Source organism: Arvicanthis niloticus, chromosome 9, assembly GCF_011762505.2.
Source record: "Arvicanthis niloticus isolate mArvNil1 chromosome 9, mArvNil1.pat.X, whole genome shotgun sequence".
Classification (NCBI taxonomy): domain Eukaryota; kingdom Metazoa; phylum Chordata; class Mammalia; order Rodentia; family Muridae; genus Arvicanthis; species Arvicanthis niloticus.
This window is the reverse complement of record NC_047666.1, coordinates 58381314-58451368: the sequence shown is the minus strand read 5'-3', so window position 1 is coordinate 58451368 and position 70055 is coordinate 58381314. Positions and strand designations below refer to the sequence as shown.

Below are 70055 nucleotides of genomic sequence, written 5' to 3'. Positions count from 1 at the left end.
TTTCTTTTTAAAGACAAAATTATGTAGCCCAGGCTGCGTAAATGTACTATGCAACTGAGGCTGGCCTCTTAGGTGCTAGTATTATGGGTACGGCACTGAACATGATTACAAAGTGATTTGGTCTTTTTGAAAAGTGATGCTAGAAACTGAACGTATCCTCAAGCACACTAGGCGGGTACACTTGCCTCCAAGGTATATTCCCAGCCTCTGGAACAAAGTCTTCCCCCCAAACTTTAGTTAAAAAATTTAAAGCAGGCTGGACAGTGGTGGCACACGCCTTTAATCCCAGCACTTGGGAGGCAGAGGCAGGTGGATTTCTGAGTTCGAGGCCAGCCTGGTCTACAGAGTGAGTTCCAGGACAGCCAGGGCTACACAGAGAAACTCTGTCTCAACCACCCTCCCCCCCCAAAAAAAAAAAATCAAAGCATATACTGGATCTATTTTCAGAAAAGCCGTTTCTCATACGAATGGAGGGTGTGGTCACCGTCCACCTGAGCTGAGCGTGTTCTCTTCTCAAATTTACATTCCCCTGAGTATGTCATGGCTTAGACTTGGCTTAAACTCTTGGCACCAATGTCCTGACAGGAATGCTGATGCCAAAAGTAGGGAACGCTTCAGGAATTTGTGTGTTGTCCTTGTGCGGGGGGCCGTGCTAATCTCTGTCGTGTTCCAGTTGTAGTGTGTGTGCTGTTGAAGTGAGCACTAGAACAAAGCCTTAGAAGGTGCTATGGCTGGGCATGGTGACACGCAACATGGTGACACGCAATTGGAAGGCTGTGGCAGGTGGATCTCAGAGACTCCAAGCTAGCCTAGTCTAAATAGTGAGTTCCCGGCTGGCCAGATCCACAAAGTGAGGCCCTGTTTCAAAAAACAGAGAGAGGTGGGGAGTAGGGGGAGGGGAGGGGAGAGGAAAAGGAAAAAGAAAAGATGGGGCCAGATAGATGGCTCAGCAGTTCGAACACTGGGTACCATTACCAACATCCACATGGTGCTCACAATGACCCATAACTCCAGTTCCAAGGGCTCTGACACCCTCTCTGACCCCTTCAGGTATCAGACACACATGGTGCATAGTATGTACAACCAGGCAAAACACTTATGCATAACATTTTTTTAAAAGATGGCTATGAAGGTCAGTGTTTTTGGTTAAATTGTTTATCTCCCAAAGAGAACCAGGTACAGAATTAATGTCTTAACATAATTCTATGGGGTAAAAAGGAATAAAAGAGAAAATATAAACTGGTTGTGCTAAAGCGCTGGGCTCATGTTTTCTTTGGATTCCTCTATTTCCAATTTTAAATTGCTTATATTTATTTTGCTTTTCCAAGACTGGGCCTTGCTATGTACCCAGTGCTCACTTCAGATTCACTGTGTAGCCCAAGCTGGACATGCCTGCCTCTGCCCGCTGAGTGCTGGAATACAGGTGTGTGCCACTGTGCCTGGTGCCAAGTGAATTTCAGTGAGGTAGTTCTGTGTTTGATAAACGCTCCAGGTGGACTTGGCTGGTCAGAAGTCCCGCCTTGGTACACGCAGTGGTAGAGTTCATGTGCAAAGCTTGGTCTCTAGCACTGCCAGAAGAGGACAGGAGAGAAAGCAGGCTGGGCCTTCCTCTTTTGTTCTTTCTGATGCTATGTTCCAACAGTGGACTGAGGATGAACCTTCCTATATGAGGTTGGTTGTTTTCCTGAGTTTCTTCTGTCTCTTGATTCACACGGTGCCGGTTCTCTTTCCTTCCCTTCGTAGCGCTCTCCCACCTTTGGCTTACTGTTCGACATTGATGGGGTGCTGGTTCGAGGCCACAGAGTGATCCCAGCTGCTCTGGAAGCATTCAGCAAGCTGGTAAACTCCCAGGGGCAGCTTCGGGTACCTGTGGTTTTTGTCACAAATGCTGGGAACATCTTGCAGCATAACAAAGCCCAGGAGCTGTCAGCGCTGCTGGGGTGCAAGGTAAGTGGCAGCCAGAGGCATGGAAACCCAAAATCAGATTCCTGTCGGAACCTCCACTCCAGCCCTACATCTCTCTCGGTTAGGTTAAGGCACAGTTGGGGCAGTGAGAGTCTGAGACTAAGTCCTTAGAGTTCTAGCCTAGACTTGTGATGACATCAATAGTCTTCATACACATATGTACACACGTGGTTGAGTGAGCACAGAAACCTGGCTTGTGGGGCTGAGTGTGGAGTTCAGGTGATAGAATTTGTGCCTAGCATGTGTGAAGCTGTGAGTTGGGTCCCAGCATGGCATTACTAGCTATAGTGGTGTACACTCATCATGGTCCTTGTTCAACTAGGCTGGGCTACCGGACATCCTATTCGGGGGAGGTGGGAAGGGGACAGGATTCTGCCCTTATATTTTAGTGTTTGTTTTTGAGACAAGGACTCATGTATCTGTAGTAGGTGGCAATGTCTCTGGATGTCTGGCCTCACTTTACTAATTGTGGGATCACAGCTGTGCAGCACCACACCTGCTTTACGTGCTGGGGATTAAACCCAGGGCTTCATGCGCTAAGTGACCACTCTGCCAGCTGAGCTGCAAAGATCACTTGTATTCAGCCACCACAGTGCAGATGGAGCTGTGCAATAACAGCTCTTATTAACAGTAGTGATAGGAAGAGTGGCAGCCTGAGAGGCTGAAGCAGCAGGGTTATGACTTACAGGTGGCTTGGGCTGAATAGTGAGACTTTGGGTCAAGAAAATAACAAAAATCCCAACAACGCACAAGGCTCACAGATGTACTTCTCTTAGGGTAATATCCTCTGAGAGCATCTTCTCCCCTTTTAGTTACTTACTGCATCCAAGATGGACACCTGCTCGGTAGTTTTGAGCAGGGGTTCTTTGTAACCAAGAGTCAATAAAGGCTGGTTGATGGAGGTTGAATTCAGGATAGAGGCTGAATCCAGTACACTGAAGCCCTTTCCATAAAGGGCCCTGAAAGCATTCTGAGGAATCTGGTGTGGTTATGCACACTTCTCTTTACACAGAAGATACCAAGGAAAGAGGATAACCCAAGTTTGGGTCCAGCCCAAGCTGTGTAGTGAGATCTTCATCTCAAAATAATAATAAAGACTACACTGTTGGAGTTAGTGTAGATGTTGAAAAGCTAAATCTTGCCGGGCGGTGGTGGCGCCTTTAATCCCAGCACTTGGGAGGTAGAGGCAGGCGGATTTCTGAGTTTGAGGCCAGCCTGATCTACAGAGTGAGTGGCAGACAGCCAGGACACAGAGAAACCCTGTCTCCGGAAAACAAAAACAAAAACAAACAAACAAAAAAGGCTAAATCTTGGGAGCTGGGGAGAAGACAGAGTGGGTAAAGTGCTTGAGTGTGATCTCTAGCACCCACTTGAAAAGCCAGGCTTGGTGGCACATCTGTAATCCCAGGGTTGGAGCAGGTTGGAGACATTGTATCTCTGAGGCTTGATGGCCAGTCAGTATAGCCTGTCAGCTAGTCTGGCAGAGCAGGGAACTCCAGGTTGAGTGAGAGACTCAAAAAAATAAGGTGGAGAGTAACTGAGAAAGACAGCCAGTGTTGACCTTAGGTTCTCCACACATGCATCTTCTCACATACATGTGCACACACATGCATACAACACAAACTAGATCTTGGGCTGGGGTATTCGTCACTGATAGAATACTTGCTTTTAATTTGTAAGGCCCTGGTTCAGTGCCCAGCACTGCAGAGGTAAGGGTAAGCTCAAGTTTTAAATAGAAGTGAAAGCACAATGTCAAGGTCCAAGACAGATAGATTATGACAGACCAGTGCTTCTAAGTACACTATCACTGTCTCAGACACACCAGAAGGCATCAGATCCCATTACAGATGTCTATGAGCCACCATGCCGTTGCTGGGAGTTAAACTCAGGACCTCTGGAAAAGCAGTCAGTGCTCTTAACCACTGAGCTATCTCTGCAGTCCCAGACCATGCTTGTAAAGTCTGTGGTTTCCAACAGGGGTATTAAGAAATCTCAGACAGGCCAGGCGGTGGTGGCGCACACCTTTAATCCCAGCACTTGGGAGGCAGAGGCAGGTGGATTTCTGAGTTCGAGGACAGCCTGGTCTACAAAGTGAGTTCCAGGACAGCCAGGGCTACACAGAGAAACCCTGTCTCGAAAAACAAACAAACAAAAAAAAAAAAAAAAAGAAAGAAAGAAATCTCAGATGGATCTGCTAAGCCCAGCAGGATCTTACATCTGATAATACTTCTTTTATTTTATATGTTGAGAATTAAATTTGGCAGTCCCCTACACACAGCTGAAGGGTTGAACCCATAGTCTCTTACACGCTAGGCTAGTTAGTACTGTCATTCCCAGACCTAGGTAAGTTCTTGTTGCTATGTGGCTAAGTCTTAGCAAGTGGCAGGTTTTTTACAGTGTTTTATTTTTAGACCCCTCCCATCCCCCCCCCCCCCCCCCGTGACAGACCCCAGTGGCTGTCTCCCTGTTATTTTTTCTCAACCCTATCTTCCCCTGCTTTCCTGCTCCTTGGTTATCTCTATAGGTGGATCCAGACCAAGTCATTCTTTCTCACAGCCCCATGAAACTCTTCCTGCAGTACCACAACAAGCAGATGCTAGTGTCTGGGCAGGGGCCCCTGGTGGAAAATGCCAGAGCGTATCCTTTTTGTTTTGCTGTTCTGGATGGAGAGGAGGCTGAAGGCTTGGGGTGCCAGAGTTGTGTGGTGGGATGATGGGAAACAAGGATAAATGCTTTGTGTGGTCGGTCCTTGAGACTGCTGGTGACAGACCACATACCATATCAGAGTCATCTGTAAAGCTTAATGTACAGAGTCCTTTGTTTTAATCTTGAGGAATCTTGATCTGTTGTGTCACCAGTAAAAACTCAATAATCTCTAAGCCAACGATTCTTAGCCTGTGGATTGTGACTCCTCTGGGGGTCACCTCTGGGGATACAATGTCTCCAACCCCCATTTCACGGGAGTTACATATCAGATAACATTAAATTTTACATTATGATTTATAATAGCAAAATTATAGTTATGAAGTTGCAACAATAATTTTATGGTTGGGGTCACCACAACATGTGGAACTGTATTAAAGGGTTGTAAGCTATCCTCCTCGGGCAGCTTGTTCATGTGCTCTGGATACTTTCTGGGCACCATGCTAGGCTGTACTCCAAGGCAGGTTGGAACCCAGGTGAGAGCATGGGGAATGTGACTTACTCAGGGAGTTGCACTCGGGAGGGAGAAACACACCCGCACACAGCAGAGGAGTGGTAAGAGAGTGCGTGTTCTCTAAAGGAACAGCTAGGGTAAACACACATTATAAATGGGATTTAGTCACTTTTCGTACACAGTAGGAGCTGGGTAGCAAGGTCTGGGAATGAGCCTCAGTTGGGGAGTATTTGTGTATCGTGCACGAGGCCTTGGTTTGAATCCCAGGTACCACAAAGAAGAAAAGATGGCATAGGGCCAGGGCAGTGGTTCATCAGGTAAAAGCACTTGAGTTACTTAACCACCTGAGTTAGATCCCTAGGTTCCTCACAGTGGGAGGACAGAACAGACTTCCGAAGTTGTTCCACCATGTCCCTTCCCCAGCTAAACACATGTGTTTTAAAATTTGAAAAGATGGGCTGAGGGATTGAGATTGGCTCCAGGTTGGAGTATGGAAGTGCAGAGGGGACACTTCTGGAGCAGGAGCAGCCTTTAGCTTTAGGGGATTGGGTGGTGCCCTGGGAGGTGGTAAAGACTTCTGGGAAGACAAGGTGTCTCAGAATGATAGGAATTGTGATTAGTGGACAGAAAGGTAGGCTGGGATGGACAGTCTCATCCTAACCTCCAAGCAGTGGAGAACTGGTGCAGGCTTTACTGCTGCTGGGCGGATCTGTAGAATGAGCATTTGGGGAACACTGGTGTTGAATGTCATCTGAGACTAGTTAGGATGGGGTGGAGTTAGTGACAGGAAGATGGAGGCAGCTCTTAGAGGAGAGCAGGCTGGAGCTGACATGGTCTTCTGCATGACCATCCCTTCCTTGCTGAATGGGGTTTGACTGTCAGTGTTTACTGCTTAGTTTCCTCTAAGTATTCGTGACTGTTGTGTGACTTTTCCTGGGGAGATGTGAACAACGTCTATGCAGCCCAGATAGGGAAACAAGGACAGACCATGGGCTTAAGGAGCCAGGCAGTTAGTTGGGATGAAAGGCAACCACTTCACCAAAAGGCATACCTCAGAAAATCTGAGGTGGCATGGATGACTGGTGAAAGCTGCACCCCCCACCCGGGAGCTCCCGGCACAGCTTGCAGGCAGCTTGGCTAATGGGGGTGTCTCTTCCCCCAGAGTCTTGTATAACCATATGAGGGAGGTACTTTAAGCAGTGCGGGAGGGAGGTGTGGATCTGGTAACTTTCAGAAGTTCCTACCTCCCTCCAGGAGTTCGGAATGTTTCAATCCAGAGGGAGTAGCTATTCCCCAGTTACTTGATTTTGCCTAGCTCCTCCCACCCAGTACTTAGGGTCGTATTACTCAGGAGCACCAGTTTGAATGGCTCTGAGCATGGCATAAGCTCCTTGAGTACACAGTGGGGTTTGGTCTCTTGTTCTTTGGGTCTTGCTGGTGTAGATAGAATCTAGTTTCTGGAATATGCCCTGGTGGGCAGCAAGAGACTGCGCTGGTGTTGCATGTGTCTGTTCTGTCTGTGCAGTCACGGCCTGCACTTGGTGCCTGTGGGATTTATGATAGCTGCCTGCCTGCCATGGTCTGGACTGGGTTTGGTTCTGCCCTCTTGTCACCTGATGTATCTATAAAAGCATCTTCCCAGAACTGTGTAGCTTTGCTTCCCTGATCCTGCTACAGACTAGGCTTCCAGAATGTGGTGACAGTTGATGAACTACGAATCGCCTTCCCAGAGCTGGACATGGTGGACCTTCAGCGGAGGCCGAAGTCCATGGTAATAAGGACGGTGGGTTACTTCACTCTTCACAATAGTCTTGGGCTCTTTTTGTGGTTGTCTTCCTGTTTCTTCTCAGTGTTGGTTCCCTCTGTTGATCTTGCCACCCTTCTGCAAGGAGCTGCATATTGTTTTATGGTGCTTCTGCACTGGTCTTCTTGCAGAGGTGTATCTGGCTGAGGATCAAGTTCCCTAGATAGATAAGAATGTCTGAGAGAAGCAGTGGGCTTCACACTCTGGCCTTCTGCTTTGTTGGAATTACCTAGTAACTCTGCTCAGAGTCTTGGCATTTGCTTCAGTTAACAGTGCAGTTTGGTGGCTTCCCCAGGTTTTCCTGGGGAACCATTAACCTCTGTAAGTTACTCACTCCGGCTCCTTATCCTGAAGCATGGCCGGGCTGCCTTATGAGGAAACTGGTGACTCTGCCTTTCCACTGCCCTGATGTTTAGCCCAGAGTTGAAAAGAGTGGCTTCATTCCTTTTGCAGTTCTGGTGGCCAAACCTAGGGTTGTACAGGCTTGGGAAGTCTCTGCCAACTGAGCTACACCTCAGCCCACGATTTCTTATTTCTTGGGATCATCAGTTCCAGGCTACTCTTTGATCTATTGGAATATGACTGCCTGTCCCCTAACGTGCCTCTTGGCCCATTCCACATAAGATTTTTTATACATTTAATAGCTTATGTTAACAATTTAGGATTTGATGAAATACATTTTTAGAAAGATAAGCTTACTTCATTAATTTAATGGAAAATAGGTCATAAGTTCTCCTACCAGTATTCTCTAGCCATAGAGCAGATCCTGTCCTTTGAGAGCTCTCTCTTGAGTCACTAAAATTCTGAGAAGAACCAGAATATAGAGTGAGAACACATCTCAGAATAGCTCCAAGACTGAGCCTGGCACAGGAGAGGTGACTCATGCACGTCAGCCAAGACTCGGTGGTTCAAGGTAGAGTGAGGTGGTTCAAGGCTGGTGACAAGAAAACCTAGAACTGGCATAAAAATGAGAGTCCTTGTGCCCGGAGAACTCCTCTCCCACAGGCTGCCTCCTCCTTTAGCTCCCTGATTCTAGAGGCCCTTGCTTGACAGGACTTTGTTTTCCGTCCTGACTGGAGAAGCACAGCTGACCACCATCCCTCTTGGCCAACTTCCCACATGGCATTCCTCAGCCTGTATTGAGTCCAGTCTGGACCTTGGTTTTCTTTCCCTGTGCATCTTCTTCCTAAGTTGTGTCTTCTTGGCTTGAGCTGGTCTTTGGGGGTGGTCTCTGTCTGACCTGTGGGGGGACCTGTCTTTCCTGCTACTTAACCATGGAGACTAAATGCTCCAGGAGTGGAAAGTGACTAGCATTGATGGGCCTCTTCTTTGTCTTTTGGCAGCACCTGAGGAATGACTTCCCTGTCATTGAAGGTAAAAGAGGCCCTGTGCCTGGGTAGGTGTGGGTTCTTTGTTTTCTCTCTCTCCTTTCAGACTCTTATGCAGATGGTGTATATCAGTGCACATCAGGACCTGGGTCACCTGAGGGCCCTGGCTGTCCACTTGGTACTCTGAGACATGCATTGGGGGTTTCTCCTTCTCTACAGTGTTTAACTTACTTGAAGAATGATAGTAACTCACAAGAGGTCATAGGTATGGACAGTCTAGTATCACTTAGGTCTCCCTTGGACAATAAAGACATTGTAACTTCTTGTTGCCATTCTGAAGTAAAATAACTTTCCTATAACTCATATCGGAAAGTAATCAGTGGCCAGTGGTAGTGGTGCATATTTGTAGCCTCCCACTTTTGGGGCTGAGGTGAAAGGATTTGAGTTCAAGGCTATCTGGGCTTCACAGTGACTCTTATCTCAAAACCAAAAAAGTAGTTTAGTGCAGTATTATGCCCTCGCTGTACCAGGGAGTGAAAGGAAAATGTCTTGGTGACACATTGGTGTTATAATTATCTGAGAAGTAAAATGAGTGTTCTAAACAAAGTGACCAGGAATGTTCCAGCAATGGATAAGGCTGTTAGAGCTTTAATACAGATATGTGGGCAGAATTGCCACTGGGAAAATTGATTTCTAAAATGGTGAACAATTCTTGGTCATTTTTTTGGTTTTGTTTGTTTTGGAGATGGGATTTCTCCGTGTAGCCCTGGCTGTCCTAGAACTTGCTCTGTAGACTAGGCTGGCCTTGAACTCACAGATTTGCTTGCCTCTGCCTCCCGAGTGCTAGATTAAAGTTGTGTGCCACCACTGCCCAGCTAATTCATGGTAAATTTTTAAGAAATATTAGGAGTTTCTTGGTTGATTGTATGATCACTTAAACATTGTTCAAACTGCACAAACATATTTTGAACGGCTGGAGAGATGGCTTAGCAGTTAACAACAGTTGATACTTCTGCAGACCTAGAATTGAGTCCCAGCACCCACATGGCAGCTCACAACCATCTGTAAATTCAATTCCTGATAAGTCAGGTACCTTCTTTAGGTGTCCACAAACTTGCATCAAGTATGCACATACACACATGCTGGAAAACACTCATACACATAAAATAATATAAATAAGTAATTACAATGCTTTGTGGTTAGATAGAAGATGGAGTTGCTCCAACAGTTATGGATGAATATTGGGGCGGGACCTTGGGTACCGCTAGGATAGGATAGTTTTTGCCTGTGTAGAGTTATCTGCTAGCTGGGCAGTGATGGCACACGCCTTAAATCCTAGCACTTGGGAGGCAGAGGCAGGCGGGTTTCTAAGTTCGAAGCCAGCCTGGTCTACAGAGTGAGTTCCAGGACAGCCAGAGATACACAAAGAAACCCTGTCTCGAAAATCAAAACAAAACAAAAAGAGTTCTCTGCTGAGTGTTCAATTGTGACAATCAAAATAAGTCCTCTTATCTTTTAATTTTAACTTTATTTTTTAAATATTTGTTTTTGATAACAGGGCCTCTATATAGCCTTGGCTGACCTAGAACTCACTGTAGACCAGGCCACCCTCAAATTCACAGAGAGCCACCTCCTTCTGTCACCTGAGTACTGGGATTAAAGAGTGCCCAGTTCACACTTTTATTTTTTACTTTTATTTAGGCACATATATGTGTTCGTGTACATGCCACATGTGTTCAGGGACCTGTGGAGGCCAAAAGAGGGCATTGGATCCTTGGTGTTGGAGTTACAGGTGGTTGTGACCCATTGGACATGGGTGCTGGGCGTTGAACTCAGTCCTCCACAGGAACAGCCATTGTTTTCGACTACGGAGTTCTCTCTCTATCCCCTTACTTTGCTTTGTTTTGGTACAGAAGCCTCACTCTGTAGCCAGGACTGGCCTTTATCTTTTTTTTGGGAAAAAGATCTCATGTAGTAATCCTGGCTTCTGATCTGTGGCTAGATGAGTAGCCAAGGTGACTGAGCTGGTTAGCATCCCATCTCCACCTCCCAGTGCTATTACGTAGGTGTGCGCTGTCATGCCAGACCTTAGTTTTATTTATTTCGTATTGCTAGGGTTGGGATTTAGGGCCTTGTTCTTGCTAGGCAAGCACTTGATTACTGAGCCATACTTCCAGGGCCCATGGTTGTTTTTCTTTCAAATATAGTTGAGGCAGCTGAAGCTTAGCAGTAACTACCACAGTTCCACAGGAGACTTGGCTGTTAGGATCTGAGCTTAGGGACTCCTTATTCGGAGTTCTCATGCATGGCTCAGAGATGGGACTGAGGGAGGCCAGCCCCTGTAGAGTACAGTGGAGTGAGGTATGGTGGGTAGGGCCCCATCCACAGAAGCAGCAGCAGGAGATCTGCTGCTTCTGTGAGACAGCAGGGGATACAAAGGACACCCTTTGGGTGTTCCTTGCTGGGCCCTGGGCTCTGTTCACCCAGGGCACACTGGGACATGGCCAGGGATGCTCAGATGTGCACCTTAGTAACGACCTACAGCTCTGGGTAGGTATTGCTAACTGGCCTCTGTAGTCTCTGAGGGACCTTCAACCCACTACCACAAAGGGCAGGGCAAGTACCCTGCTCCCTCATCTCTGTGCCTTTGATTTTTAGGGGTCATCCTTCTTGGGGAGCCAGTCCGCTGGGAGACAAACCTGCAGCTGATTATGGATGTCCTTCTTAGCAATGGAAACCCTGGAACTGGCCTGGCAACAGCTCCGTATCCCCACCTCCCTGTCCTGGCTAGCAACATGGATCTCTTGTGGATGGCCGAAGCCAAGATGCCCAGGTAAGGACATGATATCCCTGACTTTTACTCATGAGCCTTGGAAATGCCACCATAACCTGGCCTCTAAGTGTAAAAGCTTTCAAGAGTTACTTCATGATAATTATTAAACTAAAACTACAGATTGCTGAGCATGAAGATGTGGTGAATGATTTTTAATATGTGCCCCATTCCTAATGACCTCAACATACCATCAAATGGGCAATTTTAAGGGAGACCAGTGGGTATACATTCAAGGTTCTTCTAGTGCTGGTCCTGTCACTTCTGTGTTTGCTTTCATATGTGCACCCTAGGGATGGGAAAGCTGGGATCATAAACCAGGACTATTCCCATGCTGTAGAGCCAAGAGCTGAGGCCAGCTGTGTGGCACCTGTGTCGTGGCCTTTTCTGGACTGATCAGTACCTCTTTTGTGGCCCTCAGGGTGCCTGGCCGTGAAGCTAGCTGATGACATAATATAGTATCTTCTCACTCTGCCACAGACTTCCAGAGGCTGTGCGTAGTCAGCACAGGGTGGTCTAGACCCAAGACTCGGCCTCAAAGAGGCGGGGCTTCCTTCCTGTGACTCTCCCTCTCTCCCTCCTTTTCTTTCTCTTTCTGTGATCTAGGATAGCACGGTACCATATAGCCCATGTTGACCTCAGCTCCTTACCTTCCTGCCTCTATTCCCCCATGGTTCCTGTCACATTTAAGGTGTATGTGTAGCCTGAGGTTAGATGTTTTCTCTGAGTTAGTGCCTCAGTTTGGGTTTTATTCCTATGAAGAGACACCATGACTAAAGCAATTCTTACAAAGGAAAACATTTAATTGGGGCTGGCTTACAGTTTCAGAGGTTTAGCCCATTATCATCATGGTGGGAAGCATGGCCGTGTCCAGGCAGACATGGTGGTGGAGAAGGAGCTGAGAGTTCTACATCTTGACTGGCAGGCAGCAGAAAGGGACTGTGTTCTACACTGGATGGAGCTTGAACATAGGACTTCACAGTGACACTTCTTCCAACAAGGCAACACCTCCTAATAGTGCCTCTCCCCATGGGCCAAACAAACACTACCTATTCAAGCCACCACAGTTATTATATATTGATCAAGATGGGGTCAGGCACGAGTTAGACATGCAGCTGTGAGTTGAGAAGCACCGGGCAAAACAAAAAAACAGTCCATGGATCAGATTTGAGGTAGGTTTTTTTTGTTTTGTTTTGTTTTTGTTTTTATTTTATTCAAAGAAGCCATATTTGAAATCTTTTTTTCACAAAATTATTTTTGTATTGTTTTGAGACAGTCTCACTCTGTAGCTTTGATTTGTCTGTGACTCACAGTGTAGTCCAGGCTAGCCTTAAAATCATAAGTATCCTCTACCAGCCTTCTGAGTGCTGGGATTACAGGCATGTGTCACCATATCCGGCTTCATTTACTCCATCATCTCAAAGTTAGCTGGTTGTTGTACACAGTGGTAATTCTGGTAAGAGAAGACAGAGGCAGCAGAACCACGTTTGACACCAACGTGGGCTTCACGTGTAGTTCCAGGCCAGCCTGGGATACAGCAAAATCCTGCTTCACAAAATAAAAACAAAGAAACAAAATGAAAATGGAATTCTTTTGTTGTTGTTGTTGTAATGTTGTATTGTTTGAGATAGGGTCTCACTGTTTAGCCTGATTGGTGTAGACTTTGTCCAGTCAGCAAATCTGATTCTTGGAGACCTGGGATCTGAGGACCTGAAAGAACGGGTGGACTACAGTCTGGTGCTGTGGACAACCTTACTGCAGTTTCAGTAAGGACATCCTTACGTGTATACACGGATGCAACAAAGAAGGTTGTTTGAGTTCAGACAAACATGTAAATAAACACCAGGAAGCACATACTAAATATTAACAGAGCAGCTCTTTTTTCCAGATCTTTCTCAGGACAGGCCAGTTTAAACACAATTGCCTGGCGTGTACTATAGACTGTATCTGGGAAAGCAAGAAAGCAAGGCAGGAGGCCATGACCAGATTCAGAGCTCTGTTCCGACATTCCAGCAAGAATAGGCATGTCTTATGAAGTGAATGTAGATGTTTGTCATAGGAGGCATGGAGTCACATCCAGGAACAAAATGCACCTCTTTTTTTTCTTGGAGCCTCTCTCACAGTTCCCTAAGATATTGTTCACCGTGGGTCAGTCTTTTGACTGATTTCTGACAGTCTCCTGTAAAGACAGCTGGACTTGAACTCAAAGAGGTCTGCTTGCTTCTTGACCTCCCAAATGCTGAGTGAGATCAAAGGCATGCATCACCACACCCAGCCAGAAAATGGAATTTGTATGTCGACGAGTGACATTGAATATAACGTGCCAAGCACAGTGTCGTTAGGGATGGGTTAGCAGTGAGGACGGAATGCAGAAGCACTTTACACAAGATGGTGAACTGGCTTTCTTAGTAAAAGAGGTTAGTGTGCAGTTCTTTATTGACGACACGTGTGTCTTTCTGCAGCACACTCCTCAGGCCTTGCCTGCCTAATCCAGAATGGCTGCCTAAGTGTCAGCCGTCATCTCAGCATTCCAGATGGCAGGAAGCAGTCAGGCTGTTAGCTCGCAACGCTGATAGAACACTTGAATAAACAACTTAAAGGAGAAAGATTAATTTCTGCTCTGTTGATTTGGGGCTATGGTGACCCTAACACTGTGACAGGAAGCAGGTTGTGGAGCAACTGCTCCCTTTGATCGCTGGAAGCAGCGAGGCAGACAGGAGGGAGCATGCCTCCGATGACTTGTTTCCTGTTAGGCTCCACTTGCTGAAGACTCTAGCACCAGCCAAGGCATCATCAGCTGGGGACCAAGCCTTGAGCTTTGGGGGCCATGTAAGATCCAGACCATAGTAGGGTCGGGAAGAGCATGCCTCCTTGTTTTCAGGACATTGGGTCAGAGCTAGTCCAGCACTCTGCTTTTGTTGACTGTTTAGTGGGGCTTACTTGTGTAATGTGTAGACAAGTGACCACACCTAGCTTCCAGGAAGGCAGTGAGCACACTCTGGCAGCCAATAGTTGTGGAACTCGAATCGAGCTTAGGATTTGGGATCCGTATAAAGTTAGAACAAGAGACTGACTCCATAAAGTTGTCCTCTGACCTCCATCTGCTCACAGTGGTACATGTGCATACATTAACTTTTTTAAAACCCAGAACACGCCGGGCGGTGGTGGCGCACGCCTTTAATCCCAGCACTTGGGAGGCAGAGGCAGGAGGATTTCTGAGTTCAAGGCCAGCCTGGTCTACAAAGTGAGTTCCAGGACAGCCAGGGCTACGTGGAGAAACCCTGTCTCAAAAAAACCAAAAAAAAAACCAAAACAAACAAAAAAAAAAACAAACAAAAAAAAAACCCAGAACATTATGTTTTGGGAGTGAGACTTTGAGGGTTTTCACCCTAGTTTTGCTACCGTGGGGAAATTGCCTGTTTTTGCCTCCCTCTCTTCATGTGAAATGACTCCGGGGAAGGAGCACAGGTTGGGTGCGTGGAGACAGCTCAGAGTGGCTGGTGGCCTGAAGGCTGCTGCTGAGATCTCTTCTTGGGCAGGTTTGGTCATGGCGCCTTTCTGCTCTGCCTGGAAACCATCTACCGGAAAGTAACAGGCAATGAGCTGAGGTACGAGGGCCTGATGGGCAAGCCCAGCATCCTCACATACCAGTACGCAGAGGATGTCATCAGGCAGCAGGCCGAGAGGCGGGGCTGGGCCACCCCGATCCGGAAGCTGTATGCTATAGGGTAAGTCCACACGGCTCCATTCTCAAGGCTTCTTTTCTTTCCATCTGCCCACACCACCCTGGCTTCCCCGCAGCTGGCTCACACTGCCCCTAGGCTGATCTCTGTTTTGGTAGCTTTGAAACATTAAACTTAGGTTTTCTCTTCTTTGCCCTCTGGTATTGCTGCCCTGCCAGTGATAACCCTATGTCTGATGTCTACGGTGCCAACCTGTTCCATCAGTACCTGCAAACAGCAAATCTTGGAGAGGAGGGGCAACAGACTGGTGGACAACAGAAACAGCGATCTTCAGCAACCCAGAGCTGTGCTTCCATCCTGGTATGCACTGGCATATACAGTTCTCAGGACCCAGGCTCCCAAGTGCCGACTCCTAGAAGGGAAGTGCTTCCGTTCCATGGGCACCGAGACTTTGGCTTCAGTCCAGAGCTCCTAGAGGCCTCCCACATCGTGCACGATGTCAATGAAGCTGTGCAGCTGGTTTTCCACCAGGAGGGTTGGGCTTGAGAAGAGGGAGATGGAGCAGAGACAAAGGGGGCTGTTGGGACATGCGCCTCAGGGAATCCTGAGTGCCAGGCTGTGGTCTGGGTCACAGGCATCAAGTCCCAGCCTGGTTCCTTGCCATTACTTCTTGGGACAAAGAAGACCGCAGCTTTAGTAGCTACACAATGCCCTTGGGTGGCATATCAGGAGAAGGGATGGATTTCTGGGCCCTTCCTGTATGTCTCTTGCAGTCTGACCTCATGCTGGTCCCTTTACCTCTGTGCCTCAGTGTCCTCCTCTCAGTGAGGACCTTTTTTTTTTTTTTTTCCAAACAGGGTCTCACTATTGTAGCTCTGGCTGTCCTGGAACTCACTATGTAGACCAGACTGTCCTGAAAATCCGATCTGCCTGCCTCTGCCTCCCCAGTGCTGGGATCAAAGGTGCATGCCATCACACCTGCCTCAGTAAGGACTTTTAAAAACAGAGCACAGTATAAAATTATGTGGAAACTTGTGGAGAGTCTATGGTCACACTGCTGGAAGCACTGTACCAGGGAGGAGTGTGACTGACACTCTTGGTAGTGTTTACTGTATTTTAGAGTGTTGCCCAGAGACTTTAGGGATTTTTTTTTTTAATTAAAAACTATTCTAATATTTGTTGCATTGTGTCTTGTGAAGGTTTGTATGGAATGTGCTAGAAGTCCTGTGAGGGGAGTTTTGAGAAGTGGTATTCTTCCTGGGCTGAAGAGTTTGTAGCATTTCATTTCCTAAGTATGGTGGGTGTCTCCTTCTGCTGTCTGTCCTCCCACCCCCAGGCGGGGCTCTGTCTAGTGATATCTAGTCAGTACTATTTACACTCTGTCCCCAAAGAGGAATCCTACCCTAGCTTCCCCTTGTCTCTTCCACAAGCTTGGCATTTGTCAGATTTCTTGCTGCTATCGTTTGGATAGCCTTTCAGAGGTCCGTGTGTTAAAGGCTTGTCACCTCTGAATGTTGGAGGACCTTTTCCAGGTTGGGCCCAAGATTTGGACTTGGTGGCACATCCCCCTAATCTCAGCACTCTGGAGGCTAACAGACTCAGGGTCCTGCCCTTGTCTTACTATTCTATTCGTCACTTGATAGGACACGAAGTCCATTTCCTCTGTCTCCCTCCATTCCCCTTTTTCTCACTCTTTTCCTTCCCCTTCCCTCCCCTTTCCTTCTCATCCGGCTGGCCTTGAACTCCTGATCCTCCTGCGTGCTGATCACCTCCCAGGTGCTATAGGTACACTACTGTGACAGACTTTCCTTCGTTTCTTAAAATACTGTCTGTTGACTACGTCTGACTGACTTCTCGACACCTCTGGATGCTTGTTGTCTAGAGGTGAGGAGCAAAGGAGGTGAGGGGTAGCCCATGAAGTAGGAGAATGGAGAGCCGGCATCAGAGAAGCTTAATGAAGAAACTGCTCCGTGCCCACTGGCCGAGGGACCACGGCCGAAACCAAGCACACCCATGCTAGCACCTCACAAATAACAGTCTCCTGTCTCCCAGAGGCCCCCTTCCCATTGTTGGGGCCAGAGGCTTTCTTCTCTCATTTCCCACATTGGCTTTGCTCTTATTGCATGCAGTGTGGGAGCGCAGATCACCTTAGCCTGCTCTTACTGAGTTCATAGCTTCCTGTGGCTCCTGGGATGGGGTGAGGGAAAGACAGACACACAGAGAAGCTTGGAGTGGTGAGCGGAGCTCTGTGATGGAGAAGCCACAGCACCCTGCAAACACATGTTTATTATATACAGTTGAATAGACAGCTGAACAAGGAGCAGCGTTAGCTCACCTCAGGAGGAGCAGGCTCTATAAGGGAGCTGTCTTGAGGCTATAAAGTACCCCAGAGGAGAAAGCTATGGGGGACATTTTTTGCTCTCACTATGAACATCTGCACACGGACCAGAGGAAGGCTGTGCCATCCTCTGTAGGTGTGGATGGGTTGTGTGTGCACTTTTCCTGTGGGCCTAAGGCAAGGTTGGGGCTCTTGACATGGCTGGCTCACGTCAACAACACACATTAGCTCAAGAAAGTCATACATTCAGGCTTCCTCTTCTATTTTATTTATTTATTTTATTATTATTATTATTATTATTATTATTATTATTATTATTTCCTCTTCCTCCTTCTTTTCTTCTTCCTTTCTTCCTTCCCCTTTTCTTTCTTTTTTTGTTTGTTGGAACAGGGTTTCTCCCAAATGCTGGGATTAAAGGCGCGTGCCACCAGGTTCTCACAGCACAAAGGAGCATCCATCCTACCGTCCCACCGCCTTGTGGCCCTAACCTGCTGCTTTTCCCTCCATCACTTCATGCTCGTCCTCCATGCAGATGCAGACGTCCCTTCATGTCCTGCCTTGGGGCCTCTGTTGTTCTGCTCTGTATCTGGCTCACTATGTCCCTTTTTTCTCCAGCTGGTGGGCAGGTCACCTCAAAGACTTTCCTAACTTCTTCACTCCCTTAACCTGCTCAGTTTTTTCCTAGTACTTACATTCCTTGCTTATTTTGTCCTACCAAAAGAAGCTTCAGGGGTTTGGGCCATGTTGTGTCCCCCACACTGGCTTAGCTGGCACCTGGCAGGATTCAGTCTATAGATACTTGTTCAGTTGATGCTCCCTGCAGACCCTGCATGCTTGCTTATAGGATCTCCTGTCCTTGTCGAGGATGACAGAAATGATGACATAGGTCAGCCTGGAATGAACCTCAGCTCAGCCACTCCCCAGCTGTGTGATCCTGTACGCTTTACTTCTTCAGAGTTCTGGTCTGTGCTGTAGGCTTATATCAGAAATAAATAGATGAGGGCTGGAGATGTAGCTCACTTCCTGGAGGGCCTGGGCTTGCTCCCCAGTGCGTCCTAAACCAGGCATGTGGCACGTGCCGTCATCCCATCACTTAGGGGGCAGAGGCTGCAGAACCCACACTTCTGGGTTATTCATGACTGTATTAACAGGTTCAAAGTCAGCCTTTCTACATGAAACTTCAACTCAAAAACAACAATTACGTTTTTTAAAGTACAGACGTTCCCATACAGAACCATTTTCCTAGGCAGTAGGAAGTCCAGGCTTAGCATTTTCTGACTACAAAAAAGTCTCAGGACTGTCCTTGAGGATTTGGGAATTTGTCCCCATTGTCACGGCCCGAGTTACCCCGAGTTTGGGGGCCAGAAATGTCTCGGACCGTTCTGTCAATGTTGAAACCCACACTGCCAAAAGCCTTGGGGGCTAAATTGTTCTGGCTCGTACTACCCCAAGCTGCTCAGGTCTGCGGGTTGGGGTTCAGCAAGAGATAGTGAGAACAGACTCGAGGAATGGAGACCAGACAGATTGTGATTCAATCCCGTTTATTCTTCAGTCTCTCTTCTCTCCAAGCCCCAAGTCTTGAGTTCCTAGTCCCTAGTGCCTCCAAGTTCCAAGTTCTTTCTCCAAGTGCTAAGTGCCTACTACCTAATAATCTTCCAAGTGCCTAATTCCTACTCCAAATTGTTCTCTCTGAAGTGTCTGATTCTCTCTTCCTCTTCTGTCTGCCTCTCACCTTTTATATATCTCACTTCTAAGCCACGCCTCTAAGTCACGCCTTTAATCATGCCCTTAGGCCTTGTCTCTAAATCTGATCTCTAAGTCATGCCCTTAAGTCACACACCTTTAATCTCACATACCCAAGGAAAGATCCTGGGTATCTAAACCAAGATGTTATCAGAGTGTGCTCAGCTGTTGTAGGCTATTGTAAACAAGCCTCTTGTCAGGGTATATGGCTCAAGATGGCTGCAAGGATGATAGCTGCCTTCTGTCGGCTCCCCACACCCCATCATCCTTGGTTCTGTGCATTCTACAAGGGAGAAAGGAGCAAAGAGTTTCCTTCCCTTTGAAGAACTTTCCGGAATATTCCTAGGACTTCTAGTTCTGTTTGTTTGACTACAGTGTGGTCCCGGCACCACTAACTTCAAGGGACAGGGAAAGAGTACAGTGATACTTATAAAATCCAGGCTCTGGGACCAGAGGGAGGCTCAGTGGGTAAAGGTCCTTGCTTCAAAGTCTGACAGTGACAGGAGGAGAAAGCTGACTCCTGCAGGTTATCCTGACTTCCCAGTGTACACTGTGGTACATGTGCCCTTCCTCCCTTAAGGAAATAATTACAAGAATTTTTCAAATGTTAAAATGAGTCAGGTTCTACATAGCAGGATTGATATTGGAGTGCATTCTGGACCAGAACCAAGGAATGCAACTACAGCCTGGTACCTTGAAGGCTCTGTTGTTACTGTTGTTCATCCTGGGGGGTAATGGAGCTCAGGTCTCTTGAGTGTGCTAGGCAAGTATTCTACCACTCAATAATACCCCTTGCTGTGTTGTTTGTTTTGGTTCATTTTTAAATTTACTTTTCGTTTGTTTTTGAGACAGAGTTTTTCTGGGTAGCCCTGGCAGTCCTGGAACTCACTCTGTAGACCAGGCTGGCCTTGAATTCAGAGATCCACCTGCTTCTACCTCCCAAGAGCTGAGATTAAACGTATGCACCACCACTGCCCAGCATTTAATTTACCTTTTTATGTATCCTAGGCTAGTTCCAAGCTTGCTAGGTAGTCAGGATGACTGACCCTCCTTCTGCCACCTCCTGTGCCACCACATGTGGTTTACTCAGTGTTGAGCATCAGCCCAGGCCTTTGTCACTCTAGGCAAGCGCTCTGTCAACTGAACTATACCCCCAGCCCAATTTACTTATTCTTTTGAGTCTTGCTTTGGAGCTCATTCTGCTGCCAGCTCAACAATTCTTCCTCGGCAGCCCAAGTTCTAGGATTAGACACTCTGTCATGACTTCTGGACTTTGATGATTTCTTTTGTGGTTCGGGGGGTGGGGGGTGGGGGGTGGGGAGGATACCTGTGTATGTGGGAGGGGATGTGAGTGTATATGCATACCTATGTGTGTTTGGAGGTCAGAGGTCAATGCTAGTGTCTTTAATTACTCTCCACCTGATTTTATTTTTGCTTAATGTTTGCATTTTTATTCATGTGTATGGTTATTTTGCCTGCATGCATGTCTGTGTACCACATAACATATTTGTGATTGGTGTCTGTGGAGATCAGAAGAGGATATCAGACCCCCTGTAACTGGAATCACAGATGTTCTTGTGGATGCTGAAGATCAACCGTGGGTCACCTGGAAGAGCAGCCAGTCACCATCTGAGCCGCCTTATTTGGTAATACAAGGTCTCTTAGTGAACCTGGAGCTCAAGGATTTGGCTAGTCTGGCTGGCCTGTGAGCCCTGTAATCCTGTCTCCACCTTCCCACCGATGCTCCAAATTTTGCAAAGCATTATTTACTCTGTGTCTGGTGTGTCTGGAGGTGTGCATGTGCTAGGGTAAGTGTGTGCAGATCCGAAGACAACTTTTTCAGGTTGGTTCTCTCACCTTCATGTGGATTCTGGAAACTGAAGTCAGGTGGCCAGGCTTTCGTGGGAGGCACATTTACCTACTGGGCCATCCCCCCAGCCTAGAGTTTTTAAATGAACATCAGGGGTTCATAGAGTTTGGAGCCTCACAAACCCCACTATGCAGAGGCAATTCTTAACCTATTCCATTTGTTTTGCTTTTTTTTTTTTGGTTTTGGTTTTGGTTTTGGTTTTTCGAGACAGGGTTTCTCTGTGTAGCCCTGGCTGTCCTGGAACTCACTCTGTAGATCAGGCTGGCCTCGAACTCAGAAATCCGCCTGCCTCTGCCTCCCAAGTGCTGGGATTAAAGGCGTGCACCACCACCGCCCGGCCCTATTCCATTTGTTACAAATAAGGTCCAAAGGCAGAAACCATTCAGTTACTCATTTCAGAAACATAAAGGCATGTCATTTGCCTGGTAGCACTCAGCACCATCATAATGACCAAACATTGACAGCAATAGCATTCTTGAGTGGAAACCATCTGAAATCAAATGAGAGATGGGAGTGGGTGGGGTGGGGCCGGAGAGATGGCTCAGTGGTTAAGAGCACTGGCAGCTCTTCCAGAGGACCTGGGTTCTATTTCCAGGACCACGTGGTGATTCAAAACCATCCGCAACTCCAGTCTCAGGGGATTCAATCCCTTCTCCCTGGCCTCTGCAGGCACAGCACAAACATGGTGCGGAGACAGAGATGCAGGCAAACAGACTATCCCTGTAGTATGTCTTCTAACTAACTGAGTCTTGTGTGCTCCCCGAGACCTTACCAGGCTGTGGGCTTCCTCTGTCTTTCTCCAAGCACTCGTTGCTCAGTAGAGCCACAGTCCAGGAGCATCTGGAGTCCAGCATGTTGAGCTTGGATGGAGTGCAGCTGAGTATGGAAGAGAACAGGAGGGCAAAGCCAAGTGTGGCCACGTGAGGGCACCAGGACTGTAGCCTTTGGTGAGTTCCTAGGGGCTGTCGCAGCATTGCTCATTCTTCTCTCTTGCTTGTCTTCCTAAAGACACCATACAGGATTGCTGGCTCCCCGCCAGCAGGTCTAGTCCCGTCCCTGAGGGACTAATTTAGTTAAATGGGAAGTGGAAACAACTCACAGCCAACCGTCTTCATTTGCTCAATTACAAACTAAATGAAAATGTGACCTGTACATGTTTTGATGTAGCAACAAAAGGCTGCCAGAACAGCCAGGGCTATAAACACCCAGTTTCAAACAAACAAAAACAGCTGGGCAGTAGTGGCACACACCTTTAATCCCAGCACTCTGGAGTCAGAAGTAGGTAGATCTTTGTGAGTTCAAGGCCAGCCTGGTCTACAAATGGAGTTCCCACACATCCAGGGCTATATAGAATAACTCTCAACAATAAATAGGGGCTGGAGAGATGGCTCAGCTGTTAAGAGCCCTGACTGCTCTTCCAGAGGTCCTGAGTTCAATTCCCAGCAGCCACATAGTGGCTCACAACCATCTGTAATGGGATCTGATGCCCTCTTCTGCTATGTCTGAAGATAGCTACATTTATTAAGTAAATAAATATTTAAAAAAAAAAAAAAACCCCGCCAGGCAGTGGTGGCACACGCCTTTAATCCCAGCACTTGGGAGGCAGAGGCAGGTGGATTTCTGAGTTGGAGGCCAGCCTGATCTACAGAGTGAGTTCCAGGACACCCAGGGCTACACAGAGAAACCCTGTCTCGAAAAACAAACAAAATCAACCAAAAAACCATTTTTGCGTACAAATTGTGGGATGCAGCTTGGTAAAGCACCCTAAGCAAGAGTTCCAACACTTCTGATCTGTGTTGAGATAGGGTCTTGTAGCCCAGACTAGCTTCAAACTTGCTTTATAGCGCAGGGTGACCTTAAACTCCTGGGCTGCCCTCACCTCTTGAGTGCAGAGATTACAAATGTATAGCGCCATACCCGGCTCTCATAACCTCCCCCACTTCAATTTAATCCTTCCTTGGGATCAAACCCAGGGAATCATATGGTAGATAACGAACCCGTAGTTTGCTTTGTTTTATTTTGAGGAGATAGGTTTCACTGTGTTTTCTAGGTTGGTCTTGAACACTTGGACTAAGTGATTCTCTGCCTCTACCTCCCCAGTGCTAGGACTGCAGGCTTGTGCCACCATGCCTGATGAACCCGTGTTTTTTATGATATTATCCATCTGGGACCAAGCTTCTGTGAGGCATGGCAGTGAATCACTGAGGCATTTTGAGTGGTCCACTGATGGCAGATCCCCAGAGTTGATGAGGAATACCTCTGGACTGCCTCATACAGGTGCAGGGAGTGTGTTGGTAATCAGGACACCCTACAGAGCCAGGGTTGCTGTAGCAACAGGATGCTGCCTTGAGGGAGGAATTTTAAAATACCTCCACTAAAATAATTTTGCGTGTGTGTGAGTGTGTGTGTTTCAAACATTCTGTCATCTCCCAGCGCTTCCTGTTCTGCTGAGGTTGGTCATGCTAGGATGCCTGTTTCTCTGCCTGGGGCTCTTAGCAGCTTCTGGGGCCTGGAGGTGGGAAGATGTCTCAGGGTGTGGATTGCTAGGAAGTTGACAGAACTTTGGCAAGCATTTGCTTCCCAGTTCCTCCAACTCTTGCTTCCAAATCCCGTGCCATTTCTCTTTGGAGAATAGACACTCTCCCACCACCCCCTCTCTGACTCCCAACACTTCCTGCATAGCCATCGTGTCCCTTGGGTGCTCTCTTTGGAGTGCAGGGCACATTTTTTTCTTCTCTTTGTCTGTTTCGTTCTTTGCTCCTTCTTCTTTTACTCACCCAGCAAATGCTGTGGGGCACCTACCAAGCAGGTTGCCAGCTAGCAAATCAAGCTTTATACTAAATTGGATCTTAAGTCTATGTTTGGTCGTATTTGCTGTAGAAGCATCTGGTTTTAGATGAATGTTATGTCAAGCACATCTTTGTGTGCTTGCATTCAGTTGTGATGAGCCTATGTGTGATGGCTATTCTTGGTTGTCAACTTGACTGTATCTGGAATTAACTAAAATCCAATCAGCTGGGTATACTTGTGTCTCAGTGGTCTATTGCTGTGAAAAAACACCATGACCACAGCAACTCTTGTAAAGGAAAACGTTTAATTGGGGCTATCTTCCAGTTACAGAGTTTTAGTCCATTATACTCATGGTATGAAACATGGCACAGCATGCAGACAGGCATGCTGGAGAAGGAGCTGAGAGTTCTCCATCTGGATTGTCAGCCAACAGGAAGAGAAAGTGCCACACTGGGCCTAGCTTGGGCATAGGAGACCTCAAAGCCCACCCCTAGTGACACTTCCTCTAACAAAGCCACACCTACTCCATCAAGGCCACACCTCCTAATAGTGCCACTCCTTATGGGCAAATGTTTGATTCTATAGGGGCCACCACACCTGTGAGGAATTTTTCTTAGTTAAATTATTGAAATGGATGCCTGGTGGTGGTGATGTGTGCCTTAAATCCCAGCTCTTGGAAGACAGAGGCAGGTGGATCTCTGAATTTGAGGCTAGCCTGGTTTAGTGAGTTCCAGGACAGCCAAAGTTCTAAGACAACACAAAGAAATCCTGTATTGAAAAACAAAACAAAAAAAACCATTAAAGTGGGAAGACCCATCTTTGATCTTGATCTTTTGAGGGCTAGATTACCTTTAATCTAGCCCACACCTTCTAGTTGGAGTCTATGAGGACATGGAGGAAGGAAGCTTTTGCTCTTGGCCTGCTTGCCCTTGCTCTGCTCACAGTCCATTCCTTCACTAGAATTAGCGTCTGCTTCTTTGGGATTCTGGTGTATACCGAAGACTAGTTGAGATACCCAGCAGCTATTGATTCTTGGACTTTCTGTTGGAAAGTTCTTAGCCATTGGTGGACCACCTGGACCACAGCCTGTAAGCCACTCTAGTAAATCCCATCACACACACACCTGTATGCACACGCAGACACACACACAAACACGCATGCTCTCTCTCACACACACACACACACACATGTTTATTTCATCAGTTCTGTTCCTCTAGAGAGCCCTGACTAATCATTACGCTTGTCAAGTTAGTGGACACCCTAATGTGCTAAGCCCCAAATCAACCTAACGGGCGGCAGAAAACTAGGGCAACGAATAGGCTCTGCAAAGTTGGTGAACATATAACCAACCCTGCACATTGGTTGGCTATAGTTGTGCAGTGGTTAATTGTTGGGGGCCGACTTTTAGCAGAAAGCGGCTATCAGCTTTGCAGCCATCTTGAGCCATATACCCTGACATGAGACTTGGATTACAATAGCCTACAACAGCTGAGCACACTCCGATAATCTTGGTTTAGATACCTTGGGTGTGTGAGATTAAAGGTGTGTGACTTAAGAGTGACCTAGAGATCAGATTTAGAGACAAGACCTAAGGGCATGATTAAAGGTATGACCAAAACGAATGGCTTAGAAGTGAGACATATAAAAGGATAGAGGCAGACAGAAAAAGAACAGATTACTTGACATTAGGTAGAAGACACTTGGCTCTAGTCAGAACAATTAGGACAGAGAAGGAGAACAATTTGGAGTAAGAGAGACACAGACAGAGGAGTCAGAGAAGCAGGCACTTGGGAGAGAACTTGGAAGAGGTAACTTGGAACTTGGAGGCACTAGGAACTAGGAACTTAGGACTTGGGACTTGGAGAGAAGAAGAGAGACTGAAGAATAAACACACTCTGTCTGGTCTCCATTCTTCGAGTTCTCTCTCTCTCTCTCTCTCTCTCTCTCTCTCTCTCTCTCTCTCTCTCAACCCCGGCCTGTGGACCGGAGCGGCAGCTTGGACCAGGATACAGTGGCCACCAAACTCGAGGCAGCCCGGGCCTCAACATTTTGCTTGGGCTGCGACACTTTTTGGCCACCCGAATGTGGGGCTAATGCGGCTCCCAACATTTTTTGGCGCCTAACGTGCGGCAGCTTAGGTCTCAACATTTTTTGGCACCCAACGTGGGGCAAGTGCATCTCCCAACAGTTAATGATTATGGATGAAGAATCTCAGGCCAACAGTGTCATTGGAGGAAACTTCAGATGCAAAAAATAAATAAAAATGGGCTCGTTTTCTTAGAGAAGAGGAAATGTGGGGTCTGGAAGCTCCTGGAGAGTCAGTGGTATCGAGTTTGCGCTGTGAAACCTAGAAACTGTCATTTGATGCTGAGGGCCATGGCAGCAATGCACAGAAAGTGCAGCTTGCATGCATCTGCTGGCTTCCTCTATAACTTTTCCATCTACAACCCCCACCCATTGGATAGTGCCATCCACATTAGAGACAGCCTCCCCTGTCCCTACCCAGCCACTGTCCCAACATGCCAGTACTCTTTGGAGGCGCTACCACAGCCATATCTAGAGGATTTTTTTTTGTTTTGTTTTTGTTTTGTTTTTTATTTTTGAAGACAGGGTTTCTCTGTGTAGCCCTGGCTGTCCTGGAACTCACTCTGTAGACCAGGCTGGCCTCAAACTCAGAAATCCGCCTGCCTCTGCCTCCCAAGTGCTGGGATTAAAGGTCTATAAATGAAACCAGGCAAGATAGCACATGACTGTAATCCCGGCACTAGGAGCAACAGAAGTTGAATATTATCTTTGGCCATATATCAAGTTTTAGGCAAGGAGAACAATGTGAGATTGCATATCTCCAGAACAAGCACACGTGGTGCTAGGGACCTGGAACTTTTTAACTGTGATATGGAAATGCTGAAATGCAGGGTTTCCCTGCCTGGATTTGTTGTCATTGCTGATCTCTTTTCCCTGGCTATGACAGTTAATTCTCGCTGTCATGTTGACTGACTTTGGAACCACCTAGGAGACATGCCTCCCACGAAGGTGTTTCCAGAGTGGTTTAACTGAGGAAGGGAGCCCCCACTCTGAGGCCCAGACTAAAGAGAAGATGTTAAGGCAACTGAGATCCAGAAGTCAGCTCTTTCTTCTCTCTGACTGCAGACATGACAAGCCTCATCTCCCTGACACCATGCCTTCCCCACCATGGTGAACTGTATCCCTTCAAACAGTGAACCAAAATTAACCTGTCTTAAATGGATTCATTAGGTATTTTATCACGATCAGGTAGCAGTGGCATATGCTTTTAATCCCAACACTGGGGAGGCAGAGGTAGGGAGATCTCTGTGAGTTTGAGGCTAACCTGGTCTATAGGCAGGCAGGGCTATGCATAGAGAAATCCTGTCTCAAAAAACCAAAACAAGAAGCTGGAGAGATGAGTCTGTGGTTAAGAGCACTGACTGCTCTTCTGGAGGTCCTGAGTTCAATTCCCAGCAACAACATGGTGGCTCACAACCATCCGTAATAGGATCTGATGCCTTCTGCTGGTGTGTCTGAAGACAATTACAGTGTTCTCATATACATTAAGACAAAAAACAGGCTGCTATGACTTTCAGTGGGGTGACAGTGAGCGCCACCAGCTCGGCCAGTGAGGCCTCCGAGGTTCCAGACAACGTGGGAGACTGGCTCCGGGCGTCTACCGCTTCGCCACGACTTCCGGAGGAACTTGATCCTCAATTTGGGACTCTTTGGTGCGAGAGTTTGGCTGGCCAGGAACTTGAGTGACATTGATTTGATGGTACCTCAGCCAGGGGCGTAGCCAGAGAATGGAACTCCTGTGTATTCAAACTTTCCAAAGACAGCCTACTGTCTGTGACCACCACAAGATACTACCCAAGTGACAGCTGAAGTTGACATCCTCTCCTTGCCTGAACCTAAAACTCCACCCCCACCCCCCCACCCCGCCAGTCCCCAGCATCAGTTGAAATGTTGCCTCTGCACAGTTCTGTGTGTAGCTCCTAACTTTCTACAGAGGGTGATCTTTGCCCTTGTCCTCAAGAGTAGTAATGGTTCTTGAAAAAGGTTTCAAATAAAGCCTGCACATAAAAAAAAAAAAAGACAAAAACCAAAAATATAGTATCAGCAGTGAAAAGGAGCCAGTGCAGAACATGGGGCTCCTACCCACACTACAGCTCAGTAGCTGTAACTCCAGTCCCAGGGGATCAGATGCCCTCTTCTGGCCACTGGACACACAATCATGTGCACGGAGCACAGACATGTTGAAGATACTCAGTCGTAGAGTGCTAGCCTGTGTGAGGTTCTGGGGCTGTGTCTCCTGCACCATAGAACAACAAGGAGAAGAGCCAGGTATGCTGACACACACTTTTAATCCTAGTACCTGGGACGCAGTACCTCTCTGTGGGGTAAAGGGGCTACATGATGAGTTCCAGGACAGCGGGGCTACAAGTGAGGACCTGTCTCAAAAACAAACAAAATTGACCCTTGCGTTCTCTTTAGGTGAACTATACATTACTAGGTTGTTATGTTTTGCTTAGCTCTTTTTTTTTAAGCTGGACATTTTATTAATATGTAGTTCGCCAGCCTGCACTCATCCTCAGAGACCTGGCTCTCCATCTTGCTTCTGGATCTCTCTACCCCCATCCCACCTCCATCCCACCTCCATCCCACCTCCCAAGCCCAGTTTCCGGTCAACATCCTTTCCTTCAGAGTGGCTGTCACCTAGGCAGGCCTCCTTTCCTGGCTCCTGACTCAGAGCTCAGGTGATCAGAGGTAGGGAACCTAGTTTACTACCCACACTGCTCAGTGCTTGCTGGCTTCCCTACTCCTAAGAGGAACTTGCTTCCACTTTTCAGAGAAAATCCATGAAACCCCAGCACCTAGCTCGGGCTGAAACATGGGGAGACTATCTCTGTGGATGGTGGCATCACCATGACACTCACTGGGCAGCTCAGGGCACACCGTGGGGCTCTATAAGAGCTCTGTATCTGTGGAGATGCAGCCTCTGTTCTCTCAGTGCCGAGTAGTGCTGAGGCTTCAAGTCCTTAGTGAGCTGAGTCTTCTGCTTTGGTCTCAATCTCCTGCCAGGTTTGCTCTTTGAGTGCCGTGCGTGCTGGTTGTGACTAAGAACCGGTGAACTCCACTTGTCTGTTCTCATGTTCACACAAGAGGCCTGTGAGGGCTCCACACACGCTCTGGCAGCCCCCTTTGAACCTGGTCTTTATTCTTGCTTTAAAGGTGAGAGGCAGTGATTCTGAGTAGAGAAAGAATCTGGGAACTGGGCCAGTGCAAGCAAAGGCTGCCCTGCCCCACTGAACCTTCCTCTGCTGCTGAGCTGGACAAGGCCACCTCTTCCTCCTGGTTTGTCTCTTGTACTTCGGGAAGGCCATGAGCCATTGGCTTTGTAGGTCAGAAGCACAAGGTGTTCTTGGCAAAGGAACTTTATCCAGTGTCTAGGACGTAAGGAGCGCTTGGGGGCATGGCTCTGACTGACTCCTCCCATGTCTGTGAGCTTTGCACATCTGGGTTTGTGAGGAGAGCTGGCAGCCAGGCTGATGGGCAGAGGTCTGTGTAATCTGCACTTCTTCACTGGTAATAGGCCCTGGATAGGTTGGGGTGGTTCTCTCCAAGTACTGTATGGAAGGTGTCCAGCATAGACCCCCGCCCCCCGAGTGCTTATACGGGGCACTGTGACTCTTTTCTTTCCCTTTCTAGATCCTTTTGAGATGCTTACAGTTAAATCCATCCCACTATCTCTGTGTGTGTGTGTGTGTGTGTGTGCACGCGAGTGTGTAAAGAAGACTGAAAATTATCCAATCTAAAGGGAGGAGAGATGCCACATGCCACCAGTACTCTGACCACCAACTTGTTCCACAGTTATCCAGTGTTACCCTAACTTATCCTGATTATTGGTGTGCTTGTTACTCAGAGCCTGGGCTCTACAGGAAATTCAGCTAAAGAAAATCAACTCTATGTAGGGGCTGGAGAGATGATAGCTCATTGGTTGAGAATACTGGCCTCTTTCCCCAGGGGACTCAGATTTAATTCCCAGCATCCAAGTGATGGCTTACACCCACCTGTAACTCCAGCCCATGGGCTCCAACACTTTCTTTTTACCTTTGCAGGTACCAAGCATGCATATGGTACACAGAGAGACATGCAGACAAGACACCCATACACATAAAATAAGTTAATAATAATAAAATAAAAAGCAGTAACCCCACTGGCTGATAGTATAGTGCAATGGACAGTTAAAGTAAAATAATCTGGTCCTGGTGAATGAGAGGGTTCAGCCGGATGGATGGGCTTCAGGCAGAGGCACCAGGGGTGGGAAGACTGGTTCTTCTGTGTTCTCAGGAGTCCTGATGCTTTTTCGTTGACTTCAGCCTTTTCCAGCTGCCTTTAACTCTTTATCCACTTCATTGACTTAACAAAGAGTCCCAGGCCAGCTTCCAATATCACTGCTGGCTAGCATCTTCCCTGGGGAAGACCAGGAGACCGGTCTATAACCACTCACATTAGAAGCTGGCAACTTCCCAAGCCCTGTTTCTACCTGGACTGGCTCAACCCAGACATCTGCCGGACTTGGTGGGATGTGCACAATCAGAGGCTATGTCTTCGAAGCTGTCATTTCCACCCTGCCTCAAGAGGGTGGCCTTGGCACCAGCTGGCATGGCTGAAGCTCTCATACCAAGAGACCTGCGAAGATCAGATTTAAAGTAACACTTTTGCTCTCTGGTACTAGCTGAAGTGTAAGCTTCAGGGGAGACCTCTGACTGCAGGCTTGACAAAGAACCTGAGGACAGCCATCAGTGGCCCACGCTGTAAGTGCCCCCTGGGAGGCTCAGTAGTTGAACACCGGCTTCTTTAACTGAGTCTACACTGTGTCAGCTCTTGGCTAAGCTGCTTACATACATGGTCTCTCAACACAGTATTTCCTTAAAGAAGGTGCTGATCCCTTTTCACAGATCAGTGTAAAACTCAGAGAGGTGAACTAACTGGCCTCAGATCCTACAGGCTGTGTGGTGGAGCCGGGGCCATGGGACCCCATCCTTACACCTGCTCTGCCTTCCGGACAATTGGTCATTGGACCTTTCAAAGGTTGTCTGTGTTAGGATGAGGGATAGGAAGATTGCATAAGACATAAATTCTACATTTTATGTGTGCCATGGATTTGTCCAGACAGACCTCTAAGCAGCTAGAAAAAGCAAGTTTGGCTGAGACAGATTCTTCAAATATTTTTTCTCTTTTCTGGGTGTGGTAGTCCATGCCTTTAACCCCAACACTCAGAAGGCAGAGGATCTCTGTGAGTTCGAAGGCAGTCTGGCACACACACACACACACACACACACACACACACACGGGGCGGGAGGGAGAGGGAGGGAGGGAGGGAGAGAGAGAGAGAGAGAGAGAGAGAGAGAGAGGGCGAGAGAGAGAGAGAGAGAGAGAGAGAGCGTTTTCCAGGACACACAGGGCTACACAAAGAATCCCTGTCTCAAAAAAAAAAAAAAACCAACCAGCTGGGCAGTGGTAGCGCATGCCTTTAATCCCCACACTTGGGAGGCAGAGGCAGGCAGATTTCTGAGTTCGAGGCCAGCCTGGTCTACAGAGTGAGTTCCAAGACAAGCAGGACTACACAGAGAAACTCTGTCTTGAAAAACCAAAACAAACAAACAAACAAATATAAAAACCAACTAACCAAACAACCAAAAATGCAGAAAAGGGTAAGGCTATGGCCAGCAGTATGGTAATCCCACCCTGGCAGGCAACTGAGGCAGCAGCTTTGAGACAGTGAAGTCAGGGCAGGGGACAGAGTCTGCAGGAGGAGGAGGAAGGCACAGACTAACTGTGCTCCTGTGTACTGGGAGTGGAATCACACAGAAGCCTCAGACCCTTCGTGAGCCCCAACTGTTATTGTAGTTTTCTGCTCCACTACCTCTAGAAGAACCACTTACCTCCTGCCCTGCGGAGAGCAGCCTCAGCCACTTACCTCCTGCCCTGCGCGGGAGGGCAGCCTCAGCCCATGGAACTGTCCAGGCTGGCCTCGAACTTTCAGTGTTTCTGTTTCAGCTTCCTGAGACCCTGTGGTTATTGAGGAGCTGTCCTGGGACGCCAGGCTCAGCTGGAGTCTATTCCTATGTATGCTGCCATCCCTCTAAAGATCCTTTCCCCCCTCTTCTTCGGCAGACATGTTTTCCTGTTATTTCATCTCTTGCTTTAGCTTTTTTGTTTTTGTGTCAGGGTTTCACATAGCCCGAGCTGGCCTCAAACTTGCTATGTAGTTGAAGATGACTTTGGATTTCTGATCTTTCTGCTCTACCTCCTCAGACCTGGAATCAGATATGGGGTGTTGGGGAGGAACCCATCGCTGCATGCATGCTAGGTACAAACCTTCCAGAATACTAAAGCTGAGCCTGTTTAAGTAAGCAACTGCCCAACCCCAGGTCTCCAGAGCAGCTTCGCGCCTTGGCCCTGGCCTCCCCGACCCCACGACTTGCACCCCACCCCCTTTCCTAAGCTCTCTTCTCAGCAATTATATTCAGGGAGCCTTTCCATTTACTGGAACCTGAAGATCTTCCGAGGGAGGACAGTTTGGGATGTGTGAATACATAGTGCTTGCTTGGGGGTGCTCCTTCTGAATTACAGAATTTAGGGTGTGTTGTTTGTCTGGTTTCTGGAGACGGGTTGGGTTGGTATCCAGACTGACTGCATACAAGGCGGTCATTCTATCAATTTCAACACATCATCCCCAGTCTTCTTCTGGGTCTTTTTTTATTTAACTTTTTAATCACTTCCATTGAGTTCTCAGGGGCTTACTGAAGGAGATGGCGGAATGGGCAGTGGCGCACAGAGGAGAAAGTTGGCCCGCGCTTCCTCCTAATAGGCATTGTGCAGAAACCATCATGATGATCGGAGGCACGAAGGTGTGGTCTACACCGAGACCAAGACCACCCAGCAGTTCAGGTTCTGCCCTTTGGGCTGTGGAGCTAGCGACTTCAGGAAACCTGTGTTCCTGTACCGCCTGACCCGATGCGCTTTCAGCTCTCCCTCCTTTCCTTCCTGCTGATCCAGCCAGCCAGGCTTTCTCCTCCTCTATTCTCGCCTCCTCTCTCCCTTGAATCCAGTCCTGGTTTCCCCGCTGCCAGCTCCTTCTGCTGCCTGCTGGGCTCGCTCCCCTCCTCCGCCCCCGCCTCTCCAGTCCCGGCGGTCTGCTCGGCTCCCCGGCTCTCCCCCAGCCCAGCCACCCGTGGCTCCACTCGCCCAGTCCGGCCGCTCCAGTCCGGATCTCTCTGCCTCCCGACCCGAGTGCGAGTTCCAGCAGCTGGCGAGGAGGCGGCAGCGGCTGGCCCGGGTTCCCCTCTGCCGCCTCGTCAGCCCGAGGTTGGCGGGGAGAGAGCGGCCGGGCATCCCCTGGAGCCCCTCCGAGGACAATGCACCCGGCGCTGGGCCACCCTCGCGCGCTCTCGTCCGCGCCCGCCTCCTTTCCGCCGCCCCCCGCCGCCGCCCGGCTACAGCCCCTCTTCCTCCGGGGGGGCTCCTCCCGCGGCCGGAGAGGCTCCGGCGACAGCAGCACCAGTACCAGCACCAGCCGCGGTGGGGGCGGCGGCAGACGCGGCGGGGGCGGCGGCTCCCCGAGCAGCAGCACAGGCGCGGAGCGAGAGGACGACGACGAGAGCATTAGCATCAGCAAGCCACTGGTGCCCGCCGCCGCCGCGCTCCCGGGGCCCCCGGCTCAGGGGGGCGTCCCAGTCTCCGCCACCGCGCCCGCCGCCGCCTCCTCCACCTCCACGCCCACCTCCTCTTGCAGCATGACCGCCGCGGACTTCGGCGCGGGCGCCGCGGCCGGCCCCGTCGGGGGCCCCGGGAGCCGCTCGGCGGCGGGCGCAGGCGGCACCGGGACCGGCGGCGCCGCCTCCTGCTGCTCCTGCTGCTGTTGCTGCTGCGGTCGCCCCACTCGCTCGGGCCGCAGGGGTCGGCGCCGTGGCTGCTCTCCAAGCCCCGGGTGCCGCTGGGGCTACCAGGCGCTGTCTGTGGTGCTGCTGCTGGCGCAGGGCGGTCTGCTGGACCTGTACCTCATCGCTGTCACTGACCTGTACTGGTGCTCTTGGATCGCCACCGACCTGGTGGTAGTGGTGGGCTGGGCCATCTTCTTCGCCAAGAACAGCCGGGGCCGTCGGGGCGGCCCAGCGAACAGCACGCACAACCACCACCAGCTCCACCACCACTCGGCTCCGCCTCTGCACCTATCCGCGGCGGCGGCGGCGGGCGCCGGGGCCAAGGCCCGCGGGGGCCGAGGAGGTTCTGGTGGCTCCGGGGCCGGGCCGGGGACGGCTGGGGCAGCGGGCGAGTTCGCCTTTGCGTACCTGGCCTGGCTCATCTACTCCATCGCGTTCACTCCTAAGGTTGTGCTCATCCTGGGCACATCCATCCTGGACCTCATCGAGCTGCGCGCGCCCTTTGGCACCACGGGCTTTCGCCTTACCATGGCGCTGTCCGTGCCGCTGCTCTACAGCCTAGTGCGTGCCATCAGTGAGGCGGGCGCGCCCCCGGGCTCGGCCGGTCCCCTGCTTCTGCAGCCACAGCAGCAGCGCGCCGCGGGCTGCTTCCTGGGCACTTGCCTGGACCTGCTGGACAGCTTCACGTTGGTGGAGCTGATGCTGGACGGCCGCGTGCCGCTTCCAGCGCACCTGCGCTACCTGCTCATCGCCGTCTACTTCCTCACTCTTGCCTCCCCAGTGCTCTGGCTGTACGAGCTGAACACCGCCGCAGCAGCTCCGTCCTGGGGCCAGGCCTCCGGGCCTGGAAGCTGCAGCCGCCTTTTGCGTTTGCTAGGCGGCTGCCTGGTGGACGTGCCCTTGCTGGCGCTGCGCAGCCTCCTGGTCGTGAGCTACCAACAGCCACTGTCCATCTTCATGCTCAAGAACCTCTTTTTCCTTGGCTGCCGTGGCCTGGAGGCCTTGGAGGGCTGCTGGGACCGGGGGAGTTGGGTATCCCCAAGTCGGGCCAGAAGCAGCTATGGTGCTCCTCCCTCTGCCCCTCCACCACCTCCTCCACCACCACCTCAGGGAGGCTCCCAGCGGGGCCACTTGGAAAATGAAGGGGGCCCTCATGGCTATGTCAACACTCTAGCCGTGGCCTCTCAGAATTAAAGCAATGAAGGGCAGGGCTCTGGTCTTGGCTTTAGGGTTTCTGGCCCCTCTTGGCTGTGTATGGGGCTAACTGTTGATAAGGCTGAAGGCCAGTGGATTCTTCTGCACCCCATGGGTAGAGACTACTTGGAGGGAGACCAGCAATATATCGTGAGGAAGAAGGGCCCGTGTTCACCACCGTCTTCCCTGTCCTGACATACAAGGGGTTGGATACATGTGCCACCTGCTTTTCCTGCCTTCATCCTGATTCCTGTTCCTGTGGGGGAGAATGGAAGAAAGGGGTTCAGGCAGGGATGGTAGGCTTTGGGGTGTGTGTGTGTAGTGTAGTGTATTTTCTGGGTGTCAGTCCCATGCCCCTTGCAGTGGGAAGGCGATCTAGAGAGGTCTTCCTTCATAACACACATAGCACCATATTTTCCTGCCTGAACCGATGACTGAGCTCCCCAGGAGTTGCTCAGTTGCTGTACTCCAAGGGAGAAGCTCACCCAGGGTCTTCCTCCCTCCTGCTCCTCTCCGCTCAGCTTGGAGAGAAGCAGGTCTATATGGAAGGACCAAACACCACCCTTTCTTGGGTGAACTCATATTTCTACCTCTGTGCTTCCATGTCCAGCGCATCGCACACTGATGCTGCTTGCAAAACAGAACAAAAACACTCATATAAGTTGCATTTAACAGGGCCACTGGATCCCGTTGGGGTTTGGTGCCGGATATTACAGGGTCTGTGGAGTATCAGCCATTGGCTTGCTCTCCCTTGGTTCCTCCCTCTGCACCAGAATAATTATCCTTCCTTTGTTGGTGCTGGCCGGGTTGGAGTTGGGTTCAGAGCAACTGCTTTAGTGGGTTCAAATGTACGTGAGGTCAGGCCTCGTAGGGACCCAAGGGAGTAGCAACTGTTCCTTTGGCAAGCTTGGCAGAGAGGGTGTGACCCTTCACCTCTCCTCTGCTTCAGGTCTCATCAGGGAGACAGCACACTCCTCCTGCCTAGCCTTCCCCACAGGGTCTTCCTGGAGAGGCTGTCCTTAGGGTTGTCCTTCAAGGGAAGTCAGGGTTAGCTCCTGCAGGCTTCACAAGGGATGTCATTCTTGGAGTCTTTAAGGCAGGATATGTACTTTGAGGGCAATCAAGGTTCAGAAGGCACAGGGAGCCAGGCCAGGATATACTCACCCCCACAATGGGACTAGGTGGGGGAGAAAAAAATAACCTTAAGAATTTCGATTCCCTTCTTTCTGTTTTGGGAGTTTTAAGTGGCATAATGAACCTAGATGAGGAACCGGGAAGAGTTGATCTGTAGTTCTGTCTATTACCTGCTAGGTTTGAATTTTACTGTTTAGGCCTCTAGGGTAGTATTCTTTGAGTTCGGGGCTTGAAAGCTCTGGTCACAATGCTGCCGTAAAGGGGAGGAGCTATCCAGGTGGATTTGAGGAGGGCTCTGCTTCTATACTGTGTCTGGGAGAGCTGAGGGAGGTTTGCCAACTAGGTTGGGGACAGGCATTGCTGGGTCCTCTAAAGCTCGAAGCACAAGGGAAGGCCCAAAGTGCCAAGTCACTGACTATTGACTCAGCAGCCAGGCCCAAGTCCCTCATCCCATTTGACTTTATTGGGACCTTCTGAGAACCAAGGGCTGCACGGGTCCCCTTTTATTCAACCTCCTGGGGCTCTGGGCTGAGGGTATCTATGTGGACAGAAGTATAGGAGGCTGAGCCGGAACACTAGTGGGCCTGCCCAGCTACCGTGGGCCCTGTGGAGGATGTTTTCAGTCTGCACTCTATGCTCCTGCCCTCTCTACCGCAGCCAGTCCTACCAGCTGCTTTTCACAATAAGCCTGCCTTTTCTCCTCGCCCTGGATAACTCTTCTTCCGCTGGACTCAAGGTCCAAGGCCTAAGGCCTGGATGGGGGCTGTAGCCGCTCCCGGGGTTTTCATTCTGCTTCCCAGCTTTGCTGTGTTTCTTGCTACCTAATTTCAATGACTGTGAAAAGAAATTATCTCTGAGCCATGGCCGGCTCTGGCTGGCCCCCACAAACCTTCTTTCTACTGTTTGGATAGCTGTCTCTGCTGTGTGGCGGCTGTCTGGCGCCGAGAGACTGTCACTGGATTAGGACAGAAGGCTGCCATTTCCCTGGTACCCTGGACATGGTCACATGGCCACTTGTGAGAGAGGTCAGGACTGCTGAGGGCCTAGTGAAGCACATGTCCATCATGTCAACACGTCTTCTGTGAGTACTCTGACTCAGGGCTGGTGCCTTCCTCTGGGGTATTTATTTTGGGTCTTTTTAGTCATTCCCCTGTTCCATTCACACGTGACCTATTATTAAGGCCTATTTGTTTCTTCTCTTGCTTGCCAGGGTATCTGTAGATAGGGATCAGACTTGAGATGTGTCATGACCAGGATAGTACACTGTCCTGAGGCTTGTGCCCGAAGAATGGATCATGGAAAAGAAGTCTGGGCTCAGAATTTAGCCTTGTTGGCTCCTAGCCTTTGATCATGGAAGCAGAGGGTCTAATACCTGAGCTTCAAATGGTACCTGTTTTTTAAAAACAGGTTAATTACTTTGTAGTGCTGAGATTTGATCCAGGGCCTCGAGCACGCTTGGCAAATGCTCGTCAGCCTCCTGCACGACATCCCCAACACTGAGTCTTATCAGTCTGTGCTCTCTCTCTTAGGGCTTGCACCCCACCTTTTAAACAGGTTTTTTTTTTTTTTTTTTTTTTTTGAGTGGGCATCTCATTGTGTTCCCAGGACTGGCTTAGAATTTTGGGGTTTAGGGAGCCTTCTTTAGCCTCCCAAGGAAGCAGGTGTGCCCTGCTTTGCCCAACCAAGACTATTCTTGTTACATATGCCCTGGGAAGTAGGCCTGTGTGTGGGGTGCAGAGCTGGCAATCCGAGCTCAGAAGGAACAGAGAAGCAGCACCTCACTAGCATTCATCACATTTTTCCCTCTTTTTAAAAATAAAACCAGACTCTGTTCTGAAAATAAAAACTTGAGACTTGTGACAAGCTTCCTGTGTGGTTTAAGACCATTCCTGTCCTGATTTCCTCACTGAATTCTTAAATGTCACTGCGACGTTTGTCATTATTTTCTAGGTTGGTGTTGGTGTTGTGGGCATACCTTAGCGAAGTATTTGGCATGTGATTTGGGGAGGCAGTGACTGGGGCCTGGGCCTAGGCAGATTCCTCAGACCTTCTGTTGTTTACAGAGGAATTTCCCAGTTGTTTTGGGTTTTTTCTACTCCAGGGCTAGCTTAAGAGGGAGGAAGGCAGGAGAGATGAATCTGCTTGTATGAGACAGGTTCTCACCATACTGCTCAAACTGGTTTCAAACACCTAGGTTCAAGAAATCCTCCTGCCTCAGTCTGCACAGTGGCTGGGGCTACAGCAAGATACCCAGCAAGAAACTATCTACTCTTTCTTATTATGTGTCTCTTTGCTCCAGCAGAAGCATAGGGTATAAGTAAGGTCATTGTTTCAAAACAAAAACACAGGAAGGAGGCTAGTGAGTCTCAGGCAGACCATTGGGATTTCATCCAAAGTTGCAGGGGCTGGAGAGATGGCTCAAAAGTCAAGAGCACTGGCTGCTCTTCCAAAAGACACAGGTTCAAGTCCCAGCAACAGTGGGGCTCAGAACCACCAGTCTCAGGAGACAACTCCAGTCTCAGGGGATCTGATGTTCTCTCTTACTGCCTCCCCAAGCACCGGGCACAGGTGGTGTACAGATATATAGATCAAATAAATAAATACATTCAACATGTACACACAAACAAAACCCAGGAGCCATGGTACCTTGAAGGGACATGTTAAGAATGAAAAGGGGTGGGGGTGGGGGGGAAGACAGGTGGTGGTACACAGCTTTGATCCCATCAGAGGAGCCAGAGGCAGGTGGATCTCTCTGAGTTCAAGGCTAGCTTGGTCTATAGGTCAAGTTCCAGGACAGCCAGGGTTACACAGAGAAACCCTGTCTAGAAAAACAAAACAAAGAATGGAATGCAGTAGACAAACAAGATGGCTCTGAGGGTGAAGGTGTTTGCCACAGGGAGCCAGGCACCCTCAGGATGGAAAGAGCTGTGTTCCACAACTGCTCCCGACCTCCACCAGGCATACCACGGCAAGTGCATTTGCCCTTCCCCACACCACACACGAAATAAATACACCAAGAAATAAAAGTAAGAACATTTTTTTTAAATTAAATAAGGTGACATATGCCAAAATGGTTCTTTTCTCAAGCCTGTGGTAAATCTCATAAGCCAAAATGTATATACAAAATATACAGAAAACATCTCCAGGACAACGTGACAGCACATTTGCATTTCTTCCTAAGTCTGTCCAGGCCTGTCACACATATTTAGACACATCTTCCAGGTAAGCCAGCAGTGCCTGATGGCTTTGGTCAGCTGGAGTTCCTCAGAGACACCTGGGAAAACTGGAGGAGGGCTCTGGAGAACTGGTTTAGTGTGGGGACAGGGAGGCCACCCCCAGGGGGAAGCAGTGGTGCAGTACTGGTGCCAAGGAAGAGGACAAAATCACACCCTGGGGCACCAGGCAGCTCCTTCCTCAACAGTCACTGTTGGGGGCTTCAGCTCCTTCTCCTGAAGCACTGGGAGATAAGAAGCTAATGAAGGCTACTGCAGCCAGCAAAGGCTGCCTGCAGCCACTTTAAGCCTGCGTGTGCCACTTTCACAGGAGCCTTCAGATGTCCACTGCTCAGTGGGATCAACTTCCCCTGTGTTTAAGCTCAATTGTAGCTGAAAGCAAAGCTGATTTTTCAGTTTCTGAGCAGGTCTCATGGAAGTGGAGAATAAGGCCAACCAGTGGAGGCCAAGGTTACATCACCTTCTCCAATCTGAGATGAAGGATACTAGAAGCTAGCTCCTACTAAGGTGCCCATAACCCAAGGGTGATCCTTTAGTAAAGGTGAGGAGCGGACAGGGCAGACTGGACAAGACCTTTACTCATCTGTAAGCAAGGAAACAGAGGATGTCGAGTTCCAATCATAGTCAAAGGCTCTCTCCATGACCGCATTGCCCAAAATGGGTGGAGTGGAGACCTGGGGCCAGCAGGGGCCACAATGTAGAGAGCTGGAGAAAGAGCAGGAACCAATAGATGGTCGTGGGAGCCACTTGGGTATGGGGTGATGTGGACAGCCAGGAGCATGCTCCCCGGCCGGCTCCTTGTGTTAGCCTCCATAACATAATCTTCCATAACACCCTCTGGTGTGCTGCCCTGTGGCTACTTTCCCACAATGATATATTCACTCGGTGTGAGCCAGTACTGTGCAGGGGTGGCTTTGGAAATCTCGGAAAGCAAACACTAAGGGGAGAGCACATGAAGAAATAGCACAAGAGGCTAAGCAATGCCTCCGGACCCACAAGCTGCTCAAGCCAGAACCAGGTCAGAGGCTCAGACTGAGGGAGGGAGCTGCTGGGCTTGTGGGGAGAGGCAGCAGTGTTGGGGAGGAGCCACAGAGGGGGCCGGTTGTGGTTAACATGTTTCCAGCACTTCCTGGGTGTGGAGACGGTGAACTTCGCCTGTCCCTTACAGACAGCTGTGAGGTAAGAACTAATGCCGTGCCCTTTTTAGAGAGAACAGCCTGAAGCCTAGGAAAACCGTTGGTCTAAAGCTGCTCAGCTCAGCATCTGAGCAGTGGGGTTGGGATGACCTGTGTAAGGAACTCTCTAACAGACCTGTGAGACTCAAGCCCTGAGCTATACAACTCCAGGCTTGCACTGACTGCGCCAAAGAGCTCTCGGCTGTTGGTCTCTTACACAGGCTAGAGCCCAGGGTGTCTGGTGGTCCCAGGTGAGCAGGTTTTCTCAGGAGATGCCAGGGTAGGGGCAAAGCCTGTTCTTCCACTTACTTAGAATGGGAGTCTAAATAAATACTCTGGCATCCAACTGTCCATTACACCCCCAGGATACCATCCTCCTCCTTAGTCCCTACTTTGTTTTCACATTTTCTTGTCTTTCTTCTGGGACTGGGGATGCAACCCAGGGTCTCAGGCTGAATGAGCCATCTGTCTCTGAGCTGCAGCCCCGGCCCTTACCTGTTTCATTTTCATAGGTAAGAAAGAACTAACCAAATCCATCTTCGTCTCCCATTCACAGATGTCAGCTCCAATGCAGCTAGCTGGAAGTGTGGCTAAGGAACGGAGTGTGGGCCTTCCCAAGCAGTGCCGAGAAACTAGATCTGGACTGAAATACTGTATCAAGTGATACCCAGGTCACCTTTAATTGTCTCTTACTCCTTCCTTGTTCATCCCCTGCCCCCCACCTCATTTCCTGATTAGGCTCAAGACAGGAAAAGGCAGTCAGGAGCTTGCCTGGAGATGCAGTGGTGTGATCAAGGGTGCGGGTCCCATGCTTGTTCTGGTCACATGCTGACTGGTGCATTCTACTCGCCAAGCTCCCCCTGCTATCTTCTAGGCAAAGAGCCAGGAAAACAGAACATGGTGACAGCAGCTTCTGCTGGGGGGAGGGGGGCCTTTTCTTACAAATAAGATCTTTTAAAAAAATATTAAATTTTATGTATATGAGTACACTGTCACTGTCTTCAGACACACCAGAAGAGAGCATCTGATCCCATTACAGATGCTTGTGAGCCACCATGTGGTTGCTGGGAATTGAACTCAGGACCTCTGGCAGAGCAGTCAGTGCTCTTAACCACTGAGCCATCTCTGCAGCCCTACAAGTAAGATCTTAAAAGACTTATGAGTATTTTGCCTGCATGTATGCTCTGTGTGCATGTCTGGTGCCTGAAGAGGCCAAAAGAGTACACTGGATGCCCTGGAACTAGAGTTATATAGGTGGTTGTGAGTGTCCGTGTGGGTGCAGAATACTGAACCTGGGTCCTCAGAGAAAGCAGCAAGTGCTCAGGCATCTTCTCTGGTTTTGCTGAGGCACACGTGTGCTAGACAAATACTACGGTTGAGCCACACCTAATCCCCACACAGGGGTTCACTTAGTCCTAGTTACTGGCACGTGTGCCTACACACTCACAGGCAGTGTGTGTTGAGATCAGAGTCTCTCCTTGCAGGTAGGCCCTAGAGATTGAACTTAGGACATCAAGCTCGGGCGGCAAGCCACTTTACCTGTGGGGCCACCTTTTAAATTTTTTTCCTGTCTTGAGACAGGGTCTTACTATAACTAAGGTTAGCTTGGAACTCCTGTTGAGACTCAAATGTGCTACCATGCCTGGCCAAAAACAGTTTCATTAAGCGTGGTTCAGAATAATACAAGCATAAAGGAATGGTTTTGATATTCTTGATGATCTTGGTGTTTGTCTAGTTTCTAGAGTTTCTAACATTTGTGATGAGCTAAGACCTCTAAGTAGGGACAGGAATGAAAAAGATGAAATAGTCAAGAAGCCCCTGAGAATTCTGATCCTATTATATGGAAAATCTAGAACCGATGTGTCTAGAAAGAGAAGGCAGACCTGGTGCTGCCTGGGGCTGAGGAGGTAGGGGAGGAATGAGGAGCACCAGGCTTCTTTCTGAGCTACAGAAGTGTCCTAAAGCTGATCACACTGTTTGTCACTGAACTCTGAATGTGCCAAGCATAGGGATAAAGTGTGATGTGTGGATGTCTCTACAAGATCTCAGGAGAGAAAGCGGGGAGACGAGCCAACGTGCTGACGCGCTCACGGCAGCAGCTAGGAGCTGAGGGTTGTGAGCCCCGAGTGAGTTGGACACCGTGGGGAGCAGTTCTGGGCTGATGTGGGGCTGACTTGATGCTGGGAGAACTTATCTTTAAGTCCATATTTGAAGCTAGGGCAGGGGATGTCATAGGCTTGACTGGCGTCTAGACTCAAAGACCTTCGCTGCCTGAATTTCTGAGAAGAAACAGAAATGGAAAAGGCTGATGGGTGGGAGGGGCTTCCTCTCTCTCACGTGGCCCTTGGCTGCTGCAGGGTTGAATATAGGCCACACTGTCTGAGACTTGGAACCTTAAGGGCTTGCTAACGCTAGGCAAGATTTGTCTGTAACGATTCAAAAAGTAGGAACTTCCTGACCTGTGGTAAGAGGTGACTCAATAACAACCAGGAACTCTTACCAATACAGTAACTTTATTAAGTCTTCATTACCGCCCGCGCACATATGCACACACACAACCACTGAATTCACTCTTCCCACAGCATTCCAGGTCCTTTTCTCACTGAAGTCTAGACAATTGGCAGTGGGTAGCCAGGACATGCAGACTGGTGCATTCTCTAGAACCTAAACTGCAAGGCTGCTGTCTGCCCCAAGAGGGCGCCCCAGGACTACTTTAAACAACCTCTCCTCATAGGTGACATACAGTGACATACTTTCCTCTGACCTTGGAGGGCCTACCCTGTTCTCCACTGTCATGGGCCCCCCATTCCCACTACCCTCACATCTTTTTTAGCTCCATCACTGTACCCTGAGGTAGAGCTGAGGGATCTTAGACTCCCAAGCTGCTGGGATCTGGCGGCAGCAGCCCATGAAGAATTACATGCCACAGCCCTCCCACGGCCTGGCAGCCAGCACATGAGCACAGGATTTCACACGCCTCTTCCTGCTTCTCAAGTTTTGCATTACCCATTTCTATACAGACTCTTTCTAAAAAACTGTTCTGAGAAGACTTCTGGGTATATTTGGCACACGGTTTCTTCCCCCACAGAGCAACAGATCCACTTATGAAAAGAGTCCCCAGCTGCTCCCACCCCAGCCCACAAAGCTCTCTCCACCCTGAGCTCTGGTTCCTTCACAATACTCAATCTGCAGGCTGCTCCCCTCCCAGGAAAGCAGCTCCCCTCTTGCCCAGACCCCACCCCCAGGCTCTTGGGGTTCTTCTGCAGGCAAGGCAGCATCCTGGCTAATTTTACATCCCTACTGAATTTTAAGCTTCTTAGTGGCCAAGGCTGTGTCATATAACTTGTTTTTGAACTCCAAATGCCTGATGAATAGTAGGTACAGAATAAATGTTCAAGGAATGAGTGACACACTTGGCTATGAGCTTTGGGAACAGGCTGCAGATTCTAATGCAATGATGACCAGAGAGATGTTCATATCAGGTAAAAGGGAGTGTTTAGGGATCAGAACCAAGATGTTTGCAGTTATTTCTCTGAGGTCTTGCTATGTTTTCATACTGGCCCTGAACCCCTGGGTTAAGATCATCAAGTCTCAGTCCCCAAGTGCTAGGACTTCAGGTATACATTATGTCAGCCTCGGGTGTCCACATCTCCAGGCTGGGCACTTCCCATACACATCCACACGCAGTACAATATACATCCTCTTAAGTAGCAGGATCAGGAGGCCTAGGAGGGAGCCTGCTCTTCTGTGGCTGGTCTCCGTGGCTCCAAGCTGTCCCAGCTAGGGTTCTTCTCAAGCTCCCAGAAAAAGAGCTGCCTCTGGAGGTTCCTCAGGCTCCGTAGTTCCTCAGGAGAGAGAGACTCAACTGACTCACCCTGTCCCAGTTCTTCCTCCTCTGTGAGCCAGTCAGGAGGCTGCGGGGAGCTTCTAGAGATGTAGCCCTGGTCTGACTGCACTGACTGCCGCTGCTCCTCCTCAGAGGGCGTGCAGTTATTGAGGACCACCTTGGGCCTTGGCCAGCTCTCCTGGGCCTGTCTGCTCAGACTGTGCTGCAGCACCGAGAGCATCAGGCTTTCTAGCTGCTCTCTTGCATCGCCTTGGAGGCGGTCAGGTGACATCATTGGAGTGCTACAGAGAGGCAAGTCATCTGAGTCCATGGGGAGGCAAAGGATGCTGTTCCTCTGGACCCCCAGCAGCGGGCAAGCCTCGCTGCCCTCTGGGATGGTCAGCTGGGTAGCTGCTCCACTGCCATCTGGAAGATGGACAGGTTCTACCACATGAGCTGCAGGGACCTGTTCTGCTGGCAGCACCATGGTTTGCAGGGTCTGAGCCATTAGCTCTCTCTGTGGCCACAGCTGAGGCTCCAGCTTTGCCACTCCACTTTCTTCCTCACTGACACAGACATCTACCACAAGGCAGCCTTCAGAAGTGAGCTCCCGCACCAGGGGCTGCTGTTTGACAATTCTTTCCCCTGGTGGCAGCAGTGGGTCTTCAAACACTTCTTCATCCAGGGATGGGAGATCCTGATCATCTGCTAAGCAGAGGTTCTCATGCTCAAACCAATCGGGGCACCGGGTTTGCCACTCCTGGAACCTAACCACAGCCTCCTTGAGCTGCCGGCCACTAGGGCTCTGCAGGTAATTTTCCCCTGTGAGCTCTTTGACATGGTGCATCCGTCCAGGTTCAAACATCTCCAGGTCCTGGATCCGGAAGTAAACCTCCTCAAATTTGTCCATAAGAGGGTATCTGGAAGTGATGTTGAAGAGGTCAGGGACGTCCCTCTCATTACAGATGCCACTGAAGTAGCAAACAATGTAGGTGCCGAAGCAGGCTGGCCTCTTGAAGTCTGGCAGGATCATATTCATGGCTGCTGTGAAGAGGTCCCCAGCAGGCTTCCAGTGGTCACACCGTAGCTGGACAGCAGGCTCATCCCAACCCAAGATGGCTTTCCACTTTGCTTGGGTGCCTCGGGAACACAGGATGATGATTTTGGAGTTGCTCTCCACCATTTCCTGCTTCTGTCGGCTCACCCAGGTCATGACCCCCACCTCAGAAATAACCTGCTCTTCCAGGAGGTCAAGGGCTACTTCAGTGCCACAGGCAGTGATCAGGAACTGGGCAAACTTTAGGACCACCTCCACATAGAGGGGGTGGTCGGCTGAGTAGACGATCCAGACCTTCCTGGGCTTCAGGGGAGGGGGAGTCAGGTCTGCTCTCGGCAAGACGCCTGTAAGAGACAAAGAAACATGTGCTGATCCTCATGTCCAGGACTGGACTGGGCTTCCCCGCTAGAGTAGCGGTTCTCAACCCTTCAGGGGTTAAAGGACCCTTTCACAGGATCATTTATCAGATAGCCTGCATATCAGATATTTATGTCATGAATAACAGCAGCAAAATTACACTTATGAAGCAGCAGCAAACATAACTTCATGGCTGAGGTCACCACGACATGAGGAACTGTACTGAAGGTTGCAGCATTAGCAAGGTTGAGAAGCACTGCTCTAGAGCCAGCCTATGAGCTTCCTGCATCGAAGGCAGAGTCTGGCTTTCAACCTTCGGCAAACAGCCTTCTGGTAGACCAGATGCTGCTACACTGCCTTGTGGTGTGTGAGGAAGCAGTCCTTCGCCATCCACTCCTTCACCACCACCACTTTCCTCCACACAGCTCTAGCTGGTCATTGGCTGATGCTTTCATCATTTTAAATGAAAAAGAGGGTAAAACGCCAGACATAGTGGTATACCCCTTTAATCCAAGCACTTGGGAGGCAGAGGCTGGAGGATCTCTATGCTTGATCTACATAGAAAGTTGCAGGCCAGGGAAGCCTGCAGAGTGAGCCCCCCTAAATCAAAATACATCAGAAGAATTAAAGGCCCAATGCTCACAGAGGAGAAGCACCCATTCCAGAAGGGTTCTCTCTGAAAAATGTTTCCCTGCTCTTCTTTGTCTAAGCAATTAAAGAAAGGAACTCCAGGCCCTGTGTTTGGGGCATCCCAAAGCCCTCTTTGCATGAGGTGGAGACTTGTGTCCTAAGTAAGGGTGGGGCCTTCTGAAAGGACTCAGGAGTCTGACCAGAGACACAACAGGTCCATCTACCCCAGGAACCCAGCAGGCTTCAGCAAGCAGGCAGACTCCCACAGAGCATGCGCTACTGACCATTGATTTTGGAGTCATCACCATGTTTCTCTTGATCAGCAGCTCCTGCAAGGAAAAGAAATCTATTGAGTGACTTATTCCAAAGAGAAATAAGGACTGACTGGCTCACGGGTGTCTCATGGAAGGATGCTTAATAACACAGGTGAACAAGGGGAGCGGGCCCCAGCTGGTGACCACTAGACATTTCTGGGCCTCTGCAGAGACCAAATAATGTGGCTGTGTAGGTGTGAGCCCTGGGTCAGCCGTTCCAGTAAGCTGGGTGAACTAATGCCTCTGACACTTCATTGTTTCTGAGGAGTGGGGTTGTGGAGGGACATTCTCAAGGTTATGTGGGAAGTGCTGGGTCCTTCAGTCAGCTGAGGTCTGGATTATTCTGTGGTACTCGCCAAGCAAGCTGGGGGCTGCAGACCTGAGCTGGGGTGGACTCCATGGCCCCTTCCTGCGGTTCTGCTACTTAAGCCTCTGTGAGCAGATTCTACTGGAGGGAAGGGAAGTTCACACAGGAAGCAGACATCTTACATCACTGCCTGATAGAAGCAGTCCCCATGGCCCTTTCAACATTTCCTCCTGGTGTCCTTGAGGTAAAGAAAGGGAACTACACTCTTAAGTAATTGTTCTCCTTGGACATGTGACCAGGAGGATTATTTCTTTGTGGTCCAGGGAGGGAAAGCAGGGCCTTGGGCATATTGTGCAAGCACTCTGCCCTGAGTTACACTTTGGTTTCTAAGGAAGAGCTTTAGAATCTTAATTTCAGTCCTGCTCTTTGGGCCTTTGAGCAGAACTGTCAAAGATACTCTAATGAGTAGTAGAAAATATAATAGCACATGGGACATGGTTCAGCATCAGCCTGAAATGTCATGTGACCCTCCCCAGAATCTGTGGACCCCACGATTCAAGATAAACCATGGTCTGGATGGACATCAGCAAGGGTAGAAGCAGGTTTCCCAGATGGCCAAAGATACATTCTTTCACAGGACAGGGAAAGCCAGGTCAACACACAGATACATTCTATCACAGGACGGAAAGCAGGGTCAATACACAGATACTTTCTATCACAGGACGGAAAGCAGGGTCAACACACAGATACTTTCTATCACAGGACAGGGAAAGCAGGGTCAATACACAGATACTTTCTATCACAGGACAGGGAAAGCAGGGTCAACACACCTACTCCCTGTAAAAACTCAGCCAGTGGAAGAGTAGGCAGGGAATGAACAGTTACTCTAGGCTCTTGGAGGCCTTAGTATCCCATTTTACCAAAAAAGGAAAAGGAATCTAAGACTAAGTCTTCTGTGACTACCAAGCTGGTGAGGAGTGAGGGTCTTCCCTTGTAAGTTCAGGGTCAGGAGCCTGAGCCTTTTCAACCATACCCTGCTGTCCCTCAGATGCCTCTCTGACCTCAGAGCCAAAGGCTGGGGACTTGGGGATGAAGTCATGTTTGCTGCTACTTGACTGATCATGGCTGATGCAGGGAAATTCTACACTAGCTCCTTCCAACCTGTTGACTTTAGAAATACTAACTTTAACAAAAAAATATCACCGTAGTGAACAGCCTTGAGCAAACACCATGTGCCTGGTTCTGAGGAAAGACTTCTCATTCATTACATCCTTTAACCCTCACACAGCCTTATGCTGTACATATCATTATTACTGCCATTTTGCCAGAGAGAAGCCTGAGACTCCGAAACCTCCCACATGGAGCTAGCCTTTAATTCCAGGGAAAAGGCAGAAACAGGGAAGCAATGGCGCACTCCTCACCAGAAAGCCTCCAGGTCATGCAGATGGTCAGCAGGATGACAGATCCCACCAGCAGAATGGCGATGAGTGTGATGAGGCCATACACCCAGAGGGGAATGTAGTCTGTAACTAACAGAGCAAAGTGAGTCTGGCTGGCCCCGCGCCCCCAGCTCAGGCTCTGTCAGCTATGGCCTATAACAGGCTATACTGATGAGTTCACCCATTGGCTAGCTGTGGGTGCAGCATGCCTTCAGGGCTGGCCCAGGGATCAGCTGGGACCTCATGTGGTCCCTTGGGAATGACCCTGACTGAAGGAAGGACTTACCTGGCATGGAAACTGTAATAGAATAAAAGGAAACAGGGAAAGCATTAGTCTTAATGATCAGCAGTCATCTATGCAAGTCACAAATGCCCACCAATGGCTTAACCTATCCGAGATGCCCACTGATGACCTTCACACATCAGATACCAATGACAACCTTAACTCTGAAGACAGACATAACTACACTTGGTGTAGCCTTCTCCATGGAGCCCCTTCAGCCAAAGCTCTAAGAGACTCCACTCTACCCATGGGGGCCAGGGCTCCTTCCACCACAGTGTCACATTGGCCCCTGTCTGATCTACATGTGACAGAAGCAGAGAGCCAGGAACATGTGGCTGCCGACCCCTCCAAGCTCAAGTAGAAACCCAGGGTTATGGCTTTGGTATGTGAACAGGGGAAATTAATATCTGGGCCTCGAGTTTCTCATATCTGAGCTTGGCATGTTAAAGTACTTCCATGGTACATAGTCCTAACTCTCTGAGAATAACTATCTCTTTTTTTTTTGGCCAAGGAAACTGAGTTGATAAGAAAGGTTAAGTCCTCTGCCTGTGGGTGCAGAACTAGTGAAAGGCATGGAGGAGGCTAACCCAGGGAGGTCACCTGCACTCTACCGTGGAAACCAGCAGCTCTAGCTCAACCTCCCTGTCTCCACAGACAGGACTCCTCTCTAGTAGACACAGTCTTACCCCACACACCAAGGACGACTCTTCCTCTCCTACCTGTGACCTTTGAGATTACTGGGCAGGGCACAATCACAGCATGTCTCAGGCAGTCGTTTAGGCAGCTCTTGAAGAAGGGCTGGACCTGGGGAAGTAGAAGGGTGAAGATGCCAACCCATACTCTCATGGCAAAAGAAGCAATCTGTGTGTAACAGACCTGCTTTGCCAGGCTCAAGTCTCCACATGACTGTTGAACAGCATGTGGTGGTGCACACCTATATCCCAGCTTCTTGGCAAGCCAAGATGGTCTCCTCAGGCTAGCCTGGGAAATACAGTAAGACTCTATCTCAACCTGTCTACCCTCTTTATTTTTCAATAAGTTCTCCCACCCATACAAAAGAGTAAAGCCCCTACCAGGCTGGGAGGTCTAGCAGGAGAAAGGCAGAAAGGTGTTGTGATTTAGCCAGAGCTCCTAGCAGTAGTGATGGAGCTACCCATTGGCTGCCTTATCAAACTCTGAATGGAAGGCTACCTGCTCCTGCTCTCCTACCACTCTCCCAACTCACCTGCACTCGGTGGTGGCAGCACCAAGTAGACTTGCTTAGAGGGAATGTGACATTGGCTCGCTGGTGGAATTCCTCTTGTCTGAGCTAGAGAGAGGGGTGGAAGAAGTTAGCTGGGTAAGACCCTGGTGTTGTCTACTGGGAAAGTGGCCCTTCGTGGACCAGTGCCTCTCTTATAAATGCCAGAGGGAGAAATGTTTTTCTGATTTCTGGTCCAGAAAAATTGGTATTTCTGCAGAGTGACTAGCCGTGATGAACTTATAAGCATACTTAGTAGTGGGCATTTCCCTCTTTGCTCTGGCTGCTGGAGCTCCAACCTATGTATATGCAGCAGGGGTACAGGGTGCACAGCACACTCTCCGCTCTCACCCGGCCTCATCTATTTTCCTTAAATAAATGCCCTCATTTATTTTTAAATTTAAAAATAAGTTTTGAGAAAGTAGAATAAACACAGCCAAATAAAGAGACCAGGCAAGACTGTGGAGGTGTTGAGACCATGGGCTGGATGGGGTGTGGAGAACGGGGGTAGGACAGTGGGCTGGGAGATAGCTCTGCTTTACCAACTGAGGAGTCAGTAATAGATGAGATGACCTTGAAACAGGTAACTATCAGGAAAACATAGAAAGTAACAAAACAGGTAACTATCAGGAAAATATAAAAAGTAACAAAATTTAGCAGGGCAGTGGTGGCATACACCTTAATCCCAGCACTCAGGAGGCAGAGGCAGGTGGATCCCTTTGAGTTCGAGAACAGCCTACTTTACAGAAGGAGTTCTAGGACAGCCAGTGCTACCCAGAGAAACTCTGCCTCAGAAAACAAAGTCTCAGAGCTTGCCACTCTACTGATTCTTGCTGCTTTAACCCTCCCACTACCCGATAATTAGTTCCCTTAACGTCAAGTTTAGGACACCATTTGCCCAAGGCCTTCAAAGGCATAAGCAAACTTTTAAGTTTAATGTATGTTATTTAAGGACTATAAGACTTTATCTTACATCTACTGAATACAAATCAACTGAGTTTATTAAGTCGAATCTCTACTAGATTGCTGAGATAAAATAAAATTGTAGTTAACAACTAAATACCTTATGACTAGCTTAAATCTACTTCTTCCTCCTGGGAGGAGACAGGGAAAAGGCTCTGAAGAGACTTTTATTCTACTTCTTTCAATTTTCAATTTACTATGAACTTCACTTTGAGATTTAGTAAAAAGAGAACTTAGACTTCTGTATTTAGATTTAAAGTCTGACACTTCCTCAACCTATGTTCACAAACTATTATTTTCAACAAACTGCCAAGACACCAGAGCCCTCTACTTCCTTGAGAGGGAAAGGCAGCTGCCAAGTGAGCCTGAGTCCAGGTTGGGCTCTAGCAATAGGGTTAGCTAGGACCAGTATGGAGGGAGGTCTTAACCTTCCTTAACCTTTGAGAGATACTTTAATCTATGTCTGAGGGGATAAGAAATACAAGTACCGCAGATATTGGTTTCATTTTATCAAAGCATCTTTGGTTCTCTGAGTCCGAAAAGCTTTCCAGCAGGATCTGGTAGAGGGCGGATTCATTCCACAGGGTAAAGTCCACTCGAAGATGCTGTGCATCCAAGGTCTGCACAGTGATGTTAGGATCCCAAAGGCTGCCTGAAAGGATGCAGTGGAGGTTGGGAGTGAGGAGGGTATGTGTCTCCATGGGCATGTGTATCATATGGGCCAGCACACAGTTGTGCACATACCCAATTTTACTCTACTATGTGCAAGTTCATGTGCACACACATTCAATTTTATTATATACAAGTTAATGTGCCCAGGTCAAGGTCTCCCAGGCCAGCCAGTTACCTGAGCTCATACATGATGTAGTCCTCTTCATCCCGATGTCCTCACAGTCTGCCAACCCCAGTAATAAAAGAGAAATTATAGATTTTAGTGCTTTTGTTTTGTTTTCTGAAACAGGGTTACTCTACATATCCCTGGCTGTTCTGGAACTAACTCTGTAGACCAGGCTGGCCTCAAACTCACAAGGATCCACCTGCCTCTGCCTCCCAAGTGCTGAGATTAAAGGTGTGAGCCATCACACCCAGCCTGTTCTTCCAGATTTTTGACATGGGGGGAGGGAGGCATGACTGTCATGCATCTGGGGAGCCTGTTCAAAGACACACCTTCACAGCCTGTTCTAGGCCTAGCCAGCTGCCCCTGGCCAGAGATCCCATCAAACTGGGGCAGCCTGGCTGGCAGTCACACCTTCTTTTAGGAATCCCTCGTGACTCAGGCATATTCCTCCTGAGCTCACGCTTGCCTTCTTTAACAAGAGCAGTCCCTGCCTTACCCTTTATACCCTTCTGCCCCCCCATCCCTCCCCCTCCCCCTCCCCCCCCCCACTAGAATCAGTGTTTCTAACAAGTCCCCAGGGGTAGAGGAGGAGGGAGAGCAGTTCTTTAGCAAGTGCTCTTTGAGTCCTCCTGTGTGTGATGTCCTGGGCCCAGCACATACAGTGGAAACTACTGCTTTTGACAAATTAATTCTAGAGAAGAGTATTGCAGGACATTTGATCACACTGTGAACCCTGAGATTGTGTTATTTACTAAAATAAAGTGTTTCTAGTTGTAGTGTCACTCAGCCCTTAGTGCACATCTTTAATCCCAAACAATGAAGGTAAAGTTAGTTTGTAGAAGGAAGCAACAGGTTTAAAGTGATGTCTAACTGAGTGACAGACAAAGAGATGAATCAGAGAGATTTGGCAGAAAAGGATATGCCCAATTCTCACAAGAAGAGAGAGATAAGGGAAGCAACTTAAGAGAGCAGTGCAGAGAGAGGAAAGGAAGCAGTTCTACTGGGACAGAGGTACAGAGACAGGCTGCAGAGAGATAAGCAACACATAGGGGAAGATCGAAGATTAGAGCAGATTGCCAGAGTTAGTTTGAAGCCAAGTGGAGCAAAAAGGGGTTGAGAGAGAAGCTAGACTGAATTGGTCAGCTTGGAGAGGAGTTTGAGCCAGAACAGCTGAGTTGAATCAGTTGAGCCAGATATTAGAAATTACAAGAAAGGGTGAGCTTATTCAGCAGTAAGTCTCAGTCAGAGGCAGAAAATGTGCTAGGCCTAGATTAGAAGGTACTAAGGCTAGAAGCTTCCAGGTTAGCAGACAGAGGCAGTATTTATGCCTGGCAAATAAAAGACACTTTTTCAGAGGTCAGTGAAAGCAAACTGGCAGCATCTGGAATCATGTCAGAGTACAGATATGTGGGAAGAAAGGAGGTAAGCACACGTGTGTGTACTCATTCTAGTGTGTGCTTTAGAGTGGGGGAGTCGCTGCCATCTTTAACAAGCCTTTCTTAGGCTGGGATGTGGCTAACTTCCCAGTGTGTGTGCCTAGGTTCCAAGTTCCCTCTCCATAGCCACCAATAAAACAAAAAACAAAATTTCCTGACTACCTACTAGGTGCAGTGAGAAATGCCGTCAGTAATGGCCAAGGTTCTGGGAAATGCAGAGACAGAAAGTGACCCGGAAAAACTGATGGCTCCTAAGAGGTGAGTTGGCAATCTCAAACAGCATGGACTGGTGGGCCAGGACAGTGGGATGTGTAGGGTGGGTGCTAGTCAAAGGCAGGTGGGATGCAGGGGGAAGTGAGCAAACTGAGGGAAACTGTCCATGCTGAGTATAGGCCACCACCCTACAGGGATCTGGTACTTTCTTGGGATGGAAGCTACTTTTCTGCACAGAGGAAGGGACTCTAGTTGCCAACATATTCTGGGGTCTCTCCATATAACAGAGGACAAACTCTGCCTTCAAGACAAAAAGGCTTTGGCCTCAGCTAGAGGCACACCCAGCCCCTGGATCTGCAGCTCTGTGGATGCTTGGAAGGGCACTTACCAGGCACGAGGATGACCTTGGACTTGTGGTTTGGGTCCCCATAAGGGGTGGGCTTGGGCAGGTGTTGAACAGTCACTTCATACTCCTGGCCAGGATCTACCACAAAGTGGCTGAAGGAAAACCGCCACTGAGGAAGAGAGGCGATGGGATGGGTCATACAATGCCTTCACCCATTGTGTGCAAAGTCCCAGTGTCACACCTCCCAGCCAACAGGCAAACAAACACAAGGCTAAAAGGGTAACCACAGAGTCTCACATTAGAGGCATGCTAATTTTGTCTTTCTGTCTGTTTAAAAATTCTACCAGTAGATGGCCATGCCATTTGCATGCACACACAAACACATGCACACATGCATGCACGCACGCACGAGAGTAAACCACCCTTATCAAGTGCCTTTGTCGGGTGGGAGAAATAAGAAGCAGCAGGTGTACCAGACTCTGTCCCTCACTGGGGCTCATAGCAGGCTGCCATCTTGAACTCATCCTTTCAGTCAGGTGTACCTTTGGGACAGAAGCCTGTACTGGTGTCACTTAGGTGAAGCTGTCTTCTTACCCGCTTCTGATGATGCTGCAGCCTGGACAGAAAGTGGAACTTGACACACAGCCGCTCGTTGGTGCTCAGCTGCAGGATGGACAGCTCTGCACCCTCGAGGTACAGGATGCTGGCTGCAGGCCAGGAAGGAAAAGGAGAACACAGATGCAGATCAACCCCCTGCCAGGGTGTGGCTCTTCTCCATCTGCCCTGTTACCTAACTCCCCACTTCCCCCCTCTTAGGCCTGGCAGAAAGTACCTCCTAGTGGGACAAGGGACAGCCTACAGCAGGAAGCAATAGAGACTCTGCAACCATGTGGCCAGAGCCCTGGCAACAGGACATAATGTAACAGCAGCTACATGCTCCTCCTCCCAGAGGCTGCTGGAGTTGTCATCTAGAACACCAGCTAGAGCCCACACACAGCACTTGCTGTTGCCCCTTCACAGATCTGGGGCTGGCTATGTTCAGAAATTCTGCAAGTAATCATCCCTAAAGAGGTTTGGAGTATGTTTTGAAAAGTTCTGGCTCCTAAGCTAAGAGAAAAAGCAGCAGGAAAACTGCTACCATTTTTTTTTTCTACCAAATATTTGAAATTATTTATAAAATTAACCACTTGCCCTTTTCTTCCCATGTAATAAAAAGCTGATGCAAAGGAAGGCCTTGCATAAAGATTGTGAACAGAAGATACTCTCTAGGCACACACTGAACACTGGAAAAGTTCTCACTGTGTAAGTGATGGAGCCTCCCAGTACCAAACAGGACTTAGCTCCTCCCAAACGCAAACCCCGCAGCTGGCTGATGTGGCCACTCACCATCTGTCTGCAGGGTCCACCCAACATGCAACACAGGCACGAACTCTCCGTGCTGGGTAGAGGAGATGCTCAGATTGGTATAGATGTCTTTTGGGGAGGACGGGGTCAGGTTCTGAGGGGCGATCCAGCTGACATCCAGGCAAGTGCCTGTTGAGGAGAACAACTATCAGACCTGCAGCCAAGACCCTGAGATCTGCCTAGAGGGTTCAGAGACCTGCGGTGAGTTCCAACAAGGTTCCAGGTCTGCAGCTGTTCTCAACCTCCAGCTGTGTGCCTGGCGAGCTCTTACCCCAGCTTGCTCTTTTCTAATGCTGGTCTGAGATGCCCACAAAGCTCTGCAAGCAAAGAAGCAAAGAACCTTTGGGGAGAAGGGTTTTGAAAAGAGGCAGCCATTGGAAATAGGGGCACAGGAGAGAGGGGCAGCAGTGAGAGCTTCCTTATTTTTTATTTGTCATGGCCTCTAATTAGCACTGACACTTGAAGTCTGTGCCTTATCCCTGGGCTCAGAGGCAAGAGTTTGTCTACTGAGTCTAGCAATGGGTTCTATATCCAGCATAGGAAAAAACTTCTCACAGACAAAAAACAAACAGGTAAATAAACAAATAGACCAACAACAAAAAACCAAAAAACCCCAAAACCCCAAAACCCCAAAACCAAGCCAGCACCATTGATCCTGTGACCAGCTGAATGGGACAGGCATAGTTAGGTGCACTAGGGTACCACCCCGGCAGCATCCAAAACCCAGATGGGGGTGAGGGGGAGAGGGGCACTGCCTGCATTTTGCATAATGAATGAAGGTTTTCCTCATGGAGCACGGACACCTATAACAAGATGGCCCAGCTGACAGTGACAACCCCCATCCAGAACACAGCACACAGGAGGCTGTCCTGTGGAAGTTAGCAGGAGGCCCTCACTGTGTTAACTGAGGCAGTAAGTGGAACACAAAAGAGGACTTACTATTCTCAACTCTGCAGCTCAGCCCCTGTGGGAAGAAAGGAAGTGTTGATTACAGATGAGAAAGACCAGGCTCCAGGTCTCAGGGGCCCAGCTGAGGCCCCTGAGCGCGGCTCACACAGCCATGGCTCACAGAGCCGTTCCCCCCTCCCCCAACTCCCTCACGGCTCACTTTTGGGAGCTGCTCTGCTGCCAAGTAGCCAAAAGTCTTGTGCACTTTCTTCCCTCTTTGTTCAGCCAAGGAGGTGAGTGGTGGGCAGACAGCAAACAGAACTGGAGGCTTTTAATCTTTTTTTTTTTTTTTTTTTAAATACTTCTTTTGGGGACAGGGTCTCACAGTATAGCCTAGACTTGGCTGACCTAGAACTCACAGGGAACAGCTCGTCTCTGCTTCCCTGAGTGCTGGGACTAAAGGCATGGGCTGCCAAGCAAGGCTAGCATTGAAGGTTTTTTGAGTAACTGTTATGGGTTGGGAATTTTAACAGTAAAAAGAAAGAATAATAAAAACAAACAAACAAACAAACAAAAAACCCCTACAAAACCAAAGAGAGGGTTATCTGGCGAAGGTCTTTAAATTCCAAGGTTTCCAATTTTCCTAAGAGGAAAAGCATCGAATTTATATAATTCCTGTTGCAGATCAGTCATAAACATATACTAAGCCCCTGTAAAGTCATTAGGAAAAGTTTAAATAACCGTTCTGGGTCTGTCTCTCTCTCTTCCATATTCATTCTCTCTCTCTCTCTCTCTCTCTCTCTCTCTCTCTCTCTCTCTTTCTCTCTCTTACACACCCACACCCACACACACACCCTCCACACACACACACACCCCACATACATACCCTACCCTCACAGCCCTGATTGAACCACCTTACTCAAAGCCTCAATTTCTTCAACATAAAATTAGAAAAGTCTAATACCAACTTCACACTGTTGTTAGGAATTAGACTAACCATAGGAGTAAAGACCCAGGGCAGGATGTGGATATGGGAGATAATGAAGCAGAACCTTCACTTCTCACTTCTGCTTCACACACACAGCCTGTAAACACTGGGCTGGTGTTCTCAGACTGGCCATCAATTTAGGAAATGCACAGAACTCTGACTAGTCCGGATGCAGTGCATGAAACCCTGACTCATTGTGTATAGTGCACTGGCAACAGTGCCCATACAGCCACCTCCCTGCCAATATCTGTCACAAGTGATAGGGGACATCCTCTAGAGCTAGAGTCTGGGGCTCTAAGGAGTGACCTCCACAGTCAGTGCTGACAAGGTAGCAAGGAAGGAAGCTCTGAAATTCAGGCTCTGCCACTTCAGGGCCTGAACTACCCAGATTGGCCCACACCATCCCATGAAGCTGGTGTGAAGCTGAGGCAAGACCTAGATGATGGGTGCATAGTAACACACTGTATTAGGATGGACATTGATTGACAGCTGCCTCTCTGGAGGGAACAGAGTGCAGGACTCAGGGTGATGTAATGCCCCAGCGTTCATTCATATAATAGGCCACAGGATGATCCTGATGTCATGCCAGGATCCATTCTGGGTCTGCTATTTTGTCTGTGTCCTTCCTACCTGTTTGGGACACTAGTTCACATGCTCCTGGGGTCCAGACTTTATGTACCTCTCCCAGTTCTCTGTGTTTAACTGTCCTTCACTGCCCCTGGGCTAACATCACAGCCTGCCAAATGTTCCTCACAGGTTTAAAACAAGAACCATCTTCAAGTCTCTGCTCACTCCGAAAGACACACACCACACTATGTTCTGAGATTAAGCCTGCTCCTCTCGTCCCATCTAGCACTCCTGTGAACTGGGACACAGAGGACAGAAACTGGTCTTGAGAGTGGGAACTCTTACAGAAACAACAGGCAGCTGTACTCCATTGGGGTAACTCCCTGTTACCCATCAGTAGCTACTTAAAATCGAAGACAAAATGGTACCTATCCTAACAAGAGGAGGAAGTAGGAGGGGTTTGGAAACACTTAGCTGACAAGCTTGCTACAACTGACAGAAATAACTTGATACTTCAAGTGCTACAGTTTCAGTCTTGCCTGCTGATAGTTGGATGTGTGATCATCTGTGAAGGGCAGAGGGGAGGAACTACAGGGAGAATGTTTATCTAAGTGCATCTTTTGCCTCACCAGAGATGACGGCTGCCTTGCTGGAGCGATAGGAAGCTGAACATCAAACCATACAAACGTAGTGGGAAAGGAGAGACGAGGAGCAAGTGATGTTTCCTCTGTTACAAAGGTAAGTAGAAAGGCACACTGCAAAAATGTAGGTGTCAAAAGAAACAACCAGGTCCATTGTAAGTGTCTGCCTTTGGGGAGAAGGTTTGGGTGTGACATAGGGAGCTGTTTTAAATATCCCAGTACAATTTTTAAAAAGGAACCCCTATATTACTTGATAAAAATGAATTTAAAGATGAAAGATTATGATTTTAATCTAAACAAAAGATTTAAAAATGAGATAAGCAAATGAGAATATTATTTGGGAAAGAACATATTTTTCTTTAAAATGAAAAAAATTATTCTATGTGTGTGGGTGTTTTGCCTGCATGTATATCTGTGTGCCATATGCATGCCAGCAGAAGATGATAAGAGAAGGAAGTAGGACTTCTTGAAACTGGAGTTATAAGTAGTTGTGAGCCACCATGTGGTTGCTGGGAATTGAACCCCGGTCCTCTGGAAGAGCAGTCAGTATCCTTAACCACTGAGCCATCGCTCCAGCCCCTGTTAATTTTTACTTGTAATTTAATTTCCATGTAGGATTTACACTGATGTTGGGGTGTGCACATGCACATGTGCGCAGATGTGTGGAAGCCAGAGGTTGAGGTCACAACACCGTCCCCCGTAGCTTCTCTACCTTCTCCTGTTATTAGACAGGGTCTTACTCTCTCTACCTTATTCCTCTGAGACAAGGTCTCTCACTGAATTTGGAACTCACTGTTCTAAGCTGGCAGTGAGCCCTCGGGATCCACTTGTTTCTGTCCTCTGACACTGGCTATAGGCACAGCTGCCACACCTGGCTTGTGGCTGGTAGCAATCTGAACTCAGGCCTTCATTGCTTGCTTATCAAGCATTTACCCACAAAGTGTCTCAGCCCCTGTAATCTTCTTAATAATATAAAATGCATTTGGTATCGTCTTTGGACACTACTAATATAGATCTTGTTCTGCCCATAATTTCCTCCCCAGCTGCCTCCTCAATCCTTCCAGAGTTCCTATTCTTAGGACTAAGGGATAATTCACTAGGAAACATTTAAGGACAGGTACAGCCTGGGTTCAATCCCAACAGCATACCTGCAATCGTGCTCACCCCTGCGCTCCCTGGCATCAACACCAACCAACCACTCATTTCCTCAAACAGAAGGACACTTATCACTGTGCAGTAGAGGTGTGTGTGTGTGTGTGTGTAGACAGGGTTTCTCTTTATAGCCCTGTTGTACACTTGCTCTGTAGACCAGGTTGGCCTCAAACTCGGAGATTCTCCTGCCTCTGCCTTCTGAGTGCTGGGATTAAAGGTGAGTCAAGATATCCTCTTTTAAACAAAAATCTCAGTGTCTCCCTGGTGGTGCTCTGTTCAAGGCCAGGCTGGTCTACAGAGAAAAACCCTCTCAAAAAACAACAAAACCAACCAACCTACCAACCAAACAAACAAACAAACAGCATTTATCAGCAACCTCCTCATAAACGACATTGTAGAAATCAGAGAATATTCAGAATTACGAAGAGACCATGTTGGCAGCTAATATTTACTGAACTGCCCCTTTTATCATTATTTTAAGCATACTCCTATACTTTAAAAGTTCACCACTGTACACTGTAATGCTGGCAGCAGCCTTACATATCTGATTACCACATCTTTGGAGGTTGCATGAAGCCACTGATGATACCATTCAGGTTTGTGTGTGTGTACTCTTCAATGTTCACACAAGGATTAGGTCACCTACCAAGACACATCTCAGAACGTGTCTCCACTGTTAGGCGACTCACACCTGTGGTGCAGGATGAGTGGCTGCAGGCTCCAGAGCTACTGTAAGCCTGCTTTGCTCCAGAACCATGCCCAGCACTGCCATGCTACCTCAAGTAAAGGGATGTTTACAACACATAGACCTCTCCTCTGTACTCAGAGCAGGATGATTAAAGAAGTGTTTAGCTCTGGGCATTGAGCAAACATTACCAACTGCCTGACACAGGTTGGTGGAGCACCCCAGTATAACATGGGCTGAGGCCTTCACAGACAGAGCCATGTGGAGGCCCTTTCCACAACCTGGGAGGAGAGGACACAGAGCTGCAGAACAGAAGGGGAGGCTTGGCTGGGGCCAGCTCTTCTCACTGAGCACCAAGCTCTGCTCTGATCCTTGTTAACTGATGTTAAAGTCTTCTGGTGGCAGAGTACAAAGGCAGCCAGGGTGAGGGCTGGAACAACGGGAGCAGGACCTGCTCCTGCTGACTACATCACTGGCACTGCAGCCTTGCCTACAGGACTGTGTCTACCAGAGGGGCACCCACAGAACACAACTTCTTAACGTAGGGAAGAGTGCAAGGGCTGAGCACAGCTTCTGGCAACCACAAGACAAAGGGGCGATGCCAAACAGTCACTCTACCGCAAGTCAAAACCACAAGTACTCAGGAAAACGAACTGGTAATGGTAACATATATCCTGTCTATGAACAGTGTGAGCATTCATGCTGACGAACTCTCGGGTGCTGCTTACAGGGCTTCCTCAAGAACGGCAGTTAAAAGCCTCCCTAGACAGGCCAACAAAAAAACATCCCTGGAACTACGATCGATTCTGGTGTCTTCAGGGTTGGTTTCTGTGGAAACATTATAGTCATCCAGGTTTTGAGGTGCTAATTCCAGCCAGCCCAAACAAGTGCAATGGCTTCAGCTTACCCCTGCTTGAAAAACAGGGGGCCCTTCCTTCATCCTTCTTGTATTTTTTGTACTTCATGCCACACATACTCACCAAGCCTCTAGTGCTGGCAGCAGGAAACAAGGAACAGAGCAGGTGTAGGGAAGCCTCTTTCCAGTCACAGGAGGGAGTCACTGACTGCTAAAGTAATTTTCAAGTGGAAAGTGGTCTGCTCCCTTTGAGCTGTCTCATCCAGTCCTCTCATGGTAGAAATAAGGCATGCTGTGTCCACTAAAACAACAGGCGTGAGTGTGTGCGTGTGGTGTGTCAATATGTGTGAATGGTGTGTGTGAATGTGTACATAAGTGTATTTATATGTGTATGGTGTGTGAGAGTATGTGTGCATGGTATATGTATTTGTGTGTGTGGTGTGTGTCAATATGTGTGAATGATTATGTGTATGTGTGTGTATACGTGTATGTGAGTTTTTGTATGTGTATGGTGTGTGTGAGTGTGTATGGTGTATGTGGTGTGTGTGTGTGAACAGTGTTTTTCCTCTGTGCAGTTCTGGGGATGAAACCCAGAGCCCACTTAGCCACACCCACAGCTCAAGCTTATTTTTAAAAGGACTTCAAAGCCAACAGAAATGGAAGCTGTCAGCCTGTGGAGCCCAGTTGTCGGGGAGGCAACAGAGAAGACAGAAGGGAGGCTGCAGAGAAATGTGGCTGCCAGCAGCTTTCCAAGTAAAGGCAAACCCCTTTGAGGGGCTGGAATGATCAGGGAAGAGCACTTATCCTACAGAGAGCCCAGGTGAGACCCAGCACCCATATGCTGGCTCACAACCGACTATAATTCTAGTTCCAGAAGATCCAATGTCCTCTTAATTCCACGGACACTGGGCATACATGTGGCACACATACATATATGAAGGCAAAACATACAAAAAACAAATAAACAAACAAATTTAAAAAAAAAAAAAAACCCAAAATCTAAGTTAAAAATAAAAACAGTGACTGGGCCATGATACTCGGGAGGCAGAGCCAGGTGGATCTCCAGGTTTGAGGCCAGCCTGATCTACAGAGTGAGTTCCAGGCCAGCCAGGACTACACAGAGAAACTCTGTCTGGAAAACAAAACTAAGCAAAACAAAAACAAACAAACAATAACAATAACTAAATAAATAAATAGAACCGAACCAAACCCTAAAAGACCCCCAGGATTTATGTCAGGGACTGTGGCTGAGCGTCTAGGTGAGCTTCTGCAGACCTCACCACCTTTTAGCTCCGCTCCCACCCATCTCCCTCTCCTGCTCCAGAGACACCCCCAACTTCCACTTGCCCCTGCCTCACCTAGGGACACGTTCCACCAGTGAGAATGGATGCTTTAACCAATATGTTTCTGAGGCTCCGGCTCTGGATCAGAACTGCTCAAATGTCTTTTTAATGAAGAACAGCCCAGCTGGAAGGCATTTTCTCTTCCCTGGATTCTGCACACACTGCTTGTGCAAAGAACTCTTGTTCTAGGCTGCCTTACAAGATAGTTCCTACATCCAAGACAACTTGGCCCTGGAGTCCCAGGCAGATTTCTTTACTTTCAGTTTACTTGTTGGGAGGCCCTTGGCAAATGACTAGCCAGAAACAAACAGCAATTCTCCACGTTGTGACACTTTTGTCCAGTCTGAAGATGTCACTCTGATTTGCCCAGTATGGGCATCACTATGATATTTCCCAACCGCCCTCAGACTAAAAAAAAAAAAAAAAAAAAAAAAAAAAAAAAAAAAACCACGTTTTTCCAGTAAAATAGTCACCCTTTCTCTACCCTTTTGGTAAATCTACAAAATTAGATACGGAGAACTATCCTTTTGTTTCATATCCTCTGACTCAGCTACTGAACACAGTTCCTGGGGTCAGCGGTGGAAGTGGAGGGGAAGGGGCTAGAAAAACCAGCGGAGGAAGGGAAGGCTTGAGGGGGAGAAACGAAGGAAAGTTTATTTGTGGAACGGGCACTATGTTTTACGCAGGTTCGTTGTTTTTTGTTTTGTTTTGACAAACGAGAGGGTTCAACAGCAAAGTTCAACCGCCAGGGGTGTGTCAGTTTCCTAGCAGCGCAGCGGGGAGTCGGGGTGGGGTGGTCCTCCTTGGCAGTAACAAATTGGCAGACTTCCACACATGTTAGCTCAATTTTGCCATTCTTGGTTCTGGGACACACGTGGTGATGAAAAAAGATGAGATGGACAGCATCTTTCAACCCACATCCTGTTTGATTTCCCTGGGCACCGGGCTCGGCTGTACTACCCAACCTGTGAGGACCCCCGGGGTCAGGGTGGGGAGCCTGAGCATGGGAGAGCTGGAGAATGACTGCTCAGGGAGCAAGGAGTTAGGGGCCAGTCCAGACCGGTTCAGCTCCTGCCAAGGACCCTTCTCTAGGTCTCTGTCCATCCTGAGCTGCCAGCCTCTGGTGCCTCCAATTCAGAGGCCCGGACGGAATCGTCACCCCGCCTCGCGCTACCAGTGACACCACCACCCGCTTAGTATCCCCAGAACTCCCGTCACCGCGACTCCACTCCCGGAGTCCTTGCCAGCGCCTCCACGCTGCGCCCATGCCCGGGACCTCCTCCGAGTCCCTAGGGCGGACTTTCAGCCTCCCGGAGCCCGCCGGAGCCTGGGCCGTCCGCCCCTTCGCACAGCAGACTACTCTCCGCACCTTTGACAACCTTCGCACTCCCGACGGCCCTCCCCACTCCCGCTCCTTTGACACCTCTTCGCCACCCTCCGCCGTCCTCCCCACCACCCCCGACGGCCCGGGCATCCTCGCTCTGCCCGGCTTCTCTCACCTCCTGCGCGCAGACCGGGGCCGGGAAGTCGAGGAAGCGCGGGGAGGCGCGGCCCGGGGCCAGCGCGTTCAGCAGCAGAAGCAGCCATCCCAACACGGGCCCGGGAGCGATCCGTGGCCAGCGGCGCGGAGTCGCCATGGCCCTCGGCCCCGTCGCGGAGCGCTCGCCACTGGCTCCGCGGGACAGCGAGGGCCTGCGATGGGCTTTCCCAGCCGAGGACTGGCGCTGGTCGGCTCCGCTCGACCTCCTCCGCCCCGTTTCCGGCTCCCCCGAGGGCGGGCCTCTCGGGGCGGGGCTTGGGCGGGGCTGTCCTTTCTCTGGTCCCGCCCCCGCCTTGGCCCAGGTGCGCTCTTTGGTTCACCTTGAATGTTGCTCTGCAAAGATAGGTCAACTATCAAGCTGTCAACTTGCTGTGGAGCTATGATTGTCCTCGCCGTCGTAGCCTCCCGGTTTACACTGATCTGTTTCTCCATTTAGTCATTTTAGTCTAATTCCCAACTCAGGACTCAAGGGAGTTTGTTTACTCAGTCTCCCCTTCAGTTTTTATGTGTTGTAGCGCTGTTAATGGAGAAACGAGACCATCTCATCGTCCTAATGCTCATTACTCGTTTTTCTGTACTAATTTCAAGTCTTTGACGGCCGGACCATATAGCTTAAGCCTTATTTGGCAAGTCCATGAAACTCTGTCTTTTCTCCCTTTAAGCGTTGAATCATACACTCGCACATTCAAACAAACCCTGGACAGTGAATTAGTTACCTCGTGGCTTGAGTAAAGCAAAAATATCATTCTGAACAGAGATGGGGGCTTCGGCATTGCTAAGTATGAAGGGTTAAAAGTGGATCAGAGGAGGGAAGTGTAGACAGCCTGTGTAGACAGCCAACTCTTTCAAGGAGTCTTACTGTGGCCTCACAGAGTGCAGTTTGGCTGGGCAGGGGACACAGGGTAAGAGGGCAGAGGCGTGGAAGCTGAGGACTGGAGGCCGGGGGACTGAACAGTACAATGGACAGAGTTTCTTACTCTGGGGATGTCCTCTAGGGCCCCCTGGAGAGACTGGCCTTTTCACCGTTATGAACGCAAGAGAGGAGAGAAATGGTAAAGATAACTTGTGTGGTGGCACGCGCCTTTAATTGCAGCACTTGGGAGGCAGAGGCAGGCAGATCTCCAGGTTCGAGGCCAGCCTGAGTGAGTTGCAGGCCAGCCTGGGCTACATGGAGAAACTCTGTCTCTAGAAACCAAGAGGGGGAGAAAAGGTAAAAATAGGCTCGTGGGTTTGGAAGGAAAACAAGGGTCTTGGGTAGTGATTTCTCTGCTTTTGGTTTTGAAGCTGGAGTTGTATTGCAAGAGCTGGAGGCTGGAGGCTTGGAGAGAACAGAAAGGTGTTGGAGCTGCCCAGTGAATAGGCTCTTGGTTTTTTTTCCAAATTCAGACATCTGGGATCTTGAAATCCAGGTGGGTATTGAAAAGGGACAGATCCAGACAGGAATAGCACCAGGGCCCCGAATTACTCTTAGAGCAGGTTCTGGACACAAAACCCTACCTTGTAAGCCCCAAAAGGCTTATCTTTAGATTCCCTTTGGCCTGGCCAGCCTCTTGGGTAACTGGCAGAGCTCACAAAGCCACAGCCCATGGGGTAACTCCCCAGTGGAGCAGTCAGCAGGCAGGGAGAGGTTCCCAGTACAGGACAGGCTTCTTCTAGAGGCTGTGGCCCCGGCAGCAGATTAATCTAACTGCCAGCTGGGTAGTTTAGAGTTAAGTCTTTGAAGCAGAAATTAGATGTCAGTTTTTTTAATTTCTAAATCAGCAATAACTGTGCTCGGTTTCTAAGGTCAGCTTAAGGGCGAAGTCCATAACCGTTCTCTTTGTAGGAAAGTGCTCAACGGAAGTACTGTTGCTCCCTTGTCCCCATCGACTCCTTTTTGGCCCTTCTTGGGCATCCACACCGCTTGGCAGGGCCATCAACTAGTCTAGTCTGGTGCCCACCTCTTCTGCTGCCTGTGCATGAGCTGCTCCAGGGTCACCCGACACTTAAGCAGTTGTCTGCAAGAAATGCTTGTATACTACACGTATCCAGAAACTCTTCTGTAATGGCTATGTCAATAAAACTTAAATTATTACTTTATTTTTTTTTACTTAAAAATTATTCTTGGACAATTTGATATGTGTATACAGTGTAACTTGGTCACACCCACCCCTACTTTCAACTTCTTCCCTCCCCTTCCCCCCCCCCACACCCCACGTCTCCCTCCCACCTTCACATCCTCTGTGTTTGACTCACTGAGCCCAGTTAGTGTTGTCCACGTGTCCGTGGGTGTGGAAACATCCACTGAAGCGTGGGCAACCTACCAGAGGCCATACACACCCCGAGAAAATCAACTCTACCTTTCCCTGCTGCTACGGACAGCCAATATCTTCTTAGCTAGGGGTGGGGCCTTGAGAGCACCTCCCTCACTTCGGCTGGAATGTTGACTGCTCTGATCATGCGCAGATGATCACAGCTGCTGCGAGATATTGGGAGCAGCAACCCTGTCCAGAAGACTGAACTTCTCTGCGCTCCACCCCCCCCACCTCCCCAACCCCCCCCCCCCTCTGCCTCTCATTCTACCCTCTCTCCTCCACGTTTCCTGAGCCTTGGGGAGGGTTGTGGGTGGAGACAAATATCATTTAGGATTGAGCACTTACTCTCAGCTCTTTTACCATCTACGAGTCTCTGCACTAACTGCTGCCCACTGCAAAAAGAAGCTTCTTTCCGCCAAGGCCGAGAGCAGCAGTTGTCTGTGGGTATAAATAAATATTTAGAAGGCAGTTTAAGAATGTGAGCACTTAGAAGAAAAAAAGTAAAAGGTTCCCTAGAAGCTATGGTCTCCCTTACTATGGACTTTCTGGTCATATTTACAGAATCAAGCATGAATTTCTTCCTGGGGAACAGGCCTTGAACTCAACCAGAATCTTATGGTTACACCCCTAAGATCAATAAAAGTCACATCACTGTTACACCAGCAGTCACCTGCCACCCTCTCCGTACTGTGAAAGCCAGTCAACATGAAAAATTTCAGGTCAGTTCCAGATTGACGTCTGTCCTGAAAACAAAGTGTATCATGCCTTCAACAATGTAGATGTGTCTTACCATCTAGTAATAGGGGACAGCCAAGATCAATGACCACAGTGTTCTTTTGGGAGTTTCCAGGACCTCTCTGACCAATAACTCATAGGGAAGTGTCCTGTGCAGACACTGAGGTTTTGTTTAAAAAGCATATTTTGCCAGGTGTGGTGGTGCATGCCTTGGAGGTAGATGCAGGCAGATGTCTGAGTTTAAGGCCAGCCTGGTCTACAGAGTTCCAGGACAGCCAGGCAGGGCTGCACAGAGAAACCCTGTCTCAAAAAGCCAAAAAAAAAAAAAAAAAAAAGGAGAACTGAAAAAGAAAGCAGGTCTTAAGTGTGGGAAACATAAATAAAATGTACTGTTTTCCTATCAAAGATTAAATAGTGCATAGTTACATTTAAAAAAACTTTTTTAAAAAAGGAAAGGAAAAGAGAAAAATTTAAAGAAGCCACTAGGTGGGGATTCAAATTTCTCCAAGGTTAACACTTCTTGTAATCAAAATATGTGCTCACGGTTGCACCCTCTGCTAAAAAAAAATTGCATTCTGGGTATCAACCCTGTCATCTAAGAATGTGAGGCCAGGATCTGAGCACCCAGGGTCAAGCACAGGACCCCTTTAAAAAAAAAAGCACTATTCTCACTGGAGTGCTTATGTGCTCCGTTTGACATGGCTGGGCACCCTTTTGCAGAAGGAAACCTTTGCCTTACTGAACCCCTTTGGATTGTGTGGTCATTGTCTTGAGCCGCAACAAGGGGCTCAGACCCAACAAGGGGCTCTTTCTTTATTACCAAGGTCTTGGGAGCTGAATCTCATCTCAGAAGGTACACCCTGCTGCCTTGTGGGCTTAGATGTGGAGACACACTCTAGTTTCCGGTCTGACAGAAACCCCAAACCCGAAGTAAACCAGGAAGGCAAAGCTCAAGTGGGGCGCAAAGCAGGGCGCAAAGCACGGCGGGAGAACTGCACATAGAACACTGCCTTGGAGGTTGGGGATTTTCCAAGGAGGAGACTGCGACTGAGATGGCATCAGGCATGAGTTTGAGCTGAAAATGGGGAACAAAAGGTCCAGGGACAAAAGGAAACAGCCAGCGTGTGTGTTTGGGGGGGGTGTGGGGGGGAGGGGAGTAGAGGTAGGTGGAAGGACATAGTGTAATCCAGGCACGTGTACCAAAGGAGGAAGTGAAGATTACTCTCTCCAACATCCTCCTGACACTCTATTAGGGTGGATGTTGAGGTTCTGTGAAGACAACTCTTACACCAAGAGAGGAAGAAGAAAATCAAAGTCTCACAGTTCTGCTTCGGTGGCTGCAACATCCCTGAAGTTGTGTGAGACACAGACAGGCTGCAAGCATGTGCAGACTCCCAACTTGAGGTTCCCATCTTCCAAGAGGGACCAGAGATAGAGGGTGCAAGAAACCTCTGTGTAGCGCTAAGGATCCTGATCTAGAGGATATCTTCATGTAGCATACGGTGGTCAGCACAGACTCTAGGAGTGACGTCGGCAGGAGCTTACACCGACACCCATCAGTAGCCACGAAGGGCCTTGGTGATGCTCTCTGGGAGTTTTCACATAGGAAGGGGAGGATGAAACCTCTGATCCAGACATCACAGCACAAGCTAGGGATGGAAAGCCAGGTTTCCTTTTGTGGAAAGGAGAAGAATACAATATCTGAGACCAGTAAGAATATCATACTCAGGGCTGGAGAGATGGTTCGGCGGTTAAGGGTACTGAATTCTCATCTTCAGGATCTGGATTCAATAAAGCACCCATATATGGCCCACTACCATATATAACTTCAGTTCCAGGGGATTCAACAACCTTTTCTGGCCTCCTAGTGCACCAGGTTCACAAGTGGTGCACAGACATACATACGGGGAAAACACACGTACACATACATAAACTTAAGAAAATTAAGCTTTTCTTAACAATATTTATAACATAATATATGTATATATATATATATATATATGATTTATTTATTTATTTTATGTATATGAATATACTCTCTCTTAGACAGGCCAGAAGAGGGCATCAGATCCCATTACAAATGGTTGTGGGCCACCATGTGGTTGCTGGAAATTGAACTCAGGACCTCTGGAAAAGCAGTCAGTGCTCTTAACCACAGAGCCATCTCTTCAGCCCTATAACATAATATATAATATAACATATAATATATATGTTATAGACAATATATTATTTAATATACAATATATTACAAATATATATTGTACATAACACATCATATGTCATATGTTATAGAGCATAGATCATATACTATATACTATATGCTGTATGCTGTATGCTATATACTAGAGTATACATTATACATAATATACTATATATTATATAATATACAATATGTAATATACTATATACTATGTTATATGTTATATTGCATAATATATATGTACTGAATACTATATTATATATTATAAATATAATATACTACATTATATATAACAAATATATTATAAAACAATATATAATATATACTATCTATAATTATTATATATTATACATACAGAGGCACAAGTTTCCTCTGGGGCACATAGTTCTGTATTGGGGAAATAAACCTCATACAAAAGGAAAAAGAATCTACAGGTGAAGATTTGTATGTAAACTTCTCACAGACTATATTAATGAAGGAAGGAAACAGATTAGGAAAGGGATCTGTGACCCTCGTTTCTCTGAAACACAGCAACAACAAGGCAAGCAGAAGGGAAGCCTTTTGGGTGGGACTCCTTGGCTGCCTTCAGCTTTTGACTCTTGAGCTGGGACCCTCGGTGTCACTGGACAGTGCAGGCTCCAGCCCGCACTCCCCTCTCTGCAGCCTGTGCTCCCCTTCCCCAGTCCTCTCCTCTCCCCAGCCTTCCCCCTCCCCTTTCCCACCCCTCCCCATTTTTATACCTTACTCCCCAGTTTAAGAAAGATGGAAAGAACAACTTAAGGATGCCAGGAGGATAACCAAAATGTTCCCTTGTAAACAGCACAACACATTCATCAGAGATCCATTTAGGAGGTCCCCTGCTGTCAGGGATGAACTCTGTCCACCCTTCCAGTTCAGAAGTCTGCTGCCTCTGGCAGAAAATCCATATGGTGTGGCTGGTCAGCACAGTTCCCTAGGCCTCAACTCCATACCTGGCCAAAGTTGGTGTCAATATTAAATATTCTCTTGTCTGGTGAAGATAAAATGCCACAAGGGATGGCTATTTAGAAAGAAACATCTACTCAACACTGTATAATAACAATTTTTTTGGTAAATTTTATTTATTTATTTATTTATTTATTTTGTGCATTGGTGTTTTGCCTGCATGTATGTCTGTAAGAAGGTGTAGGATCCCCTAGAACTGGAGTTACAGACAGGTGTGAGCTGCCATGTGGGTGCTGGGAATTGGAACCCCGGTCTTTTGGAAGAGAAGCCAGTGCTCTTAACCACTGTGCCATCTCTCCCACCACTAATGACAAAAACAAACAAAC

At 48.7% G+C, this 70055-nt stretch overlaps 3 protein-coding genes, 1 non-coding gene and 1 pseudogene across 6 annotated transcripts in view; 3 read left to right on the top strand and 2 right to left on the bottom strand.

Annotated features, from left to right (window-relative positions):
* The window catches only part of Hdhd5 (haloacid dehalogenase like hydrolase domain containing 5), a 22076-nt gene extending 6129 nt beyond the window's left edge, over positions 1–15947 (top strand). For 2 of the 3 annotated variants that reach the window (XM_034511226.2, XM_076940465.1), the window contains exons 2-8: positions 1744–1947; positions 4490–4602; positions 6800–6893; positions 8270–8300; positions 10913–11087; positions 14624–14812; positions 14986–15947. In XM_034511226.2, the coding sequence (XP_034367117.1) occupies positions 1744–1947; positions 4490–4602; positions 6800–6893; positions 8270–8300; positions 10913–11087; positions 14624–14812; positions 14986–15313 (1134 nt within the window). In that variant the 3' untranslated portion in view covers positions 15314–15947. Of the gene's footprint in view, positions 1–1743; positions 1948–4489; positions 4603–6799; positions 6906–8269; positions 8301–10912; positions 11088–14623; positions 14813–14985 lie in introns of all 3 variants that reach the window. The other variant, XM_034511225.2, reaches the window with a different exon arrangement.
* LOC117715911 (U6 spliceosomal RNA) lies at positions 599–703 on the bottom strand. Its single transcript, XR_004607695.1, has one exon. It is a non-coding gene; the product is annotated as a U6 spliceosomal RNA (small nuclear RNA).
* Positions 15948–22433: 6486 nt separating the features above from the next.
* On the top strand, positions 22434–27959 carry LOC143443519 (mitochondrial import receptor subunit TOM6 homolog pseudogene; annotated as a pseudogene).
* Positions 27960–31043: 3084 nt separating this feature from the next.
* On the top strand, positions 31044–37658 carry Tmem121b (transmembrane protein 121B). The gene has a single exon (XM_076940464.1). It carries the CDS (start codon positions 32943–32945, stop codon positions 34659–34661), a length of 1719 nt encoding a protein of 572 aa, XP_076796579.1. The 5' UTR covers positions 31044–32942; the 3' UTR covers positions 34662–37658.
* A 5041-nt stretch (positions 37659–42699) lies between these two features.
* Il17ra (interleukin 17 receptor A) lies at positions 42700–63753 on the bottom strand. Its single transcript, XM_034512455.2, has 13 exons — positions 63476–63753; positions 55796–55820; positions 54839–54985; positions 54047–54159; positions 53495–53621; positions 51467–51514; positions 51108–51271; positions 49642–49725; positions 49136–49220; positions 48420–48431; positions 48116–48223; positions 46358–46402; positions 42700–45430 (listed from the first exon to the last, which is right to left on the bottom strand). Exons 1-13 carry the CDS (start codon positions 63611–63613, stop codon positions 43929–43931), a joined length of 2598 nt encoding a protein of 865 aa, XP_034368346.1. The 5' UTR covers positions 63614–63753; the 3' UTR covers positions 42700–43928.
* Positions 63754–70055: the final 6302 nt, after the last annotated feature.

Bases quoted from the DNA above. Each gene is read 5' to 3' on its own strand.
- Tmem121b (XM_076940464.1), top strand. From the start codon at position 32,943: ATGCACCCGGCGCTGGGCCACCCTCGCGCGCTCTCGTCCGCGCCCGCC.
- Il17ra (XM_034512455.2), bottom strand. From the start codon at position 63,613: ATGGCGACTCCGCGCCGCTGGCCACGGATCGCTCCCGGGCCCGTGTTG. The intron at 55,821-63,475 runs GTGAGAGAAGCC...TTCTTCCCACAG, and splicing joins CCCCGGTCTGCGCGCAGGAG to GGGCTGAGCTGCAGAGTTGA. The intron at 49,726-51,107 runs GTACTTGTATTT...CCCTCTCTCTAG, and splicing joins AAATGAAACCAATATCTGCG to CTCAGACAAGAGGAATTCCA.